This window comes from Patagioenas fasciata, chromosome 2 (genome assembly GCF_037038585.1).
Source record: "Patagioenas fasciata isolate bPatFas1 chromosome 2, bPatFas1.hap1, whole genome shotgun sequence".
In the NCBI taxonomy this organism is placed as follows: Eukaryota; Metazoa; Chordata; class Aves; order Columbiformes; family Columbidae; genus Patagioenas; species Patagioenas fasciata.
Window position 1 is genome coordinate 36,380,716 of NC_092521.1, and position 72,089 is coordinate 36,452,804.

The 72,089-nt window shown below is 36.9% G+C and overlaps 1 long non-coding RNA gene across 1 annotated transcript; it reads right to left on the bottom strand.

Moving 5' to 3' along the window:
- Positions 1 to 12,680: 12,680 nt before the first annotated feature.
- On the bottom strand, positions 12,681 to 19,940 carry LOC139827359 (uncharacterized). The gene is made up of 3 exons (XR_011737887.1): positions 19,776 to 19,940; positions 14,034 to 14,135; positions 12,681 to 12,813 (listed from the first exon to the last, which is right to left on the bottom strand). It is a non-coding gene; the product is annotated as an uncharacterized lncRNA (long non-coding RNA).
- Positions 19,941 to 72,089: the final 52,149 nt, after the last annotated feature.

Here is a 72,089-nt window from a genome sequence, read left to right on the forward strand (position 1 = left end):
AATTAAAAAACTCTCAAAATTAGTAAAAATAATTACATTTCTATAGGTCAAACTGTCAGGCACTAGAGATTATTACTACAAGGTACCATTAAGGTAAACACTTGAGAGAATTCAAAAGAGAAAGATGGATGAAAGACTTCCTGACTTAAACTCAAAAGAATGGCAAAAAACAAGCCTGCCCACCAGGAAATAAAACTTCTGCTTGAAAATAGACACTAAACTTTCGCCTAGTGTCTATAGGAAGAAATAAATACAGCTGTGCTATTTAGTATCTATCTATCTATCTATCACAAGATCATTCATTACAGCCAGCCATTGACATTAGCTACAGTTAGAAATAAGGGTCTTGCTTAATAGATGACTGCATAACCTTGTTTTTGTTACACCTCCCAGGAAGATGAACTAGATTTTGTAATTCAGAAAAGACTTTAATTATTTTTCTGGAAACTAGTCTTCCCATATTTACCCTGTGCTGGGAAAGGGATGGTCAGTTACATAATATGGGAACAGTTTCCCCGATGGCTGTTGTGGCGAGCTGTTATTTCATCCCAATAAGTCTGCTGTGTTTTAAATGTGCCTGTCATCTTTACAGTCTTTCTACTGCTCACAGGTAACTCCCTTGCTCCTAGCTGACTGTTTATGGTCCTTCCTAACCACAGCTTAAAAGAACCATTTCTGGCATGCCTCAGTCTAAAGGATTAATATTGTATTAAACATTGTTTGATCTGTGTTTCATCCCATATTTTAAAAACAAAAGGTTTCCTGCCCTTTTACTCACTCGTCCACTCAGCTGCAGTGAATGACTTTTTTGTGCAAGCTCAGAATGTCGACTGGTCACCAAATAAAGCAAATTAAACGTCTCAGTAATAAGTTGGGGGAGATGGGGGTGGTTCTAACTATTGTTTTTTGCTAAAGTCCGAAGAAGATATTGAAACTATCTGGGGACACTGGCAAACCACTAGGATGAAAATAACTGCTATTTCTAAGCTTTCTTCTTCAGGTGAGAAATAATAGACAGAGGGAGATAAGAAAGAGAAACATGTCCTTACTACATTTGGGAGTTTTGTTTGTGTGTACAACTCTATGAACTGCAGAGAGTCACACAAGCAGAAGCTAGTCACAGATAAATAAAATTACTCCCCAAAATTACCCATAAGAAACTGTTCACAACTTCAGATGAAATGTGGACTTTGAATTCTTAGTTATTATTAACATAATAGGGATGTTTCAGACATTTAGTGCAGATTGTATTACTATGTTCACCATTTACTCTTTAGATCTTTGTGACATCTACAAAATCATCTAGCACTAACCATAAACACTTAAACATTTCCTAGAGAGCTTAGCATTGTATCAGTTCTAGTGCCCCACTTGAAAAGACAGAATATTTGAGATCTCTCTAAATGTAGGAGAAATATAGGAAGCATGAGTGATCTGAGATTTCCAGATGCTACTAGATTATAAATGACAAAAAGCACAATTTGGAGAAAATCACAGGTTGTCTTGAACTGTCTCTTCTTTGCTGAAATCCTCGATTTTTCTTCCTCCTAGTATTTGTTGTTTAGCAGTGTGCTTGACACCTACCATTTAAAGTTCCCTGCAAACTGACATTTTCTATGCACTTACAAAGCAGTTGTTAAAAACTATTTTAATTCTTTGTATTACTTTCACAATCCAACTTAATTACGAGTGATGTTGCAGCAGTACATTGTAATAAACGAGTTGTTTTCATAATGTTGAAGTTTTGTAGTGATACAAGCTAAAACCCCCATAAAACTAATTTCTACTTGCATTCCTGTACTGTCAAATTATCACACCATCCATCCTGTCAAAGAAGCACTCATCTGCAGGCTAAAACAGAGGCCTTCCCAGGTGTCTTTTATTTATTTATTTATTCATTTGTTTGTTTGTTTGTTTGTTTTATTGTATTTTGGTTAGCTAGTGATATCTCATTATTCTTCAACCTTCACATCTTCCAGGAAATGTGGAGATAACCGCTATAATTCCTAAAGAAATAAATGAGTCCTAGTAGTCTCTTGGTATTTTATATCTCAAAGAGGAGAGAAGTGAATCTAGTGTTAGAACACAGCAGAATTCCCCTATGAGGTGTCAGATACCCAAATCCAATAAGCTACATAGTTCTACTGCTAAAAGAATATTTCTCCTTTCTTCTTCTGCAGGTCTTTTCCAAAACATACCACAGAATCACAGAATGGTTGGGGTTGGAAGTGACCTCTGGAGATCATCTAGTTCAACCCACCTGCTCAGGCAGGTTCCCTTAGAGCAGATCACACAGGAATGTGTCCAGGTGGGTTTTGTTCCAGAGAAGGAGACTCCATAACGCCTCTGGGCAGCCTGTTCCAGTGCTCTGGCATCCTCCAGCTAAAGAAGTTTCTCCTCTTGTTTAATTGGAACCTCATGTGCTTCAGTCTGTGCAATAGTGTATGTTGTCCAAAATGACACTTGGATTCTAGTCTCTTAACTTTCATGAATCCTATCTTAAGTGAGTTGTTTTTTTTTTCTTTTTTTTCTGAATACTTGGCCATTTTCACATTTTTCAGTGTAGACAGAAAGATATTTGACAACACTACCCTGCTAGATAGTAGTCACATTTGTGAACATGAAATTGATATTTAAAAAGACTGGGTTATTTTTTATGACTTTTACTGGATACATTTTAGAAGTTGTTTTGGAGAGACAGGTCTTGGTAAATGCTGCTTTCTTTCTCTTGCCTGCTTTTCTTTGGATGTGTTTTATTTTTTCTATTGCTTTACAACATTTCGCAGCCTTTTGTGCTTTAACCTTGGATTTATACCTCCAAATAATGTTTTAAATGTTCCTTTTCTTCCTAATCAGAACTGATAGCTGAAGCTGGGGTGGGCTGATGGAGGGGGGGGAAGGAAATGGTAATTAATTTCCATATAAGTAGTAGATATGTTAATTAACATATTCCCCTGAGGGAAAGGTGTATTTTCACAACCATCCAAATATCACGCTGTGGCCAGCTTACAATTCCAGAGTTCAGCAGATCCAGCTTTCATTCAACAATGCAGAAGGTATTTCAGAAAAGCTTAAATTTTGCTTTTATAAATCCTTTACTATTTATATTTTACTTATTATGTATGCTTACTACCACATAGCATGAACAGAAAAATGAATAAATATTTATGACAATAACTTATTCTCTGAATGGAAAAATCGTTGACCTTTCTGTAGTTTTCCTAAATCAATAAAAAAATCTCATGCAGAAGGTGGATTGCTTGGTCTTTTATTGCTGTCTCACTGATATCAAACAGAATGGAGTTATACAAAGTGATGTTATGCAGTGAGAGACAAGGATTTATTCGGTGACTATGTATGAGAAACAGGAAATAATACAGCTTCATAAATATCTAGGATTTTGTTCCCTGACTGGAACACTTTCTGAACCTCACTTTCTTCAGTTCTATCCACTATTGCATCTAGTGATCAGCTGAAAGAAACCTTGACAAATATTACTGCAAAACATTGTTATCTCAATATTTTCCATTCCATCTGAAAATATTTTTTCATCTTTTGTGCTCTAACATTACAAAAAATTTCCTACGGTTCAGACGATAATTTTCAGCTGATAAACAATTCTTAGTGTTCATGAAGCTAAACAGAGGTCCTTATTATTGTGCAATTAGTCATAGAGTACAAACATTATAAATGCCTCTATTGGAGAGTAAAATACAGAAAAATATTGCAACGAAAACTTAAGTCTTTTATATACAAGAAATTGCTTGTTACTTCAAATAACTACTCAGGTTTTTTTTTCTCCTGTAAATGTCAACAACTTTTATTTTTGTGCCAAGACATTTTTCTTTAGTTTTAGCAGAGGAAATAGGTTCATTTGAAACTATACCAGTGCATAAAATCTCTAGCAATTTGCAAAGTACCTACATGGTTTGAAGCCAAAAATTAAATGGTCAGGGACATGTTTTCAAGGAACAACTGATTGTAAAATTACTGCTTGAATGACAGTTATTTTTATTGCTTAAAAGTTTCTATTACTCTTTTTTATTTTTAAAGTCAACATACATCTCATGAGAAGAGCCAAATTAAGAGGTTTAGAGACTGAAATTTTGCATTATTCAAGGAATCAGGACAGCACGGTACAAGACTCCACACATGGCTTCATTAATGTGTTTTAAATCTGACACAAAGGTCGTTAATCCAGACTGCTTCCCTGTGCCTTTAGAACTGGGCATCCCTCTTTTAAGGAAGTTTGCCCTAAAAAACACACAAAAATTTTAAGAGATGGGCAAATTATATAAATATACAATCCAGTCATTTGATGAGGATATTTATTTGCACTTATTAAGAGATTTCACAACGTCGGTGTTGACTTGGACTCAGTCCCCCCAATCCAAGTTGTGTTTCTTATTGTCATAAGTTGCACTCCAGCATCTTAGACCAAGCTGTGATGTTCCTTTCCAAGATCTGCTTACCTTCTAAGTAAAATAGAGTAAAAAAACTCACTTCAGGTGATCCATATTGTCCTTCAGCTTACGAATAGGCACAACTGGTGTTTCTTTTTATAAGTTTAAGTTATCCAGGACCCATTTCTGCAAAGACTGACTTCTTGCCTCAAACTGTGATCATCTGGGATAATGGGTTCCTGGTCTTGAGGACTTAACTTGTGCTGATTCAGAAGAAGATTCCTGGCAGAACTCAGTCAAAATTTATGCCTAAATTATTTTGTTATTATATTATTTTCAAGAAATAAAAACTAGCTGAACATGAAATGTTCTATGAAATTGCCCCAGTATACTGGATTTTCTGCAGTGAAGGAACATAATTTAATTGCTGAGTCTGATCTCACTGGTTTCTGTTGTCATCTGTTTGTTTGTTTGTTTTTGGTTTTTTTAGTTTTTCCTTTCCTTCAGTTTCAATTTTTAATCTCAATACTCGACTCAGAAAAAAAACATTCTGTTTTTGTCAGGGGGAAAGTATGCTTAACTGGAATGGAAACACAAAAATTACACTATATAAATACCAACCACACAGCAACCAAAACTAGTAATATCAAAACAAGAATGATCATCTTTTCCAGTTAAGCTAGATGCAATTATTTCCTTTAATTGTCAGTGACTCTGATGTGAGCAGCCATGACTCAAATGATTTAGAAATGTCTAGTTTTCAGTATTGGACCATAAATGCTGGGATTTCCTCACACCAGCAGTACATCAAAGCAATTCTCACAGCTTTTAAGATAGAACTTGATTGTCTAGGCTGTTTTCTTGAAGAATGTAGGAAACTTTCTGGAAACTGGTTCTTTCCCCAGAGTCAGAGAAAACATCTGAGACAAATTAATGCATCAGGAGCATCTGTCTGAGAACTTGATAATAAGGAAATTTTTAGTGCTATCTTTAGAAGTAGGATTTTGCTGTCATGAAGTAACCTTAGCTGTAGCAAATTTATTGCCATTAATTATTAATCTCTTACCTTCTACCATAAATAGTGTAGCACTAGTACAGTAACAGTACTTTCAGATTTTGTTGTAAGTAGTTTTAAATGGCAAAAAGCTAACAGAGAGAACATGTTAGATCTTTTACTGATATCTGTATCACCTCAAATGTTGTTGGATCCTCATAACAGTTTGTCATATTGTAAATCACAACGTTTAGGAATGTTGGCCATACTCTAAAGGTAAACATGAAACTTACTGACAGAAAATGTTTAAACTTTCATAGATGTTAGTTCACTTGTTTCTGAAACAATGCCTCATTTACACTCACTGTTGATTTGCCTTTTGAACTATTTCAATTTGATAGGCTAGTAGGGTGAAAAATAAGATTAGGGTTTTAGAGTCTGATTTAAACCAGTGAAATGAATGAATTAACTCCCTTTTTCTTAAGCTTGATTCAGGTTGGGCCCTCGTATCTAGTAATAAACGGTACTAACAAAATCTTAATCTTGTCTGGTGCTTGTCTTCTTTTCTTTATGCTTTTTATTGCAAATTAAATCCCCATATCTCTTCTCACTGCTCTTTAACCTATGAGTCTGAGGTAATTGAAATCAATGGGAAAAAAGGACCTTTTGACATAGTACTATTCCTAATGTTGCAAACATAATTAAACTAATCTTAGAAGGCACAAAAATATGGGTTCAATAGATCATGGTAGACTCAGTGGTCGTCTTACACAGGAAAGACAAGGGTACATTGAAGGCAGTACACGTGGGCTCTTAAGGGAAGAGGGGAAGAGAATGGTCATATGGGAGGCATAGGGAGCTGAGCAATTATTGAACTAAAGACAGTGAAGAAGGGTTGCGTCTGAAAGATCCTGACACCCTCAGACACCCTTCTCCCTTATCTGGGCTTCAGTTTTGCCCCTGGAGGCTGTCAGAATTAGGCTGAATTTTTGCATTTGCCTTCAGGACATGCTGAGCCTCCAGTTCTACAAATGGATTTAACTAAAACAATAACACATTTCTTAACCTTATCTCCCAGGCAAATGAATTTTTGCCTGACACAGTTTCCTTTTCATTATGTAAATGTGTTTTTTTAGTATCCTACCCAACTGACTGGACACCTCTCATTATATTGTTTTGTTGACTCTAAATAAATTTATGTATGTTATGCAAACATGCTTTTTCCTGGCAAATATAATGGTGGTGGCGGGTTGCACTGCCTCTGCATAGTTGTGAGCGTAAGCGTGTAACTGTACAACATGACTTCCGAAATGTCATAATAAAACATAAATGAAAGCAACCAATGTGACTTATTAGCGTGTCTTAAAAGAAATTATGTAAAAAAGATTGTTGTAACCAGGCAAATTATCCTGGGAACAGAGGACACAAATCAAATACTTTTAGATTTGCTGACTTCAAAGGAATATGTTTGTAAAAGGAAGTAAACAAAGTTTCTCTTTGATACACTAAATTCTCATGTCAAGATAATTTAAGAAAATACAGTATTTGCTTATTTTCCTTGCTAGATCTTTTTGTTCTGCTTATATAGCAAAAACACTTAGGTCCAATAAAATATATTTCACCCACAGATTCATGCACACCTTGTCTTTCCATGCTTGAAAACTAGCCAGTGTGAAGGGCAGTTTGTGTGTCCAGTAGGAATGAAAGAAGACAGACATCCATAATCCCAGAAAATCTATTTCATCTCTACTCTTCCTGGTAAGGATCAACCAGATGCAGCTGGAATAGGGCCTTGAAGTCTGTGCCAAGTTGTTGAACAAGGCAGTAGGTATGCTGAAGTGGTTAGCAATCTTTCTTCTGGGAAAAAAAAAAACAAACAGACAAACAAAATGAAAAAAACCCACAAAAACACACCACCAACCTTTTACCTCCTCTGATCCTCTGGAGTGGAGCCAATTTTAAGTAACGATAATTATCCACTTTTTTTAGCACCGAGCAATACAAACATAGGTATCATCTCATGTGAAGACTTGCACATTATATTTAGATTCAGTATTTTCATTTAAGAGTTGCTTCTAGAACAGAAGAGTCAGCAAATATTAAAATAAAGATAAACATAAACAAATTAAGAAAAACAGACATGATGAAATATGTTTCATTTAGACATGAGGTCTCCCTGAAAGAAGGAACAGATACTATACACAAAGGACAGTGTATTGTATTTTTCTATTACAAATCATTTTAATGTGCTTTTATAGCTCTCACATGCCTGCGTGAAATTTGGTCAGACATAGTACCTTCATCATTAGACTATCATAAACTGCATCACAAAAAGGACAGAATGAACTGTGGTTCCTGTAACATCCAAGAGTAACAGACCAACTACTATATGACCTCATTAATAGCTTATGCATAACCTTCACCATTACAAGTTCCATAAACTTTTAGCAAATATGCAAATGTTTCTTTGCTGGAGAACTGTCAAGGATAAGCAGAAGAGACCATAAGTTCAATCCTTATACCAATGACATACGCTCTAAGGCAGACTACTACTCTGTGTGAGTATGCACAGGAAAAATCTCCATTTACAAAAGCTACAGGAAGTTTTAATTATGTTTTTTAATTTGTTTTAAACTGTCTGCAAACAATGGCAAACAGCTGTTTTGTATTGTTCTATTTGTGTCACATTATCTGACAAAAATGTTGATTAGATCAAGTTTTGGGACACTATTGTAACGCTCAGTCTGGATTTAAGGACAATATCTATTTATATATCCCTTCATATGCACTTGTGAATAATACTTGAGGATTCCATGATGAGTTATGTAAGTCCTGAATGTAATTGGTGCTCGTTAAAAAGTTACCACATTTAAAAAAAAAAAAACAACATACATTTTCCTGGCTCTGCTCTGCTAGTTGCATCTGTATTTGGCTGGTTGGATGAACCATTTGTGAAGCCATTTACCAGGAAGGCAGATTTATCATGCAGACCTAAATCATATGCAATAGTCCATTAGATGAGAGACCATCAGTTGCACATTGGAATGCACTGCAGTGGTGATTAAAAGCAACATGGACCCTGTCCTCATGGTGTAAGACTGATGAGAGGATAACACATTAGTATTGCATTCCTGCAGTTAGAAATAAAAGAGTTAAAATGTGATAAGGAGCTGGTAGTACTGTAGGTCCTGATTTTACCGACATATAGAACTGACTTCCCCCAGATATTCAGCAGTTACCCTCTTTAATGATGTGAGCTGTTCCACTAAGATCAGATGCTTTCAAGTGTGACAGAGAAAGAGTAGACACAGCATACTGCAAACAGATAAGAGGAAAATGACAATGACTGTTTGAAGAGAAGCATCTTTGCAGTTAACATCACTGTTCATCTCATTACTCTTATCTAAAAGGACTACCTGTTTCTTTTTTCATGAGCTGGAGAAGGATCAGTGTGCATGAATCATCATTACTAGATGATTATGATTATGAGCCATTTACTGTAGCTACAGAAAGCAGGTACAGTCAAAGGTGTGCTAGGGAGATATTAGCAGTGTGTGGGGTTTAGTAAGCTTTGCACAGTGGAACATCCTACCTCCTTTCTTCCAGATGTAGACACTGTAACAACAACCTATTGCAGGACTCAGGTGGTGAGCAGTACACAGACCAGCAGCTTCTGTGGGCAAAATTTGGTCAGCACCTTGTTAAGATGTCTCTTTACTCATTAGCCACGTCGATTTGTCTTTCATGAACTTGTCTGCTAGTTTCTAGTTTTATACTACAAAAAAACAGCTTCAGTATTCAGAGTTGAAGGAAGGGTGATGTCTGAGTGTGGTGTTTATTCTGCTAGTGTGAAGAATTAATTTATCTGGGTTTACATTTCTGCTGGGACGGTGTTATCAATGGGTAATTGCAGAGGACTCCTAATTTATTATTACAGCTGTTTAAAAAATTGTCAAGGATGACCAAAGATTGGAAAAAAGTTATTTTATTTAAGATAGTATAATAGTAATTTCATAATTAAATATGTACATTTTTAGCCAGTAATATCTTTATTATTTCAGTTCTCCTTTTGAATACAATTGTCCATGGGTTTACGTTGGCTGAGTGAATTACTTATAAATATGGACCTCCATATACCATACTGTTTGGAAAGTAGACAACTCATTGAGTTAATATTTTAATTTTTCTTTGGAATTTTGCATCCTTCAACCCAGAAAAAATGTACACCTGTCTTAAAATTATTTTATTTGATTAGTGAGTTGGAATAAATCTTAAATAAACTAAGAAAATAAAAGTTACAGAGTAGTAAAATATAATCACATTATCCAGAATGTCAAAAAGTCTCCTCCATGATCAGAGGAAATAACTCTGTCCATTCAGCTCTTCTCTGACAAGAAATCTGAGTAAATAAATGGCCTTTGTAACATGACCAAAAGTCAACAACATTCAAACTCACTCTCAAACCCACCAATGTTTGTGCCTAGGAGGGCATGGTTAGGGCAGTTACTTGATTAAACAGCCAGTCCATTTTGTTTATTTGCTACACTCCTCAAAAGAGCACAGTTCACTTTCATGGGACCACTTGTGTATCCAGTAAATAGAAGCAGGTTAATTACATGTCTTAAAATCACAGGACAGAAAATGCTCTCCCTTTGCCTTCTGCTCACCCACAAGTAGGAGCGAAGCTGGAAAAAGCTAAGTGTCTGGTGTGCCCAGCTGTGGGCCCTGTGTGGCTATAAAGCTGTATAGCTCTTCTGAGGAGGACGTAGCTCTCTTGCACAGTTGTGGACAGATTTGCACCATAAAAATATTATAAGACAAGTATAGCATTTATTTATGACAGTTAAACATTATTATTGCTTATTGCTTTTGAGAGGTGGCAGGAAGAAGTGTTTATTCTATCCCAAAATATCTGCCACTCTTATTGGTATTTACATACTTTTTTTTTTTTTTTTTTTTTTTTCCCAGCCTCAGATTAATTTGTCTTGAAATAAGATTTACCTTCATTTCAGGTTATTTTGTCCATCTGTTTTTACTTTTAAAAATTCCTTATCATTTAAACCACATTTCTGGCAATCAGCACCCAACACAAATACTTTCTCTAGAGGGGTTTGGGTGACTTTTTTTTTCAGGTTCATGTTACCAGGGTCTTTGGCTTTGTATCAGCCTTAGAGAGTAGTTTCCAATAAGCCAAAAGCATGGCATATTTCCCACTCTGCTTGCCTCCTAGGCAGCAGGTACAATGATTGCAGAAAGGCTTGCAGGCAGCCTGTAGATCCAATGTGCAGATGTGCCCAAGAGCATCCCAACTGCCTAATGCTGAGCTAATAGCTTGCCAACCATATACTGAACCCCTAACTCTCATTTTGTTATGGAAGCAATACCTGGAGCCATTTTCCCATGTTCAATATCTGGGCATCTCTCAAAACACAATGTAAAAATATCTATTGTAGTTTAGGGAATTTTTTTTCCATCTTGTTTCTTTCTTGTCTCTTATTCTTGTCTTACTCCTCTCTTACATACCTAGAATGTCAGCCAGAAAAGGTCTCTGCCCAACTACTTTTCCCACTTGAGCAGACTCACAATATGACTGTGTTTCTTGGCTATAACCTGACAATATTCTGACAGGAGTGTCACTTCTTACACGTACATCGACAGTGAAGCTGGTGAGGGGTCTGGAGAACAAGTTTTATGAGGAGGAGCTGAGGGACCTGGGGCTGTTTAGCCTGGAGAAAAGGAGGTTGAGGGGGGACCTTATCACATACAGCTTCCTGAAAAGAGGTTGTAGCATGAAGGTTGTCAGTTTCTTCTCCCATGTAGCAAGTTATAGGAGAAGAGGAAATGGCCTCAAGTTGCACCAGGTTCATATTGGATAATAGGAAGAATTTCTTCATGGAAAGGTTGGGCAGGGAAGTTGTTGAGTCACCATCCCTGGAGATGTTTGAAAGATGAGATGAGGTTCTCAGGGACATGGTTTAGTGCTAAGATTAGGTTGTGGTTGAACTCATTGATCTGGAGGTTCTCTTCCAACTTAAATGATTCTATGATTCTGTGTAACTAAAATGAGGGTAGCTGTCTGATCTTTGTCTAACTTCACCTACAGTAATACTACGACAACTGGTTTATATATGAGTCTTGTCTGAAGTCCTAGCAGTTTTTTTACTCCATTTTCCCTAGATCTTACATTAAATTGACCTGTAGCAAGACTGTTAACAGCCACTGGCAGTAAAATACTGGTATTAATCCAAAATTAGGTATCTCAAAGTCTAAATTGAGTGTGATTAGTGTAAATCCATAAATCACTGAAATATTTGGAAGAAAATAGGAATGTTAAAACAAGTTTATATGTGGCTGTGATATTTCACTGTTCAAACTTACATTTTCAGAGACGTAGAAAAAGGAAATGCATAATTCCTTTCTTTAGCATAGAAACAAGAACCTCTTCTCCAAGTGAGAAAAGAGTGGATCTGTGTGATTCACAGTTTTGATTAGACACCTGTTACTATGCTGGAATTATTCTGTCTGACATTCATATTACGGTATGTCACACAGTCTCAGTGTTCTCTGCCCATGATAACTAAATCTGATGCTTCCGTCTTATTTTTCATATATAGAGTGGGGGGTACATGTATAACATTAGATGTGATCCACCTGTGTTTTGACTGTGGAGGTTCTTTCTGAACTGGGTAAGCATTGAAGACGGTGCAGTGTTCAACCTTCTTAAACAACTTGACTGCAAGATAAGACATAAGGAAGGAAGCAGAGGTGATACAGGAGCAGGTCTTCATTTAGATAGATGCCCCGTAACTCAGTGTGTTCCCTACATTAAGGGGTTGGATTTATTTATTTATATAGTAAACTTAGAACAATGAGGAGAGAATTAAGTGTGCCCTCTCTGCTTCTATTTTACTACTTTGCTGTTAACTGCAAGTGTCCTAAATTAACATGCATTTTCTCATTGGCACTCTTTTTTTGTTAGGAAATTGTTCAGCTTTCATTAGTTGAAAGGTGACTCTAACATCTTTCTATCCCAATATTTCTCCACGATTGCAGTACTTTGGATCCAATATCAATACCTGCTCTGTTGTTTTACTCAAAATTTTAGTAATTCATTGATTCTCCGAAATAACTATACAATTGTCTTAATAGCATCCATTTTTACTGACTGCAGGAAATACTTCACGCTGAAAGTGAATATTGTACTTTATTCATTTAGATCTATAAGTAAACTGGTAGAAGCAAGATAATGCACAGGATAAAAAGTGGTGCAAAAAGTAGGACCAATATGATTGTATTTATTCAGTTATCTTTTTTTTTTTTTTTTTTGTCCTGTGTTCAACTTTATTTTGTAGAACCTTGAAACTCTTTCCATCCTAGTCCTTTCAGCCTTTTCTGTTTAGGAGGTATGTTTTTCTCCTGGAAAAGAGTAGAGAGGAAAACAAAATGAATGTCAAGTTGTAAAGCAGCAAAAGAGTACTGTGAGTTGATAGACCAGTAGTTCTTCAGGACAGCCCTGAATAGTTACAGAATCTCACCACATCACTGTGTATCCAGCCACTCAGATGCTTAAATCAAAAGGAAAAAATTGTCACAGAATGTCTTTTGCTTAAAAAAAAATAAAATGGTTGACCATTAGTCAAAGAACAAAAATGAATTAAATCAGTAAATTAAAAATTGCTTGGTCTTATAAACAGGTATATTCCCATTTAAGTTGTGGGCAAACCCTCAATTGCAATGAAACCTTTCACCCCAAGGGTAAGAGCCTATGCAGGAAAAAAGAGATTTTCAGCTCTGTTGCCAGTGAAATGAACTCCCACCGGAGCTAGGAGCCATCATTTCTTTGACTTTGTTCTATTTAACACAAGCACATTGCAGCATGTACGTATGATGAAATAAAATTTACTAAACAAAACAATTTTACTTCATGAACAATTTCTACTTTGGAAAGATGATAAGGAAAAACATCCATGTGACAGCTGCCACTCATATCTCCTGCAGTATTACTGGCAGGCACTGAGAAACCATGTTAATAAAAGCACAATTGTAACCCATCTACAAAGGTCTAGACAAGAAATATCCATCTGATAATAAAAGCTACTAGACACCAAAGCAGCTGATTGCCAGTGCCTTAGAAAGAGACTTCTCTCACTAGAGATTTGCAATTATGAAGTTCTCACTGTTTTCTGGTCTTTAAGAGAAGGCAAACCCCAGCACAACGTGAGTAGAACTTGCTCACCCACCCCTTCTTGTCCTTTTCAATAGAATCAACAGAACATTAGTCTTTGGTTAATGCTGTTCTGTATTTTAGTGTATCTATCGAACACATTTCTTGGATGAAGTAGTTCCTGTTATATAGTCTAAAGACTTTTGTGAACTTCTGTTTCCCATACAGAAGTTGTTGGCCAGGCCAGAACACCTTGAAGATGTTTTGGAGCTGGTTCTCGGGCTGCACAGCTTCCCTGGTGATCATGTATCTGAAACATTCCCAATATTTAATTGTAAAAACTATACTATTCTTGATTCTACCTGCCTTTGGTGCTTTGATGCTGTGTAACAAAGTGTTGATAAATCTCCCTGTTTCTTTAAAATCTTTAATATTTAGGAGAGTATTATGAAAGAGGTGGGAGCAGGTGTACCTTCACAACACTGGGTAGCAGGCATTTCTTCAGCATTTTTTTCTTTCCTTATGTTGTGATATCTGAGACTGTGTTCACTGTTGATATTCTATCTTGTCCAAGCTGGGGAAAGATAAGAAGCACTTAAAAATGGAAGAGACTAAGGTGGCAGAAAAGGAGTTAACTCATGCGCGCAGTTTCTGCAGGATTCCCTGTTGCTGTTGGGCTCTGTGGTGCAGGTCATATTTGCACTGCAGCATTACAAGCATTCCTGACTCTGTCATTTTTCCTTCTCATTCAGTACACTGGTATTAATGACCGTCGTGCCATCCCTTGACATCTTCATGGAAATATTTCATGTCTTTCTTGTGGACAGTAAAGTCTTTAAACACAAAAGAACCTCTCCATCTGCCAGTGGTCTCTGACATTTACAAACATGGCAGTAAGTAATGTGAAATACTTCTCAATCTCCATGATTTCCTTATTACTCCAGAGCACATCTGTCTCCAGTTTTACTCACTTGAAATGGAAGAAAGTTCCTTTTAATTTAGTGCTATGTGACATGTGGTATTCTAGGGGAGGCTGAGGGACAAAGAAGGGAGATGTATGATATACACACATAAAAGAAACAAATTCTAAGAAGTTGAAAGAAATCATTCAAAGATGAGATTTTCATTCCACAACTGTAAGAAGAACCCTCTAGCAGTGAGAAAATAATGCATTTTGGATTTTCCAAACAGAAAGATAGGAGTCTGATCATCCCAAGTTTTCTGTAAAACCACCTTTTTTTTTTTCTTTCTTTCTTTTTCTTTTTTTTTTTAGATTAAGCACTTAGGTATTCTAAATGTTACAATCCTCACTACTGGCAGCTAAAAAGCACAAAAGGAGTTTCACATGTAAGTTACATATGTTATCTTATTCATGTCTTTTGTAGTGTTTTTTCCTTAGTCTTGTGAGCTATCAAATGGACAAATCCTTTCTTACCCATACAAGAGTGTACAACTGTATAGAGTTATGAAATTGTGAGGTGCTTTGCAATGTGAAGACTGTCTGAATTGTATTTTGTTCCTGTAAGCCTGGGAGAAGGCATTTTGTGTGCAAAATTAGTTGCTCTTAACTGACTTACATACACATATACACAGCATATACATGTAGACCTAGTATTCATCATTAATAAGTTTAAACACGGATATTAATTGTATTTCTAAAGAGAAGGAAACACCATCTCTGATAGCACTGTTAAAGGATACTGATTTGTTAATGATTCCTGCTACTTTCAAAGCCTGAGTGTTGACTATCTTCTAAATTTGTTCTTTGAAAAATACTTTTAGGAATAGGTCAAGTGCAGTAAAACTGACTGAAAGTAAGGTTTTGGCATTACTGTGGTTTTGGTGTTACTGTGGAAAATTTCACAAATATGAAATGCATTTCATCCAAACAATTTTTAGGAAAGCTTATAAGTGTTCTGGACTTTCTTTACCCTCATCACTGATTTCTAAGGAGTATGTGTGTAAAATAAAACAAATCTGTTTCTTCTCTTGCTTTAGCTATTTCCTGGTGCTGTATTGGCTCTGTTTCATGATGAGCTGTTGATACTGCAAAATCTGGATTGTGGTGTGCAAAATAATTCAGTTAAAGAAGCTAAATGATACAAAAATCCCAGTACTCAGCAAAGTGGAGGAAACTAAGAGACTTGTTTAAAATAACTTGCTGAAGTTTCAGAAAGTTGCTGCTTGTTAAAGCTCCCTGAACTTATTTTCCAAAGATCTGAGTTACTGAGAAGAATTAGTAATATATCTGCGTTAAGAAAGCAGGTTTGTTTGTTTTTTTTTCTTCAGTTTTTGGAAGACTTTCAGCTTTTGATGTAGTTATAAGAGACTGACATTTTTAAAATAAAGTGTTTGTTTTTCTTCATTATCTTTTGCTAGGAATATGTACTCAATGGGAATGGGAAGATACGCTTTTCACATCATTGGGAGGTGTCATATGGCCAGAAAGATGGCTCTAGAAGAAGCATGGTGTTCTCCTTGGAGGGTCTATTTGGTAGCATTATAATATCCCAGGAGTTAGCATTCATTATTATGTAGGCATAATGAAAACAAAATCTATGTGACTGTCCCTGTTTAGACATTCAGATGAAAAATGCTGCTATGGTAATGGACAGAATTGCCATCTGGAAAGTTTGCTGTATTAGGAAGAAGATAATAAAGCTGTCCTGTGTTTCATACATCTGATAAGGATAAGTAGACTGTCAATAGATCTATGAAATAAGGATCAGGAGGAAAAATAGGTTTTTCTAAAAAAAAAATAGGTTTATCTAAATAAAATGAAAGAAAACTTCAATTTAAAACAGAGAAATTAATTTTAATTTAGAGATGGTACCAGATCACAGTGTAAAACAAAAAAATCAACAGTGATGTTCCCACTTGCCATAGAGCATCCACTAAGGTAAGTTACCTGATCTTCACACTCAATTGTCTGGAGAACCTGGAGGTTGTGAAGTCAAGCTGAGGCCATGCTACATTGCAGCTGGAATTTCATGACAAGGAAGAAAGCAACGTATAGACTAGTGCGGAATATAATTGCTGTTCTACTATGATATACGTACTATTTAACTATAGAACATGCCTTTAACAGTTCATTTCTAGGAACTTAAACATGATTGTTTTAGTCTTCCGAAATGTATTATGGATTACTGTGTAAGAAAAATCCTTCAGTATTTTAGATTTATTTGAATTAGAGTATCCAAGTGACACTGGGTAAATCTGGTCTTTTTGGCCTAGGGAGAGAAAATTAGTTAAAGCTTGGTAAAATTAGCTGATAGTTGAGTTGTCTCTTATTTTGTTATAAAACATGTTTTTCAAAGTAAAATACATTCAAACTGGGTTGTGTAGAACTTAATGAGATGAAGTTAATAAATTCTTTTTTTATTGAACACAAGACTTGGAGAACAACTTTCATCTGGCTGTAGTACATGTACACAGCTGCCCTATGTCAGTTAGGACAAGTGTAATCCTTCAAGACTCTACAGAAACATCATCTAACAAACCCCTTTTGCATTGGCAGTAGTCTCTGAGCTGCATGGGCAGTTAGTTAACATAAACACTGCACTCACCAGCTTGTGCAGGAAGTATCTATGTACAATCTGATAGTCAATAAAAGTGAAGCTAAGGGAGAGATGGGTAGGCGACACTTTTCATTTAGCATTGGAGCATATGTCTAGTAGGGCTGTCCTTGTAGTGGCTGTGTTCATGCTTCTTAGGTCTAAACATATCTTTGCACCTCAGGCTCAAATGAATAAACTATTCCTGCTAATTAGGTTAAAATATGACCACTTAAAAAACATCAGCAGTATAGATTTCATATATGTTGCTTTTCTCAGCTTATTTATACCAGAATTGTACACATTCTTAAGCCTGACCTGTGTGCCCACTGGTACATGGAATTTCTATGAGCCATAGATATTTGTCATTTCTAGGATAAATCATTTGCTTTTGTTGACTTTCTTCATTATTTAAGCTGAGCCTTAATTATTATTAGTGTGATGTCTAGAATGACAGAACATGATGTAGGTCCACAATATTCACATTTAAAGTGATCAAGAAGTTAGACATGGTCAGGACCAGCTCCCGAACTGTGAAAAATACTCTGAGGAAAATTCAGTCCAGAATAACAACTTCATTTCCTGGTGTCAGGTAACACAGTAACATGCTTGGTTAATTAACTAAAACAACCTAAATAACTATTGGAAAAGTTTCATTTTGCTCTTAACAAAAAAAATGTTAAAATAAAAAATAAACTTGTGAAGACAGATAATCTAGGATTCTCACTTTGGATGCCTTCCATTGACTTATTGCATAACAACAGCTTATTGTTGCTGCTGGCAAGTACAGGAGAGTATGTGAGAAGTAGGAGTTGGAGAAAATGTGAGAAATTAAATTTCTTATTTCTCGTTAATGACTGGGTACATCTTTATGTGATTGTGTCTGTTCTGCATACATCTCAGCAAAGGTGACAGAGAAACAGATTTGACCAATTTTCTGTTAGGTGAAAATCAAAGAAACTGCAGTTCACATCCTGTGTTTCGTACAGAAATATTTGTTATGTTCGTGAGCTGTTCTAAAACCCCCAGCATAGAATTCAATTACATGCATTATTTACTAAGTAGATTTGTAAATACTACTGTTATTCAGTAAAATAAAACAAGCTCTCTAAAAATTATCAGTAAAATTTTTGTATTAAAAATACCGCTCTACTCAGAAAACAAAATAAATATACAATTACAGGGAAATGGAAAAAACGTAATTAAGTTTTCTGCAGAATGCAGAAATTATATGCTTCTCAGCTATGTATTTTTTTACCCACCCATTTTTTTCCAGTGTGAACCTATGTACTATTTAAAGATTTTTTAATCAGAGCTCTGTTTTTTAGACAGAACAAATTTAGAAAAAGAACAATTTAGTTTTGAGAAATGTTGTGCCATGATGGATTTCTGTGAATGAACAATTGTACTTCTTAGAGATAACACACTGGGTGTAGTAATTAAATGACTGTGGTCTGGAAATATGGTTGTTAATATGAAGCAGATTTTTAAATAATTGTCAGTTTTAAGTACTTTATCTCCAAATGAATTCAGAGATACATGTCATACGCCTGTGCTGCCCGAATCGTATTATCAGATTTTTTTTTTCAATTTTAAGTCTTAATAAAAAAAATATAATACTTGTTTTGTTTAAAGAGGGATGCTGCATTGCATATTCCCATTTGACCTGTCTAGGAGGAAATGAAAGAAAGCCACAACATACAAAGTTTACTGAAGTGTGAAGAGCTTTTAATAAATCTGTTAAACAATCAGTGCTTGAAATTAAGTTCTCAAAATCCTTCTCCACTTAGTCATATCATAGCAGGTTAAACTTTTTTATTACATTGTAAGACACATTTATTTCTTTGTTGATTCTTCTGGGAAATAGTGCATAATGAAGACATTCTGAATAAACTATATTCATTCTAATTTTGCTGAAATTAAGTTATAATAAGCCCACATCTAAATAGATACAGTTATTTTTCTCTAAAATACATTAAATAATGGTATTCTTCAATCCATTATGCACGCTAGAAATACTTTTTCTGCCCTGCCATCTGCCGAAATAGAGTTGAATGTGATTTCCCTGGCTGCAGTGGAATAAGAAGAAATTGTCATAAATTGAGACTTATCTTCCATTATTGATCAAAGATCTGCAGCTATACCTGTCAAAGCAGTCTCTGTGCTCTCCAGTAGTATCTATAGCCCACTGAATGTTAGATCAGTATTCTTGTCAGACTCCCTGAAAAAAAAAATCTTTAGCTGGGATACTGAGATCCAAATAGCAGACATAATTCACACACCCCAGTCATATTCATGTGCACTGAGGAAAAGAGCCCTTTCTACATTTCATCATTAATCTCTGTGGAGGACATTGTGTGTAATGTACCTCTAAAATATCTGTAATATGACTCAGGTAATGGCAGTCCACGCCTTGTTTCCTCTTGTCAAGAATACTGAAATACATTAATTTTGTACCATCTGGGTTATCCAGAGGCTCTGCATGTGAGTTATAAAGGCTGACCAAGCAATGTTTCACTCTCTCATTCAGCATTATTTACCTCTGCTGCAGCCTCTGCACCGTTCACTACTGAATGGAATTCTTAATTAGAAAATAGTCAGAGAAGAGAGTTTCCAGGCAGTATCTGATGTAACTCTTAAGAATGGCTGGAGGAGCTTACCCTTTGTTCCTTAGGTCTGGACTGGTTTTGATCCCCAGGTCAGATATTCACAGCATTTAGGACACTTCTGGATCTCCACATTTTGGTTGCATGTTGGGCATTTCAGAGCCTTGTTCTTCCCCTTTATGCTTCTTATGATACTCAAGTCCTGTGTAAGCCAGTAAAGGCATGTGCAAAAGCAAATAAGCTCATCAGAAATTTCATTTATACCAAACAGAGTAAAAATATGTTTAAGATAAGAACCTTCTCCCTGGAATGGGTTAACTTAAGGAAGTCTAATTTTTATGCCTCAAATCAGTAGGATTCTGTGCACATACTCTTAGTTACTCAGAATCTACAGAAGTATTTTAAAAGAAAATTTATCAGAGCTTAGAGTTTTTAGATCTTAGTATTTTCCTGTCCCTATAATGTAATTTCATGATGAGACAAATTTACATCTACACCGTAACTGCTTCCTCTGAAATGACAAATGCCCTAATTAAAAAAAAAAAAAAAAGTAAAAAAAAGTAAAAAAAATAGTTTTGATAATAACTTCTTAAATAGTTTTGATAATAACTTCTTATGTTTGACCTTCAGAAATAAATACTTCATCAGACTTTTAATAAATGCATTTGCTCTTAGTGATCCTAAATTTCATTTTACAATCCAATACTAGAAGTCAGCCACATTTCTCCACATAAATCCCGATAATCTCGTCTATTTTTATGCTACAGATAAGGAAAAAGAGAAGGCATATTTATCTTTCCATTAGAGTGTGCTGGCAAACCAAGTGAGCTTTTAACTTGTTGAAAGAGCAAGTTTTCAGAAATATAGATAGAAAACAGTAGAAACAGTAAATAGCAGCCTGCCAGAGGAGGTCAAAAGAATCATCACCTGTGTTTTTGTACCAAACAACCTAGAGTTTTTGTATGAGAGCTTTCTTCCCACTTTTTCCTAGAGAATGTAGTGCAGGCCACAGGAAATGAAAAAAATGTTTATTAAGCTGTCTCCAATAGCAACTAGATGCTGCCAAGGAAGATATATAATAAATCCCCACATTCACTGAGGAAAGAGGAGAAAGATAATACTTTTCTATCCTCAGGCAAAATACAAAAACAATGAGAGAAAAGTCTTTCTTAAGCTATTCCTGATGCAGTGAAGTGATGCAGAGCTACCAAAACTGAGTTTGGGAACTTGTCACACCAGAATTGTTGGTACATTTAGTTCTAGCCAAATTTTACACAAAACTGACTATACTGGTAAAAAGACAGGATTTCAAGAACAAATGTCAGGGACGCACCATGAATCCAGACACAACTCAGTGCCAAATTTCCTCTGTGATAGGCTAGGATAATTCTGGCTCCAAGTAGGAATTCCACTTCTTTCTGCTATGTTCTGGACTCCTATCCATTTGAATTCAAAGCAGGGTCCTCTGAAATACTTCAGACAGCTTTTCCGTCCAGGAAGAATGTTTTAGAGCTACAGTGAATGGCAAAATCATACAGAGGGAGCGGGAATTTGCATTTAATTGCTGAACCAAACAGTATAACTTGTATATCTACAGGTCCTCAGTCTGGATGTATGGAAAAAGGAGACAGAGGAGTGAGACCATGTTTAGAAGGTGCTACTTTAAGCATGCCATTGCTTAATAAGAATTTGCCAGGAGGAGACAAATAAAGAAGAACTTCGCCTAACCTGAAATGCTGGTTATGGAAAGATGGAGAATAGGTCAATCCAGGCTCTGCCATAGGGCTTATATGTCTTTCCAGAGCCTTCTGACTCATCTGTGGCTTTTTGAGAGCAAAGTGGCTATGGTTAAGAAATTATGTAGCTGACGTTATATTCATTGCTTGCTTGCCAAGTTGTGCTTGAAGATGTTAAGCCAGAGGCCAGAGTTCCTAGAGTTGGATGGAAATCAGAGGAAAATATCTGAGCCACTGCAAGAGCTGAGAAACCTGAGGCCCAGGTCTGAGCACTCAGGAGTCCTGTGTCTCAAGGAAAAGATTGGAAACTACTGCTCTGTTTAGTACCCTACAGACCTTGCACTAGAACGAGGTCTCTTCCATTGGCATACGGGACTGAGCAATTTGGTACACTTACAAAAGACTGAAAGCCCTATTGAAAAAAAAGTGATAGGATCTTTACTAAAAAGAGATGTTAGGCCATCACACTTTCTTTTTTTACTAAGAGAAAGAGGTATTTTCTGTCTGTTCTGAGGAAATACCGTTAGCATATTGGCCTCCTCCAACCATTACAAGAAAGGAAATGTTGTAGCTCTGTGTTTATTCAGCAATCCTATTTCAGTCATTTTCCATTTTCCTACAATGTAGTAGGAGGTTGAAGAAGCAGTAACCAAAGACACTATCTTTAGAAAGAGGGCCCGAGCAGCCACAACTGAACAGGTGATTTGGGAGTACTCGTTCCCCTTTACGGAAGTCCAGTGGAAAGACATAATTTAGTTCTTGGTTTCCTTCTGTGTCAGATCTGCATTGCAGACCCTGGTGCTTCTGGCAAGAGCAGGTTTGATAGGTCGCTGCTCAGAGCCTTTTAGCACCAGCTGGAATGAGCAGAGTAGCATAACTCAAAAGCAGTGTACATCCTGCCAGGGACCATCTCTGTCTCTCCACCACATTGAGTGACATTTATTTGATTCCAAGTCAAGGACTTGTTCTCAGGTCCCAAAACCTGTGGTGCGTACTGATTCTTCCCATCTCTTCTATTTGTAACCATTCCACACCAGTGACCCCACAACATGTTCTTCCAATCATTGGCATACATGATTTTGTCATTTGTAACTGCTGAATTCATGGCATAAATATTAATAAGGAGGAGTGTTACAAGACATCAAAGTGATATGTGATTCGCTAAATCATTTTACTATGAAGTACTTTATAAATGATGCATTAATTCCATCAGGATGCAGCCCTTCAGCATGGCTCATTAAGTCTGGCAGTTGCTTACTTTTCTTTTGATCTTCTGCATAGGGAAAGGAAATAAAAGCCATTTTTATCTCCACAAGAGCATCCCCTACCACCTGCCCTGAAAAAGAACAAACAACATTTTCCATTTGAAGGGTATTTTTTTCCCTATTACCTGAGAAGTTCTCACATTGGAGAGTTTACAAGAAGTATGATTATAAATTTATAGGCTTTTAGCATTACTCTTTCTCTAAATCAAACTACACTGAGCCATAATGGTCATTGCTAGGCCTGAAGGACAGTTAAAATTATCCCAGACAGGTAGCTGGGATTTTTTCAGAAGGGAACAGTCTGGTTAATGCAATGCTCAGTCTCCTCTTGACAAGTCTTTCACAGCAGGTGAGGACCTGAACCATCTGATTAGAGCTGCATTTTACACTCTTGACAAGAAGAGCAAGCACTGGTAAGAAGATGTGAGTAAGTGCAGTTAGTTACTTTTACACAATAGATCAGCTGTAACTGCTGCTGTACAGAAACTCTTAAAAGGTCATATGTGTTATAATTTAAAAGTGCTTTCACTTCAAACTTGGTCAAATGAATTTTCCAAGTAGAACAGACTGTGTCTCCAGTGACAGTTCTATTATTCTATCATTTCAGCGCTGCTCTTTGATAAGATCTTAACAAGCGGTGCTCCAACTGACAGCAGATGAAAACCTCACTGACTTCTGGTCACATGTGGACAGGCTGAGCCCAGTCAAGTGAAGCGTTCCTCTGCTGATGACTAGTGGATGCAGGTGTCAGAAATGCATCATTATCTCTGAGTGCTTCCCCAATGGACTAGTTGGGTTTCCTGCAACTGTCTCCACATTGTCTCATCAAATCCCCTTTCCAAGTGATAGACCAAATAGCAAGGCTAGAAAATGACAGCAAAGTTTATAAGCATCTCGCTGTTGTCTGGGTGTAGTGCTGCATGGCAGTTTGAGAATCATCCTGGGAGGTTCCTCTTTCAGTTACACAAACCCAAGTGATGGAATGTTTGGCTCTGTCAAAGCAGGTCTAGGTACACTGGATGCTACTGTGCAATAAACTAGCACTTCAAAGATGATGACAGAGGGAGGTAGGTCAAGTGTCAAATTTTAGACTCCAAAAATTGTAAAAGGAAGCTTGATGACACAATGAGAGTTTCAAAAAACATCACAGAAAAGGAAAATTGATGAATGTAGGTTACTAATGTCCAGGTGATGAGCATAAACATCTATGTCTAGAGTAAACTAAGTAGAGCCAATACTAGACTTGAGTTCTAAAAATACGATCTATAATCATTGCAGTATACTATATTTAGAGTATGATCATTATAAATACTCACCAAGAGGGTGTAAAAGAGCTGTATCATTGACAAATATGTCAGTCTAAACTACATCAGTTTCATGCTAAGCAGTATGTTTTCAGGATTGCTAAGTGTTCTCAGATTTCCAAGAGATTTTAATTCACTTTTTTTTTTTTGCATTAATTCTCACATATAAGTACATCCATCTACATACATACAGAAAAAAAAATTATAGATCAATCTAAATGAAGTCCTACCTATAAAATATTCTGAGAAATGACAAGTATGTTGGAAAATTTTTAGAATCAGAAATACTAGATATTAGTCATGGTGAAAATTAATCTTACACTGGTCAATTTGAAGCAGAGTGCTGTTAACTCTCACTCAAGATTCATCACAGAATGTGTGATTAACCACAATTGCCAAGTTTCATCTACAAGCGGCTTTGGATTATGAACAATAAATAATTAAGATACAAATATCTAATTAAGATGTCAGAAAATAGCAAGTTTAGCCAATTCGGTGAGATCCTTAAAAACATCATCCTGAACAGGTGCTTTTAAACAAAAATGTGAAGCGCCTATTTTTAATAAGGTTCCATCCTACCTAGTATTTTTTGTGCCACATGCCAGGAACAGTGGGTAATGAGGTTTTGAGCTTTTTTTTTTAATTATTTTTAATTGGACCACTAGCTATTGGTTCCACTACATAACCAGTACAGAAAATTATAAACCTTGTATTTGTTTGAAAAAATGTGATTCAATGTCTTTGTTCCTCTTTTTATTTTTCTAGAAGCATCAGATATATTTAAGGATCTTTTAAACAGATGTTGTCTATTCTACACTGTGACAAAAAGAGAAGAATATTTTCTAACAGCTGTAACACAGTCATTATGTGATGAATAATCATGCCTAAGAAGAAAGGCCTATGCTGCATATATGCAACTGTGGTACTCAAATATGCCTCCAGCACAGTTATCCTCAGTGTCCAATATATTCACGCTGGAGTCTACTGCCAAACCTCATTCACCGTTCACACCACAAGTATTTTCCACCATGGACAGACACAGCTGTTCCTTCATATGCGAAGCATGGTATTGCATAGCTCGCGCTGAATGGGTTTATCTTTGTACTACAGCAGCACAGGCAAAACCCATAAAATACATTTTAATTTTCCTTTAGCTTAATAGATAAAAACATTCATTAATGCAAGTCATCAGGTAGACTCTGCAACCACAGAATTTTTATAAAAGGTATGCAGCACTGTATTAATATGGAAAAGACCCACATCAATAATAGAATACTACCTTGGGAGACATTCATAACTGCCTGTTAAACAAACTAACATTTTGCAAAACAACAGCTAAATGGGATTAGAACAATCTCTCAATGTACTTCAATGCCTTTTATTCTTTTCCCCAGGGTGAGGAAAACACTTTCCCCTGTCATGAAAAACACAAATCACGATCAGTCTGTCACATATAATTTGACAATTTGCAATGCTTGGACTGCAGGAGGCCAAGACATATATTTCAAACATTGCTATTGATAGGAGAGTTTTACAGTAGCTCCCAATTTCTATGCTGGATAAATGTCCCGGTTAAAACCGGTGGTATAACAGATAGCCATAAAGGCTTGGTGCACTGGAACCAAAGGAGCTGCCTGATTAGTTTTGGTCTTCAAGCTGATAATTTTTTAAACAGGCGTGGGAAATCAAGTTCTATGCTCCAAGGATCAAGCAAACTAACAGGTGTAGATCTTGGGAACTACAAATGGTGTGTCAAAAAAAGAAGAACCTTTATGTTCAAATTGCTAGCGATGGCTTCAAGGAAATGGATGGCAAACATCTTCAAAGTCAAAATTCCTAAATACTATTGAAAATGCATTTATCTGAACTATGGGTAGAGATGTGATTAAATAAACATCTTTCCGCTGTGTCATTGTTTTATATTTCTTTACACACAGAAAAGATTAAAAGAAAAAAGGAGATAAATAAGATCAAAACTCTTTCTACCCACATAATGCCAAAAAAAACCCAAAAAAACCCTGAGTGCATCATAAAACCTATAGCTTAAAAATACCGAGAAAACAGTAAAAGAGGTGCTTTCAAAGAGGAAAAGGCAAAGGTACAGTCAGTGTTCTCCTAATTAATATAAATTGTGCTTTTATTCTGAAAACCATAGCATGGGATTTCACACTGATTATCTCCTCATAATTTCTACACAAAGTATGTTCAGCTTGCAAGTAAACAGTTATTTTTTTTCTCTTCCTGCAAAGCCTTAGAAGCACAGCCTGCCATCTGAAATGCAAGCTAAGTCTTCTGTTTCTTATGAATAATCACCAGTTAAAGGCTCAGTCTGCTCTGTCACACATATTCACCAGCACTGCATGTGAGAAGCTGACTGGAACAATTTTATTTGCAATGAAATAGAAGGATAAATTAAATCTCCTTAATTTCCTTCCAATTAGCTGCAGTGCAACTCCTACTTAACTTGGTTTTGTGGGGCTCGCGGAGCAGGAAAAACAAGAATTAGAACTGATTCTTTCAAGGAAGGAAGCAGTTGAGAGTGTATACCGGTGAGCACATTTGTAACGAATGCCTTTTGTACAAAAAATGGCAGCATGTTGGATATAGGAAGAAACCTTATTTGATCTTTGCTCCCAGACCCTGTTGAAATGCCATGCAATAGTCTTGAGACAAATTTCTGAATTTATCAAAAATGAATATGAAAAGAGATTGTGTTGCTGGTTTTGTGCTGCATCTTCAAGCAGCTTCAGCTGGCTGGCTGTGGGACAGTCAGGAAGGAAATACTCCTTTTTTTGTTCTTGGTACATAACTTGCAGAAGATCTGTGGTCACATCAGCACACAAAATTGTGTGAATCAGACAAGAGTATGTTTTCTCTGCAAGTTCCACAGCTGAACTAACCCTTTCCAGCTTTTAGCAGATTTAATATAACAACAGAGAAGTATCAGGTCAAAACAAAACTCCATATCGCCCAACTGATGCTGGCAGAAGTGAAGACTGGAAAAGTGTAAGACCGGGTCAGGCTTTAATGATGCTTCTCCAGGATACTCAGCTCATCTCCAGCAGCTGAAAGCTCAGAGATTTTCCGGGCCAGGCCTGGCAGCATCCTGAGACAAGGAGATACACAGCTTGACTTCATGCTACTGGTGAATCACCCTCTCTGGTTCACATTCTGTCACATTCTAGCTTCATTTAACACTCTTTTTCTTTCACTGGAAGAAGCAGTAAGCAATTGATCCATACTCACCTTTCCTTTATTTCATATATATTTATGATGTCTTTCCTCAGTCATCTCTTGCCAGGCTGAAGAGCCCCATCCTAATTCATTGCACCTTTCATGGATGCATGCCTTTCCAAAGCCCTGAGCATCCTTTCCCAAACATGTACTTGTTGCTACATTATCCTTCTTGACATGGAGGAGGGGGAAACAGGATGGCACACAAGTGTTCAAAACGTATGTACATCAGGGGTTTGTGGAGTGGCATAAAAAAGGTTCCTCGTCTATTCCTCATCATCAGAAGGTCTCAGAGGAGAGTTGCCTGACTGAAGCAACTTGGCTCTTCTGACCGTGTAGAACTGGCTGGGCTTCAGGGTGTTATTAAAAGCCAGATTTCTAAATCTTAGGCTCTTTTGCTGGACTACTGTTATTATTTGAGAAATAAGAATTTTAGCAGAAAATAAAGTAGGATTGCAGCCCTCAAACTCTGGAGTACATCTAAGAACAAAATAGATAAGGAAAGCAGAAAGAAAAGCCATTGCATTTTTGTTAAGCTAGAGGGTTTATGATTTAGCCAGTATTTGAAGAAATAAAGGAAAGATGGGTGAATAATGGATTCCATTTTCTAGGCAGTACATACAGATATAATACACACATAATCATGTATTATTCTCCTTAATACACTTACTGACTTCCATCTTGAAACCACAGAGGAATTTTGTAACAGCTATTTATGATACGAGAAGACTGAGCTAGAAATCTTCTGATGATTAAGAATCTTCCATCCAACATAAATTACAAGCCATTTTACACCCAAATATTTCAATATCAGCTTCATCCTTCAGTTTACATAGCCTTTCTCTCTCTCCCGATAGAGAAAAACATGCTTTCTGAACAGTCATTTCCTTTCACTCAAAAACAAGCCAAGCATTTTTTTTTTCCTTCTCTTACATGCTTGACTCTTAATTATTTTGATCTGCTGGTAGCTTTCCTCTGCTCTCGTTGCAGCTTGAATTAGTCTAAAGATAGATAAGCAAAAGAGTGCACAGCTATATCAGACTGGGAGACTCTTCTGAAGTTTCCCTTATTCAAAAAGCTCTCTGATAATGGCATTACTATATCAGATCTACTGGAAATATTTCACAAGATACCTCCTAAGATTACAACTGCTTTTTCAAGTTTCCTATCTTCATGATACTTCATGATACAAGATCCCGCAGTGGGAAATAACGTAGTTTTGGTTGTGCCACTGCACTCCAGGAGATTTTTAACATTATTAAGGAAGGATCTTGTACATGCAACATGCCCATAGTATGGCAAGTTTTTGACTCTATAAAAGGTCATTAGTTGCTGATTCTTCCATTTGTACTCTCTTACTTAAAAAGCAAAAGGATGACATCTTCTTGGTTCCTTCTTCAGAGAAAGAAATACTCTGAAATCTTAGATTAAGAAAAGATATAAATAATAAGCAATAAACATATTCAATAGAGATAAATCATCTTTCCTTGTTTTTTAGGAGTCTCCCACAATCTCTGCCCTAGGCACAATGTACAACAAAGCCCATGAATTCTTGTTTGTTTTTTTGATTTATTTATGTGCAAAAGACTCAGACCTAATTATGAGAAACATGAAAACTGTCCTTATTACATTCTAATGAACCTTTCTAGAGCAGAATGCCACCATAAAAATATTGACACTGTCCAAATTTATCTCAGATAAGCCCTTTATCCATGAAAACTGTTAGGATCCTGACTATGTGAGAAGTGTTGTCTTCTACAGACGCAGAGTAAGATTTGCATTAGATAACTATTTATGTCGCTTTTAGTTCTTAATAATGTAAACTGAGTGTAGCCAGAGGAAGGGAACTAGCCCTAAGATAGTGCTAAAAGAATATCAGATCTGTCTAATAATGCTTGTGATATTTCATACGGTCAACTTTGTCACCTTTGTTTTTTTTAGGTTGACACACTTCGTAATTGAGGGATAATTTAAGACAATTTTAATTTAATTATTCGATGACCTGTTGTTGTTGTTATTTACACATATGATTTTCTATACCCTTATACTCTTCTGACTTTGTGTTAGATACCTTGACATGAATTTACTGGTCATGTAGTGACATTTAATTGTATATACCAGAAGCTGTCACTCTTTCAGAATTAATTATGACACAAGCTGAATACATTGTTAAAATCTGAGGGGACTGTGAATTGAAAACACATCAGAACTGTGACTCCGTGTGAACCAGGAGGAAAACAAAAAAAAAAAAAACCAAGATTTTTTTCAATGTCATTATCCATATATTATGAAGTTTTTCTTACAGCAGCTTTGATATTTTCTCTCACTCCTTTTTATTGCTGTTTTGAACACCACCTTCATCACTGAATTAAACTGATCTAACTGGAATTTCATCACACTTATTTTCTCACTGTGTCAGGAACACTTGGTGTTGGCATGTATGGCAATACATGAGAGGAAAGGCTTATTTTAACAACCTCATTGACTTTTCAGCCTCCCTGTTACCGCAGCCATCAAATTCTAATTTACTCTTCTGGGGACCCTTATCATTCTTCAGTCCAAGGTGGACGAAAAGAAAAATAATTTGGTCACTTAATAGCGAGAAAGTCTATATTCCCCAAACAAAATCTGTCATACAGCTCTCTTAAAATTAACAGGCTCCGTTGACTGACTCCTTACCTCTCTTCCCTGACTCCACTCTTCCCTCTGCCTCCCATTTCTCCCCCTGTCGTCACCATCCTATCCTTCTCTGGTAACTTTTCAACGGTCCAGTGACAGAATCTTGTGAATACAGATTAACAAAAGGTCAAACAATCCTCTCTCATTCTTTTTTTTTTAGTACTATTTTGCCCAGAGATTGAGAACTGAGAAAGGGAAGTAATATTTGAGACCAACCCATAAGAAAACAAAAGGATATTAAGAGCAGTAAAAGCTCATTCTCACAGTCCATCCCTTTAAAAAAGTTAACACTCTACCTTAACCTACATGATTTGTCTACCAAAAACAAGTACAAAACCAAAGAAGTTATCTGGCAATCAAAATTATTAATCAAGTACTAATAGGATATGAACTCATTAAGTTGATCTGCCATGCCTTACAGGCATCTTAGGTCACAGATTTGTAGTTAATTTATTTCTGTAAAGATTTTAAAGAACATAAAAGTGCAAATGAAACAACAGCTTTTGCTAGAGATGTCATGCAACAGTTATTGCTAGGGAAGAAATAAAACCACTATTTTAAAATATTTGTTTCTGACATGGTCTTTTTTCAGTCAAGCCCAGACACTTACATTTGAACTAATTCCCTACATTTTTGTCCTCATAAACATGCTTTCTCTTCAGTTTGCTTTTACTCTCTTTCGCTTTTCTGTAAGTGGGAGAAAAATGCATTACATTTTTTCTGCCCCTGGACATTATTAAGTAGCACTATGTAGATTTTGTTTTCTTTTACTACCCATAACAAATATATGGTAGAAAAGAATATTTAAAAATGAATATTGTTCATGTTTCAACAACAAAAAAATCATGAAGTTCAGATTTAATGTTGAACTTCCCTAATCTACACTCTTGTGCTTAAATACTGGATAACACTTTGCCAAATTAGGGGATTTAAAAATCCCATGTGTCATAAGACCTAGGTACAATACCTTCCTAAGAAAGAAATTTCACTCATGAATATTTTAAAATTCTCAGTGTAGTCTATGTAAACCATCCCTATGTAAGCCATCCTTTAGCTTTACTTTCACTCACCAAAATTATTATAAAAAAAACCATCTGATCAAGAAAAAAGTCTCTGTTTTGAAGCTAGAAGCAGCTGACATCTTATATCTTGGTGGCTTTCTATGATGTATGATTTCTTTCTAAGATGAAAATGCACCTTTTAAAACATTTAAAACATATGCATGATAAATTTGTGAGCTAAAATCTCTCAAAGACATATTTTGGTTTCATATCATCCTGTCCCATATTAAGCAATTAGTGAAAAGAACACTGACTACACCACAGATGTTTCCTAATTAAGTGGATCAAGGAAAACACAGATGTTAATGACGCTTTATTTTTTTAATAAATGTGTGTTGTTAATAATCTGCTGTGTTGTATATCTACTAAGACTGTAAAGAACAAATCTAAGTTCAACTCCCCTAAGAAACAGTTTCTTTATAAAAAATTGCTTGAAATTCTATGTTTGAACACCATTTAACATAGACTAGATTTGTGTTTTAAAGAGTCAGCTCCTGGTCTTCAGTTCTATGTTCTTCCTTAATGTTTTGCTTCTTACTAATTAGTATCTACTGGTTTGGGGTTTTTTTCTAGACTTTTCCTTTCTCAGTGTTTTGATTTTGATGTCCTTCTACTTTGTAATGGTGTTTCAACGCAGGAGTAGTTGTTTACTTGTGCCATTCAGGTAAATGTTACAACTTTTTGCTTTTTTTTGTTTTGGGTTTTTGTTGTTGTTGTGTAGGTTTGTTTAGGTTGGGTGGGGTTTTTTGGTTTTTGGTTTGTGTGTGTGTGTGTTGTCTGCTTCCATCTGTTGACAATATTTGCCAGACATTCTTACAAAATTTCTTCTGATATCCTCAGACCTTTTCCTGACCCAGATAATGAAATTATGGGTGTGTTTCAGTATAGAACTGGAGTGCTCTTTGAAACTGATGTCCCCGCTTTCCCCACTTACCATCAATGAGTCATCTTGGAGTGCACACATTTAATTCCTTTGCATGAAACTAAACTGGAAGACCAGGAGTACATTTAATTTGCTCTGGCCACAAATGGTCACTCAATCTACAAGACAAAACTAGCCCTAGCCCAAAATGATATCTCCAAATCTTATACAGTGGTGCCTTTAGGTCCTCAGCTTCATTTCATTCCATTAACCCACTCTTCTGGGCCTTCCTGCCTGCCAGTGTAAAGCTGAACTATGACACACAACAAATGCTGGGGACGGAGTTGTCTTTCATCCCAGTACCACCTTCTGGTTTTGAGTAAACATTCATGGTAAGTGTTGCATAAAGAAAGGGTTGTTCTTTGAATGACAGTATTATAGGAAAACTCTGAAAATGCTGTAGGTGATCCATTTAATCAATGTAAAAAGGAAGGAAAGCCCCAGCTGTGAGTTTGAAAACTTCATCTGAGGAGTCATGTGCACAGATGAAAGGCAGATATAAAGAGATGTAAAGAGAAGCTCCAAGGAGAGCAGTATGATTCTGTGGGAAGACTGAAAATACTCCTACTGAATAAACAGACCAGTGTAAATATGACCAGGAATGTCCTTGAGGACAATGGAGGATGGACATGTCACAGAAGTGCTTAAACTCTGAAGGTGCAATTTCTTCAGATAAGAGATGAAGTCAGTAGAAAAGCTCTCCATTGGTCTAACGATGTGTGAACCAAACTCTGCTAGGCATTCTAACAACATGTTGGCATAAGCATTTTGTGACAAAGGTTGATTCACACTTAGGAGTTGTCATTCCAGCCCTGCTGAATTCCCTTGAGTTTATGCTGTTGGTTCCAATGCATCCTGAAACTTCAGCCATGTTGACTACAACTAAATTAGAAAATTAAATGGTGCCAGGGTACTGATAATCTAAATGACTAAATTCATAGAGTGTTCACTGCTATTATTTTTGCTTGGATCAGCTTTTACCAGCCCAAATACTTCCCAAGGAGAGTCTGTGAGTAAGCACAGTGCTAGAGGTATTGTGAACTGGCAACTCCCCACTGCTTCATACTGCTTCCACTGCTTCCATACTGCTTCATACAGTGTGATCACGACCAGAATATGCCAGTGACCCAAGCTAAGAAAGATCCTGGCAGTATTTTATTTCCTAATACAGATTAGCTGTTGAATTGAAGAATGTGCATTATGCTTCATCTGGCTCATTGTAATGAAGTGGTCCTAGAGGGACAGGGCGTAAGAATTAACCCTTCCAATCTTTAAGTGCTATCACTTGAACTGGGAGAACAAACTGTAATAATAGAGAATATCTTGGCTGATAGAGATGTATGTAACAAAGAAAAGGTTGACAGGATTTCACTGACAGTTTATACAAAAAAACTTGACATTTTTTTTCTACAAAGGTGTTCCTATGTTTAAAGATTTTACAAATTCAGAGGTGTTCTGTATGTGTAGATAATAGTGGAAGTGGCTGGACTATCATGGCACAAATTCCACTCCTTTAAAATTGTAATTCAAAATTAAGTGCTAGTTTGAAATATGCAGGTAATTAAGGAGGTTTGTACCCCCACAAATCTGTTTCAATCAAAAATATCCAAAAGATTTGTGAATACATAAAAGTGATTTACTGATAGGTAATTTTCTGCTCTAAAACCTTTATAGTCCAGCTGAGACTGGACTCAACAAAAAACAAAACCAAAGAATGATATGTGTCATATGCTAATTGCAGAGGGCAGTATTACAGAAAGAGGTGAATTTTACAGAACCAGATGGTGTTAATAAGCTCTAGAGATCACAAACACTAAATAGGCTTGAAGGTGTAACATTGTAGTGCAAAAAAGAGGATCATGCATACAGGAATCTCAGAAAGGAGTTCATGGAGAACCCAAAGTCCTGGGTAGTCTCCTCTTATTTTGTTTCTTGGAAAAAATGACTCAGGTTAATGCTGAAGGAATCATCTCTTTGCAATCCTCCAAGTAAGTCTTCAGTGTTCAGTGATGAGTTGACCAAGGAATTCTTAGAAACTCACAGCTCAGTAGTGGAGTGTAGTTTGGCTTGTCCATTCTTGAATCATGGATTCTCCATGCTCAAGCAAGTGGAATGTCTACCAAGTCAGATCCATGAATTATGTAAAAATATAAAGGTAAAATGATATAGGTATTGAAACTGTAGATGTATGTTAGAATAATGTAATGAAAGCAAAACATATTCTTAAGGTTGTGCTTGAGAGTAAGAATCCTCACCAGCAGATATGCTTTCTCTAATAGTTTCTGAGGCTGGCTAACAAGAGTCTGCAATCTCCTTCAGAGCATGCTTTACAGAGTTTTAAAACTGCTTCTTTCTTGCTTCTATTTTGACAGAAAATGACTATAACTCTCCATAGCTGTTTGTTTTTGATCGTCTACTCCTTTTCTAGCCCCACCTTGGCATGACCCCCAGTAAGTCCTTATATGTAAGTCCTTATATTCAGGTAGTAGAAAATCACAAGGGAGAGTGCCATATTATTATCTCCAACATTGTGCTTCAGTGTCTTGATTTTTACAGTACAGCTTGGTTATCGTGTTCTCAACAGTTGTCTTGCTTACAAGTTATCGTGTTCTCAACAGTTGCCTTGCTTACAAGTTTCTCCAATATAGTGGCATGTTTTTATAAGCGTGATACCATGAAAAGCATCAAATTTGCAAGCTCCTTCTGATTTATATTTAGCTTGCCATGTGCTTTGCAGAGAAGCTGTACATGGCACAGCATATGAACAACCTGAAAAAGGGTGCAACCTTTTCCTTTCCCCAGCCACTGCACATACTTTGTTGGATTTACAGAAAGCCTGCAGAACCCTGTCACCAGGACTAACAGCAAGGAAAACCCACTAGAAATCTGCTGGTGGGCAGCATCCAGAGAGGGGAAAAAAGAATATCTAAACATCCAGTTTCATTACAGAAGCATGAGCTGCCTATTTGGTGCAGCAAATGCAGTCCAAGATTCAGTAGAACCGGTAACAGTAATGTCATATTGATGGCTATTCGTTGATGGATATTCATAACAATGTTAATGGGTAAAGCAGTAGTAGCACCACTATACAAGGCAGAAGAGAGTAATTCTGATCATCTACATCCAAGCAAATTAATTCTGAGAAGAAATCCAGAAAAGAGGTGGGGAACACTCAACATAGGACTTCTTGAGCAAAGCAGGAGGAGCCTGGCTTATTCATCTTAGTTCAATACTCCTCAATATCCAATTACACAATATTTTGAAAGGGGTCTCAAAATATCAGAAGTAGTCAGTAGCATCTCAGTCACCCCCAGGGCACTACTAGTTGAATTATTATGGCAGTAATTATTGGCTGAAACTACCTTGGCTATGTTAGGAACTGATCAATTAATTGTTGGCAGCACCAAATATACACCACACACAGAGAAATCAGGTTATGAAACAGTCTTGCAATAGGAGGGAGGGAACAAAAGAAAATTGCATCTGGGTACCCATCATCTAGACTTATTTATAACTATTTTCCCTGCATTATATGACAGTCATGTGACAAGGAGACTGCTCTAGTGACCCAGCTGGTCTCATGCTGTAATATATCAAAACCAAATCATTTGCTTCTCCTTAAATGCACAGTATGACTCCACCATGGTTACTTTTTTTTTTTTTTAACTTGTAATTTTAAATATTCACTTTAGATTCTTTTCTGACTATGATCTAGCTTTCACTACTAATCAGATAAAAGATCCCTTCAACATTTACCCTTTGATCCACACCACATCTTCTGAGCAGGATGAACTCCCAATATTAAACCTCTTTTTAATGTTTACCACTGCCATTTGTCCTACAAATTCTTTTGACATCTAATATGATGTGCCTCTCCCTTCTTATTTTGTAATGGTCTTACACGAAATGTTATCTTCATCTCTTGTTTTCGCTTTTGTATGTTGATTGTCAGCCCTCTGGGGCTCTGGCCCCCTTAGTATATGTTTAGGTTTGTATAAGGCATAGTAAATGCAATTCCTGACAACTCAGGTTGCTGCTACAGTACAAAGAAATAGCAGTTTCAGCAAAAACACTGCTGAATGGCAAAACTAAGCACTTAAGAAATACCAGAATTTGTATCCCCTGATTCCTTAATTAGGCTTATCTTATAGTATAGGTACTACATGTACATTTTTTGTGTTTGGTTTTGCAGACTTTATTCAGTATGCAGTTCTATGACTACCTCAGAGTTGTGCTGCAAAAGAATATTCTTTACTCAGGCTCTCTGCCTTGGTACAGATTTGGAAAGCAAGTTTGGAATTAGGCAGAAGATCGGTAAGTGGTAGCAGGGTAAGTACAGAGTCATACCTTTGCTAAAAAGCAGGAGGAATGAGAAATAGCAAATCCACCATTCTCTCGACTTTTCAAACCATTCAAGTAGAAAAAAAGCACCTCAGTACTGTGCAGGTTTACTAGAGCTCCCAGCTTTGAATACTGCATCTTGGTCAGCAGAAGGAGTAGAACAAAACCTTCCATTCAGCCTCATTAAGTGTGCAGAGAAAAAGCATAGTAACCTGGGCTAACCTCTACAGTTTGGGAGTTAGCATGAGTGCCAGCACATGTCACTGGGATATGACATGCAATAATACTCCTAAGCTACAGCCAGACATAAGAATTTGGGGGTGTTTCTGAACTCTCCAGTCTGAGGCATGCTCCAGCTTTATCCCAGATTTCAATTGGGGAATGAATGTGTGTGCATCCTCTGAACATATTTAGTTCCCTGGAAAGGGGTCACAGGGTTGGCACAGAGAGCAGCTGTAACATCTTCTGGCAGGGCCCCAGTGTGCACCACTGGGAAACCAACAGGTCATTAAAGGCACAGGTTCAGTCACCCACCCAAGATTGTACTGGATGTCAATGGCAGAACAAAGAATTGCATGAAGGCATTTTAAGGCCCAGCTTAAAATCATAAATACCAAACTGTCCTAGAAAAATTGCATATGTCAACCACTGTCTCACAATTTAAAAGTGCATTTAATGAATACTGTTTTTCCTGAAAATTGCACTGAGTATGCTGACTGTGTATTTAGAAATTATGGCATAGCTTATCCAACCTAGATAGTATTCATCTTTGTCAAGAAAGCTTCATTATGATTTGTTTCATCTTAAATTCACCTTTAGAGTCTGTGTTATGAGCACTAGGGTTATCTTACAAGCAGATTAATTTGCAATATTCCAAAGCAGGAAATACTCCCTTTCAGTCATGAAAATTATTCCAACTATGCAATCATAGTGTTGTCAAAACTGCAGCATAAATGCCCATCACTTCTCTCCAGAATTCCAATGGCATAAAATAAGGGAAACTGATGAGAAAAAAAAGAAAAACTGAAGAAAATATTCCACGTTTTTGAGATGTTGGATGAGTCTAGTGTGATCAAAACAAGTAACAGAGTTATGCTGGTTTTAAGCTACTGGAAGTAGGGGACAATCAGGCACATAAACTGCATTACTGGTGAACTGAATGCAACAAGATAATGCTACATGTAATCTTTCTTTGCTGGAATTGAAACAGAAGCCATCGTATAAAAGACCTAAACCAAACAAAACAAACTCCAGATATTAATATACATAGATTTTTATTCCAGGATATTCCTGTGTTTGATGACCTTACACATTTTTATGGAGAACAATTTCATACCGCTGTGTTGTGGGAACATGCAATGCCTTTATCTTCTGCTTCGAATATTCTTTCTGATGCTCAAGGATCATGTGTTTAATGAGTCTTCCTGTATTATCTATTCACTGTAAGAGGTAGAGTAAAAGCTTTATGAAAAAGAGTCTATTTGATCTAATATATGTATTTTCATATGCTATTATGAATTCCATATTACGCCTTTTGATGTAAATTCCCATATGTGGTCCTTATGGAGCCCTTTATAATTATTTCATTATGGTGCTAAATCATTCCCAACGAACAGATAGGAATTATGATTTTAAAAATATGATTTAGGCACTTCAGAATGCAGGAAAGAAAAACTTGAAAACCAAACAGCTATATTTATTTGGAACTCAAAAATTACACAAAAATCATGTTATTAACTTTTAATAAATGAGAGGGAGGAAAATGTTGATTTTGAAGCAGTTGGGAATTTCAGCACCATTTTGCACTGCTGCAAATCAGCTATAATCAGTTGCCTTGCTAGTGCTGAACTAAAGTATCTAGCTTTGTATTGTAAGCCTGAGGTAATCCAGACTTGTAGAACGGATCTGTTCAAACATGATTTGAAATTTACAGTTATAGTACCTCTGGCTATTGTATTTTTTCTTGCATTAAAAATCTCATAATTAAAATTATCATTTATATTTATTTATACACACACACAAATGCATTCAAAGATTATAACTCTGGGAGATCAGTTCTGCTTCTAGGTACAGGTAACTTTTATAATTATGGTTTGAAATATACCATTTATCACTTGCCTATAAAATGTTCGTTTCCTTTTCCTAAACAGTGGACAGATTTCCTGACCAGCTAATTATATTTCAGTCTTTCAGCCTATTCCAGTCTGTATGTGATAATAATAATTATTATACTTCTCTGGATGATACAAGGTATCACAAGGTATCTCTCTCTTTCTCTTTTTCTCTCATTCTGTCTCTCTTTTCTTCCTTCTAATCTTTAGAGATGAAACTTTGCATCCTCATAATGGATATCAACTTTGTTATGGAGTATGTGTGTATGGATGTGTGTTGTGAAAATGCTGCACTGAAGAAGAGTTGTTTGTTTACATTTTGTTCTCTGACACTCTTGTGAGCTGAGCAGTGTAGACCTTCCTGCAAGCAATTTGTCAGGAGGTCCTCAGCATGCTCTATGTCCTCAGCAATGTTCTGTTTGATGGAATTTCAGGGGGGTAGTATTAATCAAATTATTCCTTTAGCCATTCACATGGAAGTCTTTGAAACAAAAACTGAGAGAATCATAGAATCATTTTTGTTGGAAAAGATCTTTCAGATCGTTGAGTCCAGCGAGTAACCTAGCACTACCAACTCCACCACTAAACCAGGTCTCCCCTCAGCCTCCTTTTCTCCACGCTAAACAGCCTCAGTTCCCTCAGCCGCTCCTCATCAGACTTGTGCTTCAGACCCTTCAGCAGTTTTGTCGCCCTTTTCTGAACTCTCTGCAGCACCTCAGTGTCCTTCCTGTAGTCAGGGGTCCAAAACTGAACACAGGATTCAAGGTGGGGCCTCACCAGTGCCAAGTACTGCCCTAATCCTTCTGCAAGAGAGTGGAACTTCAGTTGTAATTTTTTCATGAAGACAATTATTACATTAGAAAGCAACTTGGATGTTGTGTTTTTCACCAACCTTGGAGTCTGAGAAGGGATATTTGGCTGGGATATTTTTAGACATTTCATATCTAAGAAGAGATAATTACTACAATTTCATCCTGGCATGACAGTTGGTCAGCAAGTCTGAGTTTAGAGGAAAGAGATTCTTACACACAATGCATGTGGAAAGCAAAACTTTTGGCAACTGCCGCAATTTGAGCATTCCAGAAGCAGAAAGGTGTCCAAATAAATCTTTCTAAGGAGGATGTGCTCTTACAAGCAGAGGGTGCCACATAGGGCACCTTTGTAGATATATTTCATTCTTCCTAACAATATCACCTGAATCATCCCAAAGTTACTTTCATCCATATGTTCTTATGCAGCTGCTGATCCCAATCAAGCATCAGGACAGCTGTGAGACTGTTATGTTTGAATCGAATCTTAATTTTGCTGAAAGGGCAAATGTTTCAGAATACTGTTGCTATTTTATTCCACAATGACTTTTCTACCGTAATTTCAAATAAATGTTGGACTGGGGAGAAGGGAGGATTTTTTGGTAGATGAACCTTTGAGGGTATAAAAAGAACCTTGCAAAACTGGGGTCTGATCTGAATGACCAAGGGCATCTCCTGTGAGCCTTCTAATCTTTACCATACCTTCAAAGAATATCTGACTGATGGCTGCAAAATACTGACAACAGGCCTAGCACCAGGAATATGAATGTGATCGTGAGAAATGTCACAGATTTGGTAGCGTACTTAGTTTCTTGCCCTTGAATAAACAACTGAATGAATGCTTCATGCTTCCATGCCAGTCAGGTCTGGAAAGTATCCAAACTGTTTCAAACTCTAGGCTTTGTATGAATCATTTCTGGTCCCTTGTCTTAGGCTTTGAGACTGTGTATTTAAATTGCCTTAACTCCTGAAACGAGCACTCTGACCACCTCTTATTTGTTGCCTCTAAGGACAGAATTTAGTTTCTAGGAACAACTTGAATTCCTGTCTAGGCATTTGAAGCCATGAGATATGCTACATAGGGGAAAATTTTAACATGAATTTTGAAAATTTTGGAGGGAAATTATTTTAGAATAATAGCTAATTTAGTGCCCAGGTACAGAAAAATCACAGATCTTTCAATAGACACTCTTTCTACCTGCATTCATCCTTTTTTAATGTGAGTAATTAGGTCCAACTGACCTCTCAGGGTGAACAGGCATAGCTGATTTACCACTTTCCATCATATTCCTGATTGCCTGGCATTTTTGTGCCATAAGAAAATGCAGCAAACTGAGAGCAGATAATAAGCATTTGGTAATTTTTTTGTGGGACCCACCGATCAGCTTCACATCTTAATCAGTCTCCAAGCCTCTCTGAAGAGATACTTTGCTTAGTTTAGCTGCTCTCTCTGGAAACTTGGCTTCTGAGCAGCCAGTTTAAATGTCCCTGCATCACATTTCCCAGTTAGTGTCAGATGAGATACCTCTGCCCTGAAATGCTGGGTTTTATAAATGAGCTAACTCTTGGACATTCACTTTCTTAGTATTCACAGTATTCACACTAAGAAATCAAAGCTGTTTGTTGATCACAGGTAGTGCGCTCCACCTATCTCCGATTCAATTTCTTAATAGTGGTTCTTAAGATGTCTGGGGAAAGGCCCTCTTTAATTCAAATCTGTACAGACCTAGTCCTGCCACTAACAGACTTTTCAGTGAGTGCTGAGCATCTCTCTGTTAGTTTTAATCAAGATGCAGCACCACTGAGGACCTGGAGGTGACTTGGCGTATTTGGTTACTGGGTTGCTCTCATCGGGCCTCTAAGACTTGAAATGTAAGGCCATAAATTGCCTAATTTGAGAAGTGTGCTTGCACATTCTCTCTTAACTTGACACTTTTCTATCTGATAATGTCCAATATTGATACTCATTCTTGGAGACAGAAGACTTACATACGTTATCAGGAAAAGAAAAAAAAAAAAAAAAGCTATTTTTGAGGGAAGAAAACTCGTTTTCATTTTCAGGTATAAGGAATGTTATACTACGCAGGAACCTGTAACAGTAATGATAGTGAATAAAAATATGTGTTCTGGACCTTGAGGTTACAGTGTGACTTAAGTTCCTCAATGTCCAAGCTAATACCTTATTTTTTCTGTCAGAAATGTAAGATCTTCAGTTTACTCTAGGCTACATAATTCAGCAGAATGATATTGAAATAATTCCAATAAGTTTTTATCCTGTGAATCAATTAACAGTTGCACCCCCAAAATAAACAGGTACCTTCTAACTACACAACAGATAACTCCATAACAAATGAGACTGTGCAGAAACTGCCTGCAAAGCTGTTGAAGTTATATTCAGGGTTCCAGCACAAAAAAACAAATGTCATTATTAATGGTTTATTTTGACTCCAGTAAGTGGAACCATTGGAGTTCTGGATGATTGATGATGTTTCTAGGAATCATAAAAGTCTTCCTAGAAATTACTTGTTCAGTTTAAATCAAGTACTTAGTTTTAGTTTGCTACAAAGATACGAAGTATTTGATATACAGCTGCTTTTGAAGTACAACAGTTTTGCAATGCAGACAATTCACTCTGGAAATTTTTTGAAATTCTAATTATATTTGACAGTAAATGCACGTTAGTTTCTTGACACAGGCCACTAATTAATATTTTCATTTATTGAAGTTTTCACCTACAAAACTTCTCATACAGTTTAATGGCAAAACTAAAGTAAATACTTAGTAATTTTTAAAGTGTGTGAACAAGCAAGCAGGGATGTAAGGGGCACTGCTTATTCAAATAACATATCTGAGTTTAATATGTTAGTATGTTGATTTTGGTTCAGGTTTTATGTCTGTAAAAGAAGTACGTATTAAAAAAAGTATCACTGTTATTACAATGATATTTTGGATTACTGTAGAACCCTTGAACTGATTAGGTCACTATTTTCTGAGCAAATTTCTTTTAGAACTTTACAAAACCTGCAAAGGCAAAAGTTACTATATTAGATTCCATCTCATAAAGAACATGCAATTTTTTCTCCTGATTAGTAGCTTTTAGAAATCATATTAATTAATAAATGTCAGAAATTTTGCTGTGTAACTTGATTTCAGTTTTAAAAAGCTACATTTAAGCTTGAAAATCCAATTAGATCATTTTTCTAGTTGCCATAGTAATGTTATCTATGGTCTTCACAGCAGGTTATGCATTTTTCTTAGATGTATTCCTGAACAGCTGACTGAGAACTTGTAGAACAATATAATTGTGAATTATACTCTATCAGAACTATTATTTGTTAAACTTCAGTGTTAATAAGCTGCCTACATGACCATGTATGTGTGTCTGTCTGTCTGTATATGTATGTATATGTTTATATACCTATATGTGTATGTATATGTCCAGGTACATGTATATATGTGTCATGTGCATGCATATAGTTGTATGTACTTACACTTTGGAACTTACTTCTGGTTTTTGGTGTTAATTTTATTTTTTCTTCTAAATTTATGCAGTTGATACTGCTATTTGTTAGTAGATTTGTGTGCTACTGAAAGAATGCTGAGATCTGATTCAACCACAAATAGCATGTCCTCCTATTGCTTTGCAACTTTTTCCATCCGTGGCAGTTACACATCCTCCTGAGACACAATGGTGCCATTGATGGCTCTTTAGCACCTCTTGTGCCCCACCGTGCCTGTCCCCTCGTGCACACCTAGGGTGGTAACAAGGTGCTGACAGTCACATCCTCCCCTACTCCAGGACAGGGTGATTTCCATCTCCACCAGCTGGTGGGACAGGAGGGGTGGGACCCTCAGCCAGTTGACCGGGTCCTTAACAGGAACCTGAGTCAATTGACAGGGTCGTTAGCCGAAGAGGTGCCCAGACTAGCTGTTTTGTAATGCCCACTGCCAGATCCGACCAAGCTATAAAATGGGGTTCCTGCTGAAGACCCCCTTTGAGTGATCTTCTCGGAGCAGCAGGTCTATGAACTGGAGCCCTCTCCTTAGACTGGGATGCTGTCTAAGGAGACGTCCCAGGATTGAGGGCGCCTCACCTCCTCATTTAGGTGAGTGGTTATTTACTGGATGTATCCTTGAATGAGTCCTTGTATAACCCAGGCAAGTGATTATTTCTTGTGGGCACTCTGGAGTGAGAGGCCTCCAGTTTTGTCTCATGCCAGTGTGTGCATGCACCCTGTGGATCCTCATTATTCTTATGTTTTTGTACCCCAATAATCTCCTCAACCGATATCCAAACCTGTATTGTATCACAAGCATCAGCAATTAATTTATCAATTGTACTTTATTCTCTATAGAGGACTTAATAAATTAGACTCTAGTTAATAGGAAATTGTCTGGCAATGTGTGATTTTACCCTGTTTTCACCTAAATGCAAATATAAGATACATGAAAACTTGGTGCGGATTTGAGACATTCCCTGGATGCATAAACCAATTAGTGGACTACATTCATTAATATATGTGCAAATCTTAGGCGACAGTTTAAATACTAATACATTCAAGCAAAACAAGTTACAACCAATGTGGAAAACATTCTTCAATTTAGCTATTTCTCAATGTTTTTTGCAAGAACACAATTGAATGGGAGTTATGCTTGCCAAATAGAAGGGAGGTTTCCAGCATTTTGCAGCATGCCTCAGAGTATTTATGACTCTATGTAGCTAAAACATGCCTTTCTTATCACTTACCCACAGGCTTCGTGAAACCTACCTGGTTCCTTTTGGTATTTAACCCATTAATGACTGAGAGAAAGTGAAACACAGAAACTATTAAACATTTTGGGTTTTTGCTACACAATGACTGGGATTCTTCAAAAAAGCAGCAGTACACAGGAAAAAAAGGTCATTCTAGTCTTTGAGATGTAAGAGAGGTAGCCAAGGTTGGATAAGAGGTGACATAACAATTGTGGGCCATAGCAAAGGCAAAACAGCATACGGAGAAAAACCATGAAAGCTAAAGTGTGACTTGATACCAATCCCTCCTGGTCTGGATTATAACTAGAACATAATGCTGTGTGCCAAAATTGGCAAGCCCTGAAATCCGCCTGCAAGGGACAATAATCTGGGGATAGTTTGGTCATTTTTTAAGAGGCATTGAGGCAGCAAGTCTGATGGCATAAAAAGAACAACTGCAAGAAATGAAGCCAACTAAACAACGCAGGGCCACCAGCTGCAGTTGGCCATTCCCGAAGCAGCAATACAAAGCAGAAGAGACAATAAGGATGATAGGACAGGTTTACCAGGGAAAGTGGAGTGGAGTGGAGTGGAGTGGAGTGGAGTGGAGTGGAGTAGAGTAGAGTAGAGTAGAGTAGAGTAGAGTAGAGTGGAGTGGAGTGGAGTGGAGTGGAGTGGAGTGGAGTGGAGTGGAGTGGAGTGGAGTGGAGTGGAGTGGAGTGGAGTGGAGTGGAGTGGAGTGGAGTGGAGTAGAGTGGAGTAGAGTAGAGTAGAGTAGAGTAGAGTAGAGTAGAGTAGAGATCATGGTTAAAGAAGTGTCATAGGACCTGTTAGGTTAATACAGTTTCCATGGTTAACAAATAGACAAATAAGCCCTTCCAAATTCAGTTTTAAGAACATTGTCTTCCTAGCAATTTTCAAATAGCACAAAGTCCAGTTTTGTTTTGTTTCTGAAGCAGAAATTAGGCCCATCATTAGTTTTCGTGCCACATGAATCTTTCACCAACAATCCTGAAAATATGAAAAAAGATATGTGAAACTGCTGTTGTAGAGATTACCGCATTTAGTGTAGTCATATAGTACAGAAACAGTTAATTGACCACCTACTATAATACATATGAACCCTTATAACTTGTAATACTTTGGCTGTTTTCTGACAGAAGGAAGCAACATAATTTCACCTGTTATCCCTTCATATATGATCTAAAAGAGCAGTTACCTTGTTCTTTCAACCATGAGCACAAGTCCATCCTTGCTGGACTATAAAACACAGTGGAAAATCCTACCTATTGTTATAAGAGTTTAATAACAGACAATAGAGGGAAAAGGAGAAACGTTAGAACAGATTCCTTGAAGTTTAACTAAAAAAACCCCAAAACAATACACCATTAGACTCACAACACTATCCTGAGTGGTGGCAGTCTGCCACGTGTTCCATCTCTGTGGAGTTCACTATAGACTTAGAGATCACATCTGTTGCCTTAGAACAGAACCAAGTATTGATTTATCCATGATAAAATGCATTTTAGCTCTCTAAAATTTATTTGTACAGTCCTAAAAAGTAATCTGGGCCCCTCTGTCAGTCTGAAGAGATGTAGGTATTTCCAGAGGGCATTTCATTCCATCCTAAGAAAGATGTCTAAAATAAGCAGGATATCATTGTGTACAGAGGGAATGCAAATGCTGAATACCCCTTAATGTTTAAAAAATCATGTAGAGTCACCCCGATTTGTAACAGCTTAATCATTTTTTACAAAAATGGAAAAAAAATAAATGCAAGACATTAATTACCAGGACCAATACCCGTAGAGTTGTTATGAAATTTTCATAGCTTTGGTGTTACGGTAATTGTGTGTAAAATAACACAGTATGTTTTATTCTACAAATGCACATTTCACTTTATCTGAAATAGAGGTTTGAAGCACAGAATGTCTGTTTTCATCAGGGTATTTCATTTACTACTCTAGTGTTTTTAATCTCGGTGAGTTATGCTCCATTTCAATTAACAGCCTGACCCCATGTCTTCCTAGGTATTTTGGCATGATGCTCTCATAGAACACTTACTCCTCTACTCTAATAATCAGACATCTAGCTGACAGCACAAGCTGCCAGACAGGAAGCTGTTATCCAAATCTACCTCCAGTCCTGTAATAACAAAAACATTTCTCTCAGCCTGTGTCTCCATTAACATGCTTTCCTTATTGCTTTTGCTTCTGGTTTTTATATTATCTCAAATGGAAGGGGTTTTGTTGTTTTTTGTTTGTTTGTTTGTTTGTTTGTTTTGGTTTTTTTTGTTGTGTTTTTTTTTTTTGTGGTGTAGTAGGTGACTAAACCGAAATGCTTATTTAAAATGTTCAGTGCTGTAGTGTACATCCCTGCGGTTTTGATTCAGAACCCCCTATAGGTACTTATGCCCTGTAGCAGTCCTAGATGGCATGTACTCAGGACCTTGTAACTCAGTCTTCAGAGAAAAAGTAATTAGAAAAGTCTCTGGAGTAATATCAGTTGTTGTTTTTTTTCCATTTGGTCTTATAATGAGACCATAGGAAAAGTAAATTTGTCACAAACCACCCAAATGCAGGGCCCATATGCACTTGGAAAGCTGGGAACACCTTGAGAACTGTTACCCAGGCCATTTCAAATAGGATGGCTGCACCAGAGCTCTCAGTTTGTTTAGTTCTGTACAGGGTGCAAGAGACACATAATTGCCGTTTCTTTGACTTTTTTTTTAAAGTGAATTTCTGTGAATTCATATGAACCCAGCAGCTGTGTGTGTAACAAACATTCCGTGAACATAATTACAGCTAATTTATTTTACATTGTTTCTCTGGAATTTCCAAGGCTCACCAGAAGCTGTAGCTTATTAGAGGCACTTAGCATAGGCTTGTGTAAACTATATTCAATGAGCTCTCTGTCTGAAATGAGGGAGATGTCCTCATGGCCTGTGGGACTGCCGCATGTGCTCTTCCATTTTGCAAATTACAATTTAATAGGTTTATTTAGGACATTTCTTAAATATTGAATACGAAATACTATTAAAAAATGTTTTTCAAGTCACCTGAAAAGGCTTTCTTTTCAAGTAGCCTTCAAAAAGTTAAAATCACAGTCCTTAATACCATTCATCCTTGATTATTTTTTACCACAAATGAAGCAGAAAATTTACTTAAAGTTTCTTAACTGTGTATCTAGCACTGGGAGAAAAAAATATTTCTAGTGTAGACAAAGGAAGAGCATGTTCCCAACATTCCTCTTAACATTAACATAAAAAGGCAACATACTTTTTCTTTTCTTTTTTTTAATATTTTTATTTCCTCTTTTTTTCTTTTTCTTTTTCTTTCTCTTTCTCTTTCTCTTTTTCTTTTTCTTTTTCTTTTTCTTTTTCTTTTTTTCTTTTTCTTTCTTTTTCTTTTTCTTTTTTTTCTTTTTCTTTTTCTTTTTCTTTTTCTTTTTCTTTTTCTTTTTCTTTTTCTTTTTCTTTTTCTTTTTCTTTTTCTTTTTCTTTGTCTTTTTCTTTGTCTTTTTCTTTGTCTTTTCGTTTTTCTTTTTTTTTTCCTTTTTCTTTCTTTTTCTTTTTCTTTTTCTTTTTCTTTTTCTTTTTCTTTTTCTTTTTCTTTTTCTTTTTCTTTTTCTTTTTCTTTTTCTTTTTCTTTTTCTTTTTCTTTTTCTTTCTCTTTTTCTTTCTCTTTCTCTTTTTCTTTTTCTTTTTCTTTTTCTTTTTTACTTTTTCTTCTTTTTCTTTTTCCTTTTTCTTCTTTCTTTTTCCTTTTTCCTTTTTTCCTTCTTCCTTTCTTTCCTTTTTTATTTTCTGATGTCCAATGGAATAGTGGACTAAGGGAGATTTTGTTGGGTATGAGACCCAGTTCCACAACCTGAGGTGTCCTAGTGGGTGATGACATCAACATTGACTTCTGGGCATGCATATTCTCACAGGCAGTTACAGCACTCTTGCAGCTTACGGGAAAGAGGTCAGGCACAAGGTGTCAGAGTTTGTTCAAAAGACGGATAAATGCACCACTGAGGGCACACAGGAAACACTCGAGGTCCTCTTCCACAGACAAGATTGGCAGAGATGTTTCAGACAGTAAGCAGTAGGTAAAAGTGGTGAGTCTGCATGACTTTCTCGATTCAAACAGCTGGGCAGCCAATAAAAGAAATACTGTTATTCATACACTTAATTTGTAGCTGACTTCTGGCTCCAAAAGTTCTGCTATGGAAAAGAAACTCAGGAAAACTGAAGTGTTATTTAACAGCCCAATAAGAAATGGGATACATAGCTGTCACAAAAGAGGACTTACTAGAGACATATTTCAATTCCTACCTATACAGTATTTTATCATATGGCAGTTTTCTATATTTGGTTCCTTTTCATACTTTTTTCTGTCATATCTTTAATGCATTTTTTCTATCTGTTTATATTTGCAACTAGATATCACAATTCAGAGCTGCTGAAAGTATTTCAGATCCATCCAAGTTCAGATCGAACTGGTGTTCGCTAGAAGAACAGCCTAGTACAGTTTAGTCCTGCCTCAGCTTTGAACACAGCTGAGGGAAACCAAACAGTTTTATAACGCATTCTGTTTACTTGGAGCAACAATGCCTGGCTGAAAACATGAGCATTTTTAGTAAAAGTTCTAAAAACTAAAGCTGGATTTTCTGGATATTCTGTGTTAAACCTTCGGTAAGTATAATCACAGAACTTCACTGTTTAGAGTATGACCCTTTCCGATATTTTTCTTTATAGTGTCACACAACCTTGCTATATGATCCAGTGTTCTATACATACATATAAAATGGTCTGTGTTCATTGTGATAGGGTTGGAAGTTTTTCAAAATAGTAAATGATTGGTTATGCAAACTTTCACATTTTTCTGTATCTCATCTGATTATTTCCCATAAGTACATTCTGTCCTTTGTTGAAGACCACACATGAGAAATGTTATACTCAATACTTTCGTTTCATAAAACTGATATACAAAAGGGTTTGGGTTTTCAAAATCAAATGTGAAAATAGATTATAGCTATAAATATGGAATTGCTACCGCAGCATCATAAAACAGTATAAAAGACTGTCAAACTTTCAGCACTTGAAAAGAAAGTCTTATTTTAAAAATATTTCCATATGTTAATCAGATGTTCACACTACTTTACATATTTCGATGTTAAATCCACCCAGAGACAGATATTATTATATTCAACCACCATGAAGTGGCATCAACTTTCTGGAAAAAACTGAAAGGATACAAATGTGTCTTCATTATGTATGTGCTAAATGGAGGTTTGCTTTGTTAAACTGGCTTGGAACAGTTACAGTGCCAAGTGAGAGCCACACAAAGAAAGATGAATATGAGCAAAAATAAAACTAGAACAGAACTAAACCTAGTTCAGGGACTTTCAGAGGTTTTTTCCAAATCTTGCAAAAGATTAATTCACTGGTTAAAAGCTAGTCAATAAGGGAGAAGGACAAGGGAAAATAGACATCAAAATGAAGAACGATAAAATAATTCCTTTTGTCCTTTTACACCTCAGTCTTTGCATTACTTCATATATATCTTTTGGGAAGTCCACCTCTCTATGCATTTAAGAATTTTCACACAATGGTGAAAATCAGCCATCGTGCACACAACCAACAAACAAAAACTATAAAATCATTGTGATTACTGTGTAGAACATATTAGTTAGGATACTTCAGCTAGTCATTCAATAGGCTCTTCTTGAACATCACAACCTAGATTATTGCACTTTTTTTCTGATAATCCTGACACTGCTTCTAGACATGGAGTTTTTGGAGAGAAGATTTTCATATTAGAATTCTATGTTGAAGCTGCCCTCCAGTTTAAACTTATCCTTTTCATAGCTCGTATCTTGTTGCTTTGATTTAAAATTCACTTTTCAAGAGACATGTTGTCAAGGCCTACAGACAGAGACTGCATACACTTTCCAGTACAATGAACCAGCAGAATTTCTTCAAAACGGTAGAATATTCTTCAAGTGGAATCAGATATTCACAGGTATGGTCAAAACACAAAACACTTGTATCCTTACCTCATCCTCCTCTGCCGACCACTTTTGAGCAATAAATGGGTTAGGATCTGTTCAGTGTCCTTTTGCTGGGCTCCGTTTCTCCACAACATGGAGCCTCTCATCTTGGCTCTGAACTTGGTGGAGTCCCTTTGATTTATAATTTCGTCTTCTTTCTGACTCCAAAGTCCTGTTATGTGTGACTAACTTAGTCAATATGTCTTTAAAGTTCTTTGCTTTCCCACTGAGAACAATGTAATTGGGACAAACCCTACCCTGCTGAAGACAACTTACAGAAAGATTAGTTTCTTGAGGTATTCCTCTGTTGGACATGGGCCCACTATGCACGTATCTACTAATATCTCTTAGTAATAAATATACAGACATGGGTCACACCCATGTTGTAATGCAGGGAGTTTGGGGAGAAACACAGCAGCCACTATAACAGTCGTTAAAGATGCCTTAGCCTCAACTGCAGTTCAAAAGCTGTGACTACATGGATTCCCCAGGTTGAAGCATCATGTGCTACAAAAATGAACCTGCTGCTGCAGCCTTTATCTATTGTTTGAATGTGTAAAAGGATAACATTGCTCCATGCTCTCCCTGATTCGATATTACATACTTCAAATAGTACTCCGTGTAGTAGTTTCTCCAGCTTTTCCTTACCATTGCCAGATAGGAGTCATGCCATAGAGAAACTGGTGAAGGAGAGGGAGATAAAAGTGAGTTGAGTGCTGTTTCCTAAGGAAAGGAGAAATTCAAGACTGAACTTGCTTAACGGTTGGAGTCAGTCTGGCTAAGAATAAAATCCATTTATATAGAAATAAGGGTAAGATAAGCGATAATGAGTTCAAACTGGAACACAAGAGGTTTCACTTAAATTTGAGAAGAAACTTCTCAAGTGAGGGTGACAGAACACTGGAACAGGTTGCCTAGGGGAGTTGTGGAGTCTCCTTCTCTGGAGACATTCAAAACCCACCTGGACACATTCCTGTGTAACCTCATCTGGGTCCTCCTGCTCCGGCAGGGGGATTGGACTAGATGATCTTTTGAGGTCCCTTCCAGTCCCTAACATTCTGTGATTCTGTGGAGACCTTTTTCAATTACCAGGAGGAACTAAGTGCCTAATTTTGGGAAAGTGATGTGTGGTCTCTTGGAGCTAAAAAGTTTTGGAGGTGTTGTAGGCAAGTTCACGGGGCAGATTTAGCTTAACTGGCTTGCTGGGAATTTTCCATCTCGAAAGTCTGGCTGGACTACCAATGTGCTCCACCTCTACCCAGCTGTCAGAACAGCTCTTTGTGGCTATGAGCTGATATCAGTGTGAAATTAATGTGAAATGAAGAAGCGCAATAACTGAGCCTTCTTAGGCAGCTTGCCTAGTCCAAAGCAAGGGGAAGACATTAAAAAGGTTGCTATGAACAACAAGAATACCAAACTATTTGTTTGCTCTTTGAACCAGAGCATTACAGAGTAAATGTATGACTTACGCTGTAGCTTCGTGTTGTCTCTAGGAAACCTTTCATAAAGTTAATGGATACAGCTGTCACCCTTCAGGACAAAGTGATCTTCTGAGTTTAACAGGAAGGCTATGGCTATTGCATTCAGCTTGAGTTCAGATTTTTAAAAGAGTTCAAGCATCTTATTCCCAAATCCATTTTGCTGGACAGTAACATAAGCAGAAATTATGAAATGGCTTCTGGAGCTAATGCCCAGATAGGCACTGTAACACAGTTAAAAACACAAAGAAACATGGGTCCCAAGCCCCAGTACATCAGGGAACAGCCAAGATAGAAGCTCCTGCGTTATGTATAAATTAGTACTTTTACCTTATGAAATATGAACTACAAATTCATGCTCTGAATGCAGACATATTTATCATTAGCAATAACACCAACACATTGAGTGGATCTTGCCCATTATAAATTCTTTTTTCTCTAGCAAGTTATCAGCTCTCACTTTCTTTAGCCAGGAAAATCCACTTGAAAAAAATGTGCTGGTTTTGATTTTTTGTGTGTTTTTTCTATTTTTGTTTTTGTTTAATTTCAGGTGGTCTAACATGCAACATTCCTTCTTACAAAAACAAACAAACAAACAAAACAAAAAAACAAACAAACAAACAAAAAAAAAACAAACCAAAACCAAAAATAAACAACTTGCCTCACAACTAAAAGAGCGAATCAAGCAGGCTTATTTCCTCAGATCTTCACAGCTGTAGTGACTTTACTAATACAGCATGATTTCTAATTGTGATGGTGTTTTCAACAGAGAGGAGACATTTCAGTCCACTAGACTGATTAGGGATACTACTGGGAATAGGGAAGAAAGGGAAGATTTACTTCATGACCATCCCATCCCCAACACACACAACTGTATCAGTTTCTAAATCTAAATCTCTTTGTAAGTCTCAAGTCTGGCTTTAGGGCTTGTTGCTGTAGGGATTCTTTTTTCTTAGCAGAATTTCTGATCCTTATCAGCATTCAACATTTCTGAGTAAAAGTCATTTTTCTTGAATGGGCGATGCAGCTTCACAGCTGCTTCTCAACCTGACAATAAGTAGAAACACTGAATGTTCTCTCTTTTCTCCCCTTTATGTTCAAAATGTTGAATGGAAGAATAGAGCTCATTGTCAGTAAAAATGCAGTTGAACATACATATCACCTTGCCCCTCAAATCAATTAAAGTAATTAATTTTTTTCTTGATGAAATTCCAGAGGTCTTCTTTTAAAACCAACTAATTCAGTCTTCTTTTATGAATTAGCAACAATGTTTTTTAAAAGTTCAGTTCAGATTTTAATATTATTCACTGAAGGTGGATCTGAGACAACGAAGAAACAAAGGGGATAATGAGTAGAGGAAATACCGTTCACTGGGATGAGCCAGGGTGGCAAAAGGAATAGAGTGAGAACTGCAGTAGTAAAAATGGTGGTTAAATGATACTGATGTACAATTTAACTTGAAAACCCTCTCTTTAACACAATTTATTATTGTGTTTGGTTTTATATATAAAATAGGATTGTGCAGTTAGAGACTTCTTATCTGATCAGATACATCTACTGACGAAACAACCATAAACTGAGCAAATTGACAGCTGCTATTGTGGTTACCGGAACTTGTGAGCTATTTCCTCTTGTGAAGCAAGGTATTTTCGTAGCACATAAAGTGAAATTACACTCACGGAAAAGAAATTGAGTCAAAGTTGACTGTTACAATAAATGTTCGTAGTTCTGAGGAAAGATGACAGCATGATTTTACTTTAAATACTTGTTATTTTGTTCAGTGACCACATAACTATGGATATCTACTATCTGTAGAATTAGGAATATCTACTGGGATTTCATAATCATTTAAATCCATCCTTAACAATAGTGTATAGTATCATAGTGACTAAATTCAAGGAGAACATTATGCTAATGTAAATCCGATTCCACGCAATGAATCCTACCATGTACTTAAAAGGCATCACTGACATAACCTCGTCTAAAACTTCTTTGTATCTGAATAGTCTCAGTCTTCTCTTGGTATTCCTCCTCTTTTTTGCTTCCTGTATTTTTCTTCAGCATACAAAATCTAAGGACACTTGATATTCTTCCCTAAAGCCAGCAACAGATGAAGGCAGCTGCCGATAAAATGGCTTGCTGAAACGTCAGCTGTAGCCAGCAGTTCCAGCTTGTTGGAACACCACCATCTATACGCTTGAGAGACTTTTTGGAACTATACAGCACTATAGATGACTGCTAGGGGAGTCATAACATAAGACATGCAGATGTTCCTGCTTACTCCACCCAGTCACAGTTTATTTAGTACACTGAGTTATCTTAGCTTCTTAAGGAAGCAAGAAGTGATAATAAGCATTAAAATGCCATGAACCACTAGCTCACAACGTGTGCTTCTCTCTTGGAGCAGAAATCCTGATGCCAGAAGAGAAAATGAACTACCGACTTCCTACTTCAACGCAGCATCTCAAAGAAAGAATGCACAAGGGACTTTCTGTCCCTCAGAAAAGTGTTTATATCAGAGGAGAGTTAAAAAACCAGAACAACAGTGAATGACTAGCAAGAAGTTGTTCACTGAAGTTATAGGAGGCCTGAAAGGCCTATGGAGAGTTTTACACATTACAGAAGCCATCATTTTATGTCTCCTAGCACAGTGGAACTGGAATACGTTGATGGGGTAGAACATGTAAGGTGGATGCATGGGAATGCTATATTTTAAATATTAAAATAGGAATGCTGGACTCCACTCTCCTTCTTTTCTGCTGTGACACTGTGAATGCCTGTGTTCTCAGAGCTGCAGCCTGGGAAAAACAGAAGCCAAACAAGAAAAATATGGGAAAAATTATCTCCTGTGTGTTTTTTATAAAGGACACAGAGTTTGAAGGCACAATAGAGAAAATCCAATATTATAAGGGAGGTCTGGAAAGCCTGTGTCTGTGTGAAGTTTGCCTTTTTGCAGTTCCCCAAATTAGGTGATGAACAAATCTCTAGAATCGCAGCTCCCAGCTTCAGCAAAAGTAGGTGGAACGTAAAGCTGTTCAGCTCTATCGGGCTCCTCAACTTGACATTGTACTTTCATCATCAGGAGTGAAGGAATAGTTTATTGCAACATCAAGTCAGTAAGAGGCCCAAAACCTTTCCCTTGGGAAGGGTCAAACTAATAGAATCTCAGGAGTACATCGGCAAAATGCAAAAGAAGTGAAACATCCAAATGAGTCCTTATTTCAGCACAAGAGTGACTCACTCACCTCCATTTATTAAAATACATCAATTTCCCCTTCAAACATTCCCTTCTTCAGATGGCAATTAATGCTGAGAGCTAGATGCAAAAAAATAAAGAGCCAAAACTGCATCTTGAACCTGTTTAATCAAGTGCTACCTCACCTATCTTAACTTCATGAACTTCATGACACTGTGACCCCTAAGTACCTGAGAAGCTCAGAGTGACAGAAACCACTATGGCATTCTAAAAAGACTCAGCGGTCAGAGTGTTTTCTCCCCACTCCCTCTGCTGTGGTCACCTGAAAATCGTTCAGGAGGCACTTTCAGGACCTCTGTAGTTGTAACTGCCTTTCTAAACGGGTCCACAGGGATTTCTTCTCTTCCTCCTTTTTTCACACAAAGGGCAGTTAGGAAACTGAAGATAAGCCATTGTGCAGCCATGAGTGTCAGTTCTGCATCTGTCATGCTAGAGAGAGAGGGTGACAGGGAGCAGGAATGAGTGCCTAGCATCAGAGATCAGGTGCCAGGTGGTAGGACTAGGTACCCAGCCTCATGATCATCTGCTGTTGGCTAAGGCACTTACCTGGAGGACAGAAACGGGTTAACCAGTGTAGAGCCAGGTCAGAGCTTTATGTGACAAAAAGAGAAAGATATTCCAAACATCTTTTAGCAGAGCTTGATCCTTTTGGAAAGTGGTTACAAATTCTTACATTTAGTATAAGGATTCAGCAGCAGATATGAAGTGCCTGCAAGTACTTCTTTACAGCATGGAGATACATAAAAGGACTAGCCTTAGACAGCTACATTATATATCTCTAGGATGCTGGGTTCCTCTTCTTTGTGTCAGGCTGGCCTCCTACATTTATTCTAGCCTGATGTTTACTGCGTGCATTAGGTCAAGTATCTGTAAACAGAACTGTTGTAAACAGCTGAAGTCATTATAGCTGACAAATTAGCTGTCTAACCCACTGTCCTCCATATTGCAACATCACTGAAATTCACCAAGATACTTTTTAACTGTACTGTAATTAGAATATTATTTGGTATGAAGAACATGGAAAAGTCAGCAATCAAGACATCCACCTCTGCAAAACTAAAACCATTAAATTGTCTCTGTTCTGCAAAAAGTAAGCTTGCTTGAGTCTGCTCTCACCAATGGACATCATGCTATTGTCGTCAAAGTGAGATCTGGGCTCAGATGTTTAGTGTAGGAACTGGATCGGTTGTTTGACTTCCCAAAAGACCACAAGAGACAGAAGTGCCTCACAGAGAGACTTGGTTAAAACAGATCTTAACCAAAATTTTTGCATTAACAGGGCCATTGACAGGCCCGCAGAATCATCTCTGCAACCTGAGTAAATTTGGAGAAGGAAAAGACATGAAAATGAAAATAGCATTAAAATGTATCCTGTTATGATTAGCTTTCTAGATAATACAAAAAAGTCAAAACTTGGGGGGAAAAAAAAGACAAAAAATCTCCACAACAACCCACCAAAAAATCAAAACTAAAAAGCCTGAACTGGCAATACAGTTGTACACAAATCAAATAAAGTACATCAACAGCAAGCTTCCAGGATGGTTTGCAATAATTAGAACAAATGCTGAACTTATTTAGATTGCTGACACTCACATGTCCTTACACAACATAGGCAGTAAGTGAACAGTTCAGAGGAGTATGGTGTGGGGAAGATTATCCCTAGCACAAGAGTGTGGCTGTAGATGTATAGAGCACTGCCGACAGTCTTTATATCGTCAGTGCCAGCACACTTGGGTGACTGTTGTTCCCTCATTAGCTATGGTTACCAGATGTGCAATAGTAGTCTCATGGTAACCTTCCATCTCTGTCTTTTGAACTATTATTATTCATAAGTTTATTTTGAAAAGGTAGCTGATGAAACAGACAGGTTTCTCCTTCAAGATCAGTTGACCTCATGCAGGTATCTCTGCCAAGTGCCTTTTTCCTTTCACAAAAAATGCATCTCTTATTCATTCCTAACATAGGAATCTTTTCATTTTTTCTGATCTTTAAATATAAAGTAATTTTTCAATGTTCTATTACTTTCTTACTTTCCTGTTATTTTTCCTCCAGTGCCATGTACATTGGTATTCTTTCCTTTCTAACCCTTTCAGTCAGTACCCTAAACCACCTCCATCCCAGTCCAGTGCCAAATGTTGGAGTAAAAATAACTCAAAGTCCCTTTTGTCATGCAGGCAACAATGTCCATTAATTCTCTTCCCAAGAATGTCCATTAATTCTCAGGTACTGACTTTGCAACTCTTGGACAGTCCTAAATCTAAGGGCAAGTTTCACTGACTTCTCAGGATTTGGTAATAGTGTACCAAGATCTGAAAGTCTTGAGTTTCTTTTTTTGCCGTATCTCCTTCAGAGTTCAGCACAAAGGTGGCCTCGGTCACTAATAGGAATCAGATGACCTTTCCCTTTCACTGGTCTCTTACTGGGTTACTCTTTTTCAGTAAGGTCTTCATAAAAATGTCTGGAAAGACTATTCATAAAAACCGTATAATATGTAATGCCTAGTCCACAGATGCAGGCTATTGCAGCACTGTGTGGCTTTACAGGCTCTGATCTAACAAAATTCACATCATTTTGCAAGACTCATTCAAGGCCTCAACTTGAAGAAACTTTCCTTGGTAGGAGGATTATTTTTTCTTGTGGTTTGGAATGAAAGTCATTCAGCTCCATCTGGCTATGGTCATTCTTTTCATCTTCTCATCTGGATAGTTCTTACAGTCCAGGACAATGTGGTAGTTACTTTTTACGTTTTAGTACCATGAATGCACATGATCCTGAGGATTTCTCTCTTTCAACTTTTTTTCCCTTTCCATGAACATCTGTACCTGCATACTCAATAATGACACTGTATTTACACAGCTAGAATACAAACACATTCCATAACTGAAAACACTGGAAAAAGTGTTTCTGAGCAAAGCTGTAATTTATGTAAATGAAACTTAAGAAGTAATTTTCCCTTTCCCTACTGATTAGTGTTTTTCTCTTGAAGCCTTCTACCTTAGGGGCTTACATTCTGGTGTCAGCCTTCTGGGCTCTGAAAACAGCTGAATGGTTTCAGAACTTCAGTCAGGAAAAAAAAAAAAAAACAACAACAAACCCAAACCCAAATGTCAACCTTATGCTTATTAAAACAATAAAATCAATGATAATGCAGAAATAAAGTGTTTACAGATTGTTTGCTGTATTATGTTACTAGTCTTAAACATAAGCCTTTAATGAAGAAATACCACATTAATAGGGCATCAGGAACCACTGAGGGATCAAAATGATGCAAGCACTCCTGGCACAGTCAAATCTTCCTTTAGAAAAGCAGCCTCAGTAGTGCAGTGCTTCCCTTCACAACCCATCGCAGGTTCCATAATAAGTATGTACAACCAGCCACATAACCACAGCAGAGGAGAGACAGTGAAAGCTGAAGGAAGAATTCAGTCTGTTGGAGGGGTTAAGTAGATGTCATGAAAACCTCACAGAACGGGTTATGGTTTTAGATGCCATAAATGATTTCTTCTGTGAACAATAAATTAAAGAATACATAAAAGATGAAGTAATTATTGAATTCATCCTCAGGTATATCTGACTTTGTCTAATATGCTATCATTAAATTACACTAGAAACCTTATTAATGGAAATTTATTAGGGATAGCCAAAAGGTGTGGAGACATAGGCTTTGAATAAATGTTCTATCAAGCCAGATCACCTTGAAAAGAGAAATATAACAATATCAAGGTTAAATGTAAGAGTAAAGGAGGCTAATATGACAGTCATCCCACAGAAACAGAAGCTATGTCCAACTAGAATAAAAAGAAATTTGCCTTGGCTCTGGCAAGTTAGGCCTAAAACCATAACAACTAAAAAGGTATTTAAAAGAAGAAAAGCATGGACACTAGTAACAAAACTTTATACCTTTGTTGTCCTCCAATCTGCATGCTAGCTGTTGAGTTTTCATTTTGTGATAGATTTTAAGGTGCCTTGAAAACACACAAAATCATAATATGAAACAAATATATATTTTGCATTGTTCACCCTGCAGTGAAACTTTCGTATGATGCCAAAAAAAATCAGATTAGTTCAAAACTATCCTGACTGAAAGTACTGCGAGATAAGTTAACAATATTAGACATTAAACAACAGATGAAAACCAGGATCAAAATGAAGAAATGCACATGAGCAAAAGCAGATTTTAATCATATCTACACAATGAGAGGATCTAAATTTATTGTGACCATTTTGACAGACCTTCATCTACCTACAGCTATTGGATTATTGTACATAATCCTCTGAAAATATCGGCTCCACAGTGAGGTCCAGTCAAAAAGGCAAATAGACTAGGACAAACATATTACTGAAGGACTAAGGAACATAGCAGTAAACATGCCTGCACATTAATCTTCAGTGCACACTGTCATGAAAAGCACATGCAGTTCTAGTTGCACCAAAATCTGGTTACATCTGGTCCCTACCAAAAAGGACACAGTAAAATGTAGAAGTGCCAATGTTTTCTGTATAAGGAAGGACTTCTCTGTTTGGAAAAGAGAAAACTAGTAGAGGGTGTGGTACAGGAGCATAGGAAAAATCGGTTCAGAAGAGAGCTTAGGAAGTCTCTAGTCCAACCACATATTTAAAGAGGGTAACTTCTGGGGCTTATCCAGTCAGATCTTGAACAACCTCCAATGATGGAAACTGCACAACCTCTCTGGGCAGCCTCTCACGCCGATCCACTGTCCTCATGGTATAACAGCTTTTCCTTATTTCTCATGTGACTATTTCTTGTTTCACCATATGTCCATCCCCTCTTGTTCTCCAAGAACCTGGCCCTGTCTTCTTGATCACCACTTCTTAGGTATTGGAAGGTTGCTATTCAGATATACCTGAAACCTCATGTTCAGTCTCGGGTCAGTAAAATGTCTTCTTGGCGAAGACAGATGATGATCACTATGTGTTTCTCATAATACGAAAGACAGCAAAAAATAAAAAGAAAGTTTAAACAAAATGCTTATAAATAAAATATTAGTCATTTTTTTCTCCCCAGAAAATCTATACCTGTAGATGATGTACAGTTGTAGACAATTTCAAACTTTGCAGAATTAAATGCCATGTGATTTTGTCTCCTATAATAGAAACAGGCCTTTGAACCCACAATTCATGAAGAAAGTCTATAGGAGCTTTAAACATGTCTTTGCAACATTTGGTTTAGGAATAACCTTTCTAAAAGACTACTAAATTCTGATAAGGTTTGCAAGAGGAACTGTCAGCCTGGACTTTCACAATCCTTGTATACTTTCCTGAATTATCTGCTCATTGTTAAGGACAGGGTGGTACTCTAACTCCAGACAGCAGGTCTCATGATATTCTCTGCCTCTACACATAGCAGTCAGAGCTGACAGACTTAGAAAAATTGGCATAGGTTTACGACCTGGGTCAATGCTCTGCTCTACACTGAGTCCCTGTTGATGCCTGTCGGTTATTCACTCTTCCTTCTACTGAAGCAGCTTCTGGCTACTGCTGGATTTTCCCCTCAAATATACACCCTTAAGCAGCTTAATGGGAAAACGGTAAACAAAAACAGCTTGACTATGTAAATAGAGAAATGAATGTTTAAAGGACACATCACTGCATTGGATCAACCGCAATGAAAATGCAGGGGTGTGCAGGAAATAAACTCATTTTATGAGCTTCTGTTGTCGTCATGGATGCAGGGAAACACTCAAGTGTGCAAAAAGACAGAGTGCTTCTCTGAAAGACATTATATTTCCATATATAGTTGTATTTATTCGTTTGTCCTTAAGCCACCCACAGGAGTTTTTCAAAACAGAGGTCTGTTTCCATTCATGTTTCAGTGTTGTCTGCAGACAGCAGTGGAGTTACACTTTGTGACAGACAAACTTCAAAAGCTTTGGAGGTTCAAAGCTTGTATGGGCTTATCTGAATCTCTCAGGTCTGCAAATCTCATGGTATCAGCCTACATCTTGGTACTTCAAGCACTTCCTAGTGAAATGCCAGATGGAAACAGAGACATAGTTGGACTTCAGAGGGCCCAGGCCAAGATATGGATTTGAGCTCCTGACAGATTTAAGAGGGGGTTGGAGATGTGGTGCATGTTGGCAAAACCCATAGCCAGACACAAACAGAGGCTTTTTTGATTCTTCGTGAGGATCCCACAGTAGAAAAAACACAGAAACTCAATTTCCACACATGAAAAAAAAAAAAAAAAAAGAAGACATTTTACGTTTTTTTATTATTCTAATCCGCTCCAAAATTCAACAATTTGGACAGATAACATTTGCAGTATTGATTTTTTTTTTTTTTTTTTTTTTTTTACACAAAGAGCAATTAAATACATAGGAATATCACAAAACTCAATGCACTCTATCTCTCTCATCAGTGACTGGTGTTTCCTTATGTCATGAACTGCATTTTCCCAAAGATATCTCTGCTTTCTCTCTGTTCATATCATGCTCAACTATTCTGTAGTTGTTCTCCCATATGCACAAACCTATAGCCTCCTAAGCAACGTAGCATTCCAGTAATGACCTGATGAAATGCCACTGCTTTGGCTTCTGGGTACCTCTTGAGCAGTATGAAACTTGTAGAAAAGAAAAAACAGTGGTGGTGATTATTTTGTCAAGTGTAATCACTTCTATACTGACAGCTCAGCAATGAAATGTGCCTATCTTAATAAAGTGTATTACTTAAAGCCTTCTCTTTGAACAACAGCATAGCAACTTTGACTTACTAGTGCATGGTAATTTCTGGTTTTTCTGTTTTATAATTTATCTTGCATAAATAACTTGTTGCAGCAACTAAGAAGACATTTTGTATATGAACAATTGCTAATTCAAAATCAATTGCAACATAACATCTCGCATACCAGTTCCTTCAAGTAGATCTGATATTGTAAATGATGTATAGCGTTTGGATAAAGTTAGTCTCAAACTTCATGATCCTCCCTCTTCAGATTTTGACAGTAGTGGAGCTGCACTTGAAGCAAGTCTTGGCCAGTTCAGCAAGAGAATGTGTATTTTGGTATCTGTAATTCCCACAACATAGTTGTTTTGGACCCCTTTCATGTCACTTTGAGTATGCTGGAGACTATGGTACAGATTTTATTAGTGATTAAAATAACTTTGCTGAGATGTAGATAAAACAGATGCTTTCTACTTAGCAATTTTTTCTATTATTTTTCTGTAGATGCAATTCTGTTGTCACTAATCATACTTCTAATTGAAACTACTTTATCTGTCATGTAATAAGTGCAACAGGAATGTCTCCCTAATACCACATTTCTTCCCACTTAGTGGGCAAAGGTGGCAAAATATTAACTAGGCATACCATAAAAACATTTCTGTGGAGGTAAGGTGAGGAGGTAATTTGTCTGAAAAAGGTGACAAGCATTTGGGTATCTGAAGAAAAGCAGACTTTTGAAGTACTTAGCTACAAAAAATTTACTAAACTTCAGTAAGACACTCTTGAAAGAAATTTTGCATATATATTTGCAATAAAAATTATGTTTTTTCTTACATTAACAGTACAAGTTAAATTACCAATAATAGAAAAATCAGAATTATGCAAGTAGACATAATTGAGTCAGCCTATTTCAACAAGCCAAGCACACTCAGGTGATTCAGTGTGCTTTTCATACTTCCAGAAGAAAAATGGCTTTTAATTTCACAAATTTGTTTGGAGCCATCTTACACTATGACAGCTTACCATCAAATAAAATTACAGAAGGCATGGCAGATTCAGTACACATTTGATCTTAAGCTCAGGGACCACAGCACAGAATGCATTAATCTAGCTCGTTTCCCAAAGACTGTACATAATATGCAGTTCATCTGACTCTCAGTAAAACATGATTTTGAGAGTTTGCCAGCTTCAGAATGTTCCTGGGAATAGTTTATCACTGGTGTTCTCCATTTCCTTTCTTGATCCTCTCCTTGAGAGAGAGCCAAGCAAATGTTGGATAAATATATGATAGTTTCTAGTCTCAGCAACTAATCAGAAATAACTGGACCAGCTCTTGAAGAAATAAAACCCAGTGTCTGGCTCTTAATGTGTGGTTCTTAAACACAGAACTTTATCTTTAATAAACAGGCCAAGGGAATGTTTTTGTAGTTCATTTAGAGTACTTTTGTCTTTTTTTATAAATGTACGTGCAATTAAGAAGCGCTGTACTGGTTGTTTCCCCCCCATCCCACTCCCCACATGCTAAATATTAATCTTCTTATTCCATAAAGGAGATACAGGCTATAATATATAATTTTGCAATTTTGAACAACCTTAGGATGCCTTTTATTCTGATGAGTAATGGAAATAGTAGGAAAAAATGTTGAACAAAACAACCTAGTTCATATTTAATGCTTTAATATATCCCAGATTTTGATTCTACATAAGATGAAGCAGAAAGAATTCTTTCTTTTCATTAAAAAATACATTAAAAATCCAAATCCAGGTTGTGTTCTGTTTTTTACTTTAACTTTCATCATATTTACTAATGTGAGCAGCATTCCCTGGCTGGCAGGGACTTTTAAAAACAAATGTACTCTTGTGAGCTATACTGGGTATCCTGGAAAGTAGAGTATATTATTTCTGTATTAAACAGTTGCAGTAGCATTGCAGGCACCGACAGTGAGTGTGCTTCTACCCCCAAGGCCATGAGGAACAGATAAAGAAATAAAAGGCATTTTCTGGAGTTGTCTGTCTGTAAAACTGCTACAGGACGGAACTTTCTGACTCCACCTGAAGTGAGTGGTCTGCACTAAAGGCTTCTTTGGTTAAAATCACTGACATAATATTAAAATGTTGTTAATTCAGAGTCCTTTCTCATGATTGCAATTTCAGTGACCAGCATCTTGCCTCGCTGGATAAAACTACATACCTTCTAGAAGTGTTCCTTCAGGGATCTTCTTCATATGGCACTTGTCCTCTAGAGAAGAGCAAGAGCAATTGACCTTTTGTTCCTTCTAATAAAACATGTCTGAATGAACTCCATCCTTTTTCTCTTATTTACATGTCAATAATATAAAACTGTAGTAGATTCATTACCCCTTTGCCCTTCATTTCTCTAGAAGTTGACTCAAACAACTTACAATTGTATTGCAAATCAAACCATGCTCTTCCCTGCAGTACTAAAAACCTGTGATCCAGTACTAGCAATCTTAACACCTTAGAATGAAGAAATACTAAAGAAATTGTGTAAGTTTTCGTTTCTATGGCTTTTAGGTGGATGAAGTAGATTCTGCTTGACAATAACTCTCTGCGTAGGTGAGTGGTGGTCAAGTATGCACTCACAAGATTCAGGATCTTCTGGCTAGTGCTGGTGGGTAATATAGCTGATGGTACAAACATGCAACATTCTTGGGCTTTCCTTGTTCTGCTGTCAAAAGCTCTTGTTTGTCACCCTTCTACTACTCCCAGATTACGTTATTTAACAATAAAATAGCCAGGTATTTTCTAGTTTTCTTTCTTGAACTGAAACTTGTATACTAAAGCATGTAATTAACTCAATGCCCTTTTCAAATATTCACATAACAAAAAGGCAGTGCATGCCTCTGTGGATTTCCTTGTGGTTACATTACACTCAGAGCCCTAGTAGAATTGTGGGCACTATGATAAAATGGAAATTTACTGTAAATGACAACTAAATGTTGGGTAAATCCTATCGTCTTGGCAACTTCTGTAATGTGATTTCTAAATATTTTGTTACCCAGAGTCATTTACAGAGATTTCCATGGGATCTAGTACATGTCAGAGCAAAAGAGCTTGTAAATCAGTGTCTAGTTTTTCCTTCAGTATGTGTTCTTAGTATACATGTCAATAAGATTAAGTCTCTTCTATTTGTACTTGACTACACCAAGTGACAGGAAAAAGTAAAGTTACAGAGGTTTAGTTTGAACAGACAGTAAAATAAAAGGAAAATAGAGCTAATCCCAAGCATAACAATATAACATATTACATATTGTTTAGACTGTCAAATCGAGCCAGGAAGCATGCACAAGATTCCTCTGACTTCCATTGCTCAGACTAATTTTACCCTCAGTTATATGCAGAGGTTATTCCATTTTTGATACAGCATGTCCCTGTTTGCAGATTTTGTACAACTGGCCTCGAAGTCAGTATTATCATACTTTTAAAAGTTGAATGCATGTATGGAAAACAGTCTCTCATAAGTGATGATGCAGTCTTTCAAGATTTTATGGCAAGTTTCATAACATGTCACTGTTAACTTGAATCCCATGTTGTGAGAGTCTTAGGATTCTAGAATAATCTTGTCCTTTTTTAAATGATTTTTTTAGTCTGTAATGATTGCACAGAAAAATTTCAAAATGCAGCCTGTTATTACAAAACACAAAAACTCAAAAATAACCTCATCATAAAAATAAAAATATTTTTAGACGTACAGTGTGCGTTTCTTTTATATATATATGTAATGATTAAGTCAAATTCAAAACAGTCATTCTGAACATTTGAGTCTGGCAATGTTGCAAATATTTCAATAGCAAAGTAAATATTTTCATCTAAACTTGATCCTTTATTACATCATTCTATTGGTTTCATGCTATATAATATGCTGGTTTCATGCAGTGTCAGTTAGTTTATATCAGTTAACTAGGTGTTTATTATATACTCACTACCATAATATCATTCTCAATATCAATGCATGAAGTGAAAGTTGCCATATTCTGGTATCCTTGCTTAGTTTTTCTGGTTCCCGTGCATTTCACTTCATAAAAACATATCAATAGACCAAATTAAGGTCTGGTCTAAGCAAACCTAAAGTCATTTTAGGATCAACAGAACAGTGGAATTGGCCCTGTTTGCACGAAGGCTTAACCTTTTCTAATGTATTTATTTAAAATGAAAGTCATAGTAATGATAAAAACTAGGAATACCACAACCTTTGTCTTTCAAACTGCTTTGGTAGCATTAATTACAGGAATTAAAAATTAAGTGAATGTAATTTGGGATATCTATATATAGAAATATATAGAGATATATAGAGATATATATATGCATACAATTTGCAACTGAAAATAATATTTCACCACTTACAAATACATTCCACCACACAACATTTCTTGGAATGGAGAACTTTAAATGTTAAACTTTTTTTTCTGTCTTCATTGTAGTGAAGATATGATCTTCATTACAATCACTGCTGCAGACATTCATGAAACAACTCAAGAAGTATTAATATGTAAAAGTGGTAAAAAAATAAATGTTATCATAGACTTACTTACCTCAGACTGAAAATGTTCAAGTCATCTAAAGATAAAGCCAGAATATACTGCCATTTAAAGTAAATAATAGTAATTTTAAAATAAACATTTTAGCTTGTCAAAGTAGCCACAAGACTCAGGAGACTACTGTTACTGCTTAGTGTAGACAACACATTAAATAGATTTTTTAAATTATCCTTTTTACAAGCAAACTAAATGTCACAAATGGCCTCCTATAATTTACTTGGTTTTATCTTTTACTCTCTATGGGTGCTTAAGGCTGGTTTTTAGCCTGTCTCCTTTCATGACTCTCGAGACTCTTTATTTGCCTTCCTGCAATAGAATCCTTCAAGATGAGAATCATAGATTATCCCTTCTTCTATTGTCAGCTCTTCACCAATACCGTGGTGTTACTTTATTGGAGTTTCAGCTGTCACATTTACTGCTGCTTTACAAGTCACTCTCTGCACTGTGCTTAACCTCATGTTTTCAGTTGTCTTGCAAATGTACCAGTGTCACCTCAGAAAGCTGCTTGTTTTGCTCCTGTTTTCTGTCTACCACTTCCCATTTTTGCACTAACTACCAACATTGTTATCCACCTTGTTTTCAAAAGTCACTCCCTCGCTATCAGCTAATGCTTTCTCACTTTTCTCCCTCACACTCTCAACACTTTCCAGGACTCCCAATGCAGTATTGTACCAAAATGCTTACCACTGTGCCCCACTCATCTATCCCCTAATGCATTTTTTTAAATGGCTGTCAAAGATTATTTATTTGCTTTCCTTCTTTCTCCCTATCTCCCTTGATTCTTTGCAGCTTTTCAGGCATATCTCCTTGTCTGTTGTCTTCCCCTTTACTCGTTAGGTGTTCCTAAGTGGAAAGGGATCTTTAAAAACTTCGACTCCCAGAGTCCGCTCAAATTTCCTTTACCACTGTGCCATTGAATTCACTGCTTTCACAGTATTACATAACCTACTCCAAAGTTACTTTTCTCAGGAATTTTTCTTCCCACCTTACAATTACCTTAACTCTATCTATTTCAGTTATTGTTAGCATGTTCTAATACTTCATTTTCTCAACTGATTAGATATATTTTCTTTTCCAATTGAACGGCCAAGTTGTAATTGACTATTAAAATTGTAAGGCTATTGCTTCTGCCTTTCATGATCATGTAAGTGAAGAACCATCTCCAGTTCTAATACTTGTGCTCACTGCTTAAAAAACACCTAGTATCCACTAATTTCTTGACAGTTAAATTATGTCATTAGCAGTCAAAAAAAGGTTGTAAGATTGGCGTAAATGAATGATCATTTTTAAGTTTGCTTTTATCTGTCAATGTTTAATAACATAGATGACAACACTCGATTCATATGTTGAAAAATTAGCTGAATTTTTAAGCGAAAGTACTGCAGTACTGAATCTGAAAGACAAAATGTCATATTAATATCGAGAATGTTGAACAGATGTGAAGAATTTCTCAACACTCAATGAAACTTTTAATTCCTCACACAGGAATTGACTGTTGCTAATGCTTGGCAACATTATCCTGCCTCACAGTGTTCTGTCACAATGCATCATAAACCACAATTTGGCACTACATTGCAGTGATTTGCAATTCTACATTTATCATGAAAGTGGTGTTTTGCTGTTGCTTCAGGTTTGCCTGTCTCATTCCACACTGCTCCATGGTTGTGAGGAGTATTCAGAAGTGAATAGATTTGCCTCAGCAGTGGAATGAAAACTCACTTTTTAATGACATTCCTTCATGGTCCAACTTGGCTTTGTTTGAGACTATCTGAGACTTCCAGATGCATATTAAAATGACACATGGGATAACATTTCAGCTGCAAACAAACAGCAACATACAAGAAAGGTTCTCTGACTCTTGTTTAGAAGTTTAGAGAAATAATAGTTTGTCAATGGGGAATATCTATTATAGAACTAGTTAAACTTAAGTGACATGATCTTATTTTGTAGATACACACAAACTACAGGTGTCCATCAACTCCACACCTGTAGTAAAGTCACTGGTCTCTCAAATCAGATCCAGTGTTTATAAAAGTATTTTTGGGGCATAATAAAGCAAGGGTCAGCCATATCAGATATTTTATTGCAGGGGCTGTCTGTCTTCAGTCAAGAAAAACAGGAATGCAAAACAGACACAAAGAAGCACGGTGCCAAAGCTGCAAGAAGTTGCTCAGATACAATGAATGTCCAACTCACTGTTGTGCTAAAGAATAGAAGGATATTGTTTAAACTCCTTCAATTTGCATAAATCTGTGTAACCGTGTCAGTTAACTCATTGGATCCATTTCTCACTGAAGTACCAGTCAGTTCAAATGGCTTTCATCTTTCTCTGTAAGCAAAATAAAAACAGTAAATCTTTGAGCCACTGATCAGCTACAAAACTAGGAAAGCCACTCGCATCTGCAATGTGTGCTCACAGCCCAGAAAGCCAATTGTATCTTGGCCTGCATCAAACCAAGGGTGGTCAGAAGATCGAGGGAGGTGACTCTGCCCAGCTTTGGTGAGACCTGACCTGGAGTACTGCATCCAGCTCTGGAGTCCTCAGTACAGGAAAGATATGGACCTGTTGTGGAGGATCCAGAGGAGGCCCCCAAGATGATCAGAGGGCTGGAACACCTCTCCCATAAGGAAAGGCTGAGAGAAATGGGGCTGTTCAGCCTGCAGAAGAGAAAGCAGACCTTATTGCAGCCTTCCTGTACTTAAAAAGGGGGCCTATAAAAACGATGGGGACAGACTTTTTGGCAGGACCTGTTGTGATAGGAGTAGGGGTAATGGTTTTAAAGTAAAAGAAGGGCGATTAAGACTAGACATGGGGAAGAAATTTTTTACAGTGAAGGTTGTGAAACACTGGCACACATTTCCCAGATAGGTGGTAGATGTCCCATCCCTGGAGACATTCAAGGCAAGGCTGGACAGGGCTCTGAGCAAACTGATCTGGTTTATGACATCCCTGCCTATTGCAGGGGCTTGGACTAAGACGGCCTTAGAAGGTACCTTCCAATTCAAACTATTCTATAATTCTATGATTCTATCTGACATAGAGGAATTTGAAATGACTACCTAGCTAATTGCTTTTGAGAGCTACTCTTGCTCCTTACAACTAATGGAGTTGAGAAAAGAATATCAAAATGATAATTGACACTTAGTAATGCTTCCTTCAAAACCACAGAGAACTATCTACCACCCTATTAATCTGGCAGAAGCATTCCACACGGAGATCTATCCACCTACAGAGCCATCGCACAGCTTTTAGCTTTCCTTGGAGGAGAATGCTAAAAGATACTTTTTCAAGTTCAATAGCTTGTATCTCTCACAGTCAAGCCCCAGACAAGATACAGTCCTGCTGGAATATAGAGTCAACTTTTTTCTTGGCTTTGAACAAAAAAAGAGTTTGTAGGCTGATACTATAAGATATCCTTGCAGGCTTTTTTCCAGCAAGTTTGCCATACTGTTGTCACACATGTTAAATCTTATCAGCAAAATGGATTTTCATTCATCTGGATCAACTCACTTAGTAGCAGTCGAAGCCTGTCTCCCATCAGCTTACCCAGCATTTCTTGCTCCCCAAACTGTCTAGCAGCCCAGCAGACTCCCTAGGATCACATACTCAAACACGCCTACTTTCCACAGCACATTTTGACTTCTGGAGTGTTCTTTAATAGCCTGCTCTGCTTAGTGCTTCCCCTGTACAACTGACTGCTGGTTTCTGCTAACATGTGTTTAATAACAGTACAGTATCCCATATTCTGGAACATAAATACCACAACAATACAATACAAGTCAAAATCAAATGGTTTGTCAAGAGGCAATTTTGAGTTAAAAGCAGAGGCATACTGGCCTCTTCCTCTCAGCCTACTTGGGTGGCATCTTCCAGAGCCAAGGAAGCAGCCTGCTTTCCATTCAGGTAAAGAAATTCTCCTGCAGGCTTGAAAATTAAGAGATTCTTTGCAGTCTGGGCACCCAAGTGCATGACAGGATTATGAGATACCCAACCACCCACATGGTCACAGAGTGGTTTTGTTTTTAAAAAAACACAAACACTAGGATTAATTTTAAGGTGGAGAAGCACTGCACTAAAGTGGAAATGCACAAGGGTTCTTTGCACACAAACACATATCCCACCAAAAACCAGCAACAAAATAAAGGCAGATGTAATTTTGTTTTGGTCCTGTATAGTATAAGCGTTTCCAAAACAAATAACCAATCATTAGTCCTCTCCACTTAGCTTCTGAATGTGCTGTCCGGCAGGGATAAGAATATATAGTTACAATCTCACAGTCTGCAAGAATTCACTGGGGGGCGGAAGAGGACACAAAGCCAGCAAGGTGGCCCATTTTCTTTTCACAGTCTTTTTGCAAACAGAGCTCACTGAGCTGCCCATACTCACTTAAACAGTGGCAACAAACTGTGATGAAGTTACACTTACATCTAAATCTACAGATTTCTCTCTGTTGCTTAAAATATTTATAGGTTTGTTCTTGTTGAGACCTAGTCTCCAGGAAAGCAAAGACTGACTTAAGAAACTAGCTAGTCTTGCTCCAAGACTTCTTGCTCCTCCCAAGAACCTGAAGCTGCCCCCTGGGCTCAATGATGCAATTTCCCAACTATCTGTATTTTAAAATGAAAATATATTTGACTCACAGTCTGGGAAAAGGCCATGCATGCCAAAGTATCATACAGTCGGGCAGAATGAAGGTGCGAGAGCAGGCAAAACCTTCCTTTCTTCTTCCATCTTTCCTCCCTGCTCCCACTTCACACAACCGCTTCTCAGATAATGGTGGAGGTTGCTGAAGGTAGGGAAGCAGAAAAACTACCTTGAGCCTGGTAAAGAAACAGAGGAGGTATTCTGGTCCTGGAGCACTTCACCTCCTGAGTTCCTGTCATTCAGGAGCAGGTACTGTGCAGGCACCATTTCAAGCTGGCTTCAAACTTAATGGAACAATTGTCTTATTGAAATTATTAAATTGTAACCATGTCACCTTTTTGTAAAGTTCTACGTTAGTTATTTCTTTGTACAAGTCATATAGGTGGACAGCTTTAAAATCAAGTTAAAAATAAAGACATCAGTAATGCTTAAATCATGATTTTGTATAATGGAAAATAAGGGAAAAATATTTTATTGTTTTATTGTAACTCAAAACAGTAACATAGTTTCTTGGAAAATAAAAGACAGATTTTAAGAAATGATTAATGTCGAAGCTCATTACTTAGAGAACAATTAATAATTTCCTTGCATCAAATGAAATATTTAAATGAAATGAATGGTTATGGTAAATCTCTTGACTAAACTGAAATGTTGCCATCTGGTTTTCGTTCTCCATATACTGTCATATGTCAGTAAAGAAAAAAAACAAACCTCTTATACAGTGGAATAAAGCAGTGATAAGTTACTGATGTGTTTATGTTAATCTTCTCTCTCTCAGGAATGTATGTACTTAGAACACAGCATCTTCTCATAAATGTTCAGGCATCTCTTGTACCTTTTTGGCACTTCAGGAACAATTTACTATAACAGAGCCGAAAGAAAGTTGGGTTTTTTTCATTTCAAAAGGAATTCAGATTCTCTGCTGTCACTGGTTCTATAAAAAAGACAAAACTATTCATAGCATTGAATTGCACCACATCTTGGAACATGTGTGTACAGAGAAAGGAGAGGTTTTAAACAAGAGAATGTCTCTGATAAGATGTCAGAGATCTCATGATGTTTGTAAAGAGGAGACAACTTTGCCATTCTGGGGGTCACACACACACAGTATAAGCATGCACTCCCTCAATAAAGCATACTGGTAAATATATCCAGAATTATTGCATTATCCTTATTTAAAACATCTGTTTATGTAGTGTCTTAAATACAGAGGGCAAGGCACAAAGCTACATTTCACATCAACTGTTTCCTCATTTCTCAGGATTCCATTTTAAAGAAGCCCAACTTGGGCAGCTGTCCTGCTGTATTAGCTATGGTCACTGAGTGAGATCATCAGCTCTTTTCAGCAAGACAGTGATAATGCATGACTAATTGTACCTAAAGGATGGTAGCCATGTTTCAAAACACTGACTAAAATGTACTAAGGGAGAAGCATTGCCCAGAAAATAAGTCCTGGTAAGGGCATCAGACTGTCAGGTGAGACATCACAGGGTGCTGCTGGGTTTGTAGCATCTCTGAG